Here is a 62938-nt window from a genome sequence, read left to right as displayed (position 1 = left end):
GATACAAAGTATATTATCTCCGTTGACACTTTATCATTTAAAAGATATTCAGTTTGATTTTTGACTCCTACACAACAGTGGCAACGAAGTGCCTATTGGAGGAAGATATGTTTGGTTAACATAAAAAAGTACACACTATGAGCACCATATTTACTGAACATAAGAGTAAAGTTTAATTTTGTTTCAATATCAGTATTTCACTGGTAAACACTGTGTTTAATAAGTAATATATTTAGTAAATATTGTATTATACAAATAATATACATAATAATAATATAATTTATGTTAATTCAATTATATTAAAATAATGATTTTAACTAGGCAAATGTTATAATTTGATTTTTCAGTTTATATAATTTCAGTTTGGTTTCAAATCAAACGTTAAGAGCAGAATAACAAGACCGCCACTGGTAGGTACCCTATTATGTTTATACAATTACATCTCTGCAAACTTACAGTTGCATTTATATGGTTATGAGGCAAGCATCTACTTTTCTCTAAATCTCACCGATTTTTTGTAATGCCTCCGCTGGCTTCTATATATTTCTAACTCCTCAAATATGCTTCTGTTCCCATACAGTGCGTAATTTAAAAATTCCGTAAATAAATATGGAATAAAAATTAGGGATTCATAACATTAAACATTTATTTACAAGTTAAAGTAGAAATATAATATTTCCCAACATATACTTACTGGGTTATTTAAAACTGAATGAAAACTTATCGTATCCAGACATAAATATTTTTATTTTGAAGAGACAGTAGTGATCTTTATATGTATAACTTTTGTTAAATGTACTTAATAATTTCGATGAAATATACTGCATTAGTTACATTTGAATAAAATGAATTAACAATAATACAATAGAATAAATAACTGAAGTGTAGCCATATCAAGTACTCAATGTGTATACATTTATATTATTATAATATAATATTGTTTTATAAATCGTTATTATCTATACTATAATTTGAAGAATATATTTGGATGTGACTATGTACCGTCGCGTCGGGTTTTCTTTATACAAATCCACACGCGCAGTCCGATTTCGACAAAATTTGCACAGTAGACGGAGGCTGACGAGCCAGAGTGCGTGGTCGGGGTCTCGAATTTCAGATTTAACCCGTTGCACCCCGGTGACAGTTTTACGGATTTTGTGGAAAATGCCGCCTCGTATAGGGCCTTGAATCCGGGGCCGCAGAATTTAATGCTGCAACCCCCAATTTTTATTGAAAATGTTCCTAGAATGTGTACATTTAAAAAATATTGGCGTTTATTTCAGCTCGATCGGAGGTCAAATGGCAAAGTTAGATGCAAATAATTGTGTTATTAGAATCGCTAAACGCGCCGCGGGCAACGGTGTGCTGCCACATTATATCGGAATGCTTCACTCACGGACAATAATTATTAGTCGGATTTCGACAAAATTTGGAGAGTAGACGGAGGCCGACGAGCGGGAGTGCGTGGTCAGGTCTCGAATTTCAGATTTAACCCATTGCACCCCGGGGACAGTTTTACGGTTTTTGCGGGAAAGGGCCTTGAAACGCGGAAGTTAATGTTGCAACCTCCATTTTTTACTAAAAATGTCGCTATACATTTACATCGCTTTACATTTAAAAAATATTGGTGTTTATTTCAGCTCGATCGGAGGTTAAATGGCAAAGTTAGATGCAAATAATTGTGTTATTAGAATCGCTAATCGGCAGTAAGTCAACCGAGCCGGCGCAGGGTGGGCGATGCAATGCTGCCACATTAGATCAGAATGCTTCACTCACGGATAATTGTATGTAGCGGCATCAAGAGTGGGGAGTAGTAAAAATCTATATATTTTGGCACCAAATGGAAAAGCCACAAATATTGTATATCGAAAAGCCTTGGAATGATGGATTGGGTATTTATATTATGGATGGATATTATTTATATTATATAGAAAAGCCTTAAAATAATAAATTGAATATGTACTACTTTTTAAGATATTTAAATGCAATAGATGTACAAAAATATACTATATTATGTTAAAAATAAAAATCTCTAATATTATATTTTTTTAATTCAATCCTTTGCACTCTACGTATTAAATTTAGAATTTTCATTTTCAAATATTAAACCATTCTACTCCTGGGCAGCGCCGGGTGATACTGCTAGTATTAACATGTTTAAACGAACCTCTCTATCCATGGCTTTGTACCGTCCCCGATGTATCTGAGACCGTGGAGAGTCGTGTTTTCGGTGAATTCTTTAAGGGAGTTCATGCACAATATTTGATTGGCTTTCATTTTTCTTCTCAACTTACCATTATCTTTATCCATTTCGTCCAATGGCCGAACTGTTTCCTTAAATTTCGATGAAATTGCGTGAATTCTCCCATCCACTTTCCTAATATTAGACAATTAAATCAAAGTATTATATTGTATGCATTGAAAATAACAAATAATTCCATTAAATAATTTGGGACATTTCAATAATAAAGTTATGTAACAAACGAAATTAAGGTAAAGTTAAATATTTTTTTTTATATTATTGGCATAGTTTTTCACAAGGAATAGTTATTAAAAGTTCCCCAAATTTTTTGGATCAATCAAATAATATTTTTAAAAAAAATCAACAATAATGTTTGCTTGACATAAGATCGAATCCACCCTTACGGTGTCTGGAGAGTAAGATGGGTGCTATCTCAACTACGTTGTGATTGGCGACAAAATTCATATGTATCGATTCAACTGTAATTAGGTATCAAAAATGACTATATATTATTAGTATTTTTAATTGGCGCATGTTATGGTAGTCGCTCAATTAGAAAAAATGAAAATGTACTGTCTAGTACAGTGTTTAACTTTTTTATTAAAGCGGCATAATAATTGAGCATCTGTTCCTCCCCCGTGCACCAAGCATCAACAAAATAATAAAATAGACACGATGCTCCCTGCAATGAATGAATAATATGCATCGATTTCTTTGAAAGGTCTTGATTTTAGTAGGTCCAACACATTTTTCAAATCACAAGTTTTTCGTAATACACATGTAAATTAACCGACAAACAATGACCACTTAATTGTGTCTAGCTAATTAAATATCTACCGGGTTGTTATAAGTATCAATGTTACGTTAGTAGGTAAAACTAAAAAAAATTTGGTGGCACGCTAGGATGCCATCAGTATGGCATAGACCTTTTGAAAAACACTGGTCTAATGTTTGATAGAAATTGATTTTAAATAAATATATAAATACGCTTTCGTCGGATCATTATTTTAATGTGTTTTATTGTACTTTGGAGTTATAAGTTATATTTTATTATTTTGTCAGTCTCTACTATGAATATTTGTATTTAAAATTAATAAATATTCCAAAACTGAAACTTACCAAGAAATTCTTTTGTTTATCATGCTAATGGTAATTAAAAAATATCACTAATATTACTATTAAGCTTTTACAAATATTTTATTTAATGTTACATGTTATTATGTAGATGATTAATGCTTTTTTATTAAAGTCATTTGGGCCTGAAAACAAAACTTAATAATGATAATCAATGGGACGTACACAGAGGTATTTATACCGTATTATATTATGAATTGCTGTCTATAAACAAAATAAAGGTTTTAAGTATGTAAAAAAATATTATTATTTATATATATTACAATACATATATTTAAAACTACAATTAGCGTATAAATTATCAATTTATTCAAAGAAACCATAATTTAATTTTTAATCATTTTTCTTGATTTTTGTGTAAACAGTAACTGTCCGTGATCATGATGAATTTCGCACTATTCTGTTACAAACTATTGTGTAGCTCGTAGCAGAATGGGTGCATATCAATAACCTAAAATAACATAATGAAAAAAATGAGTGCTTGCTTAAATATTAATTAATTATTGGTTTTAAAATATTCTTTAACATTCATTTTAAATCACCTTTGGAGACATGCCCTGGCTACCAAAATTACGTGATTGAAAGGAAAGATTTGTGTGAACAAGTCACGGACATTCGAATAGTTAGTTATATATAATAGATAATATTAAAATTTGCTAGCAATCAAAGTTTTAATGACCGAAATGTTAACGACGGTGATGGAAACTACTATGAAAAGAGCTCCACTTTTTCATATTATTTATCAGAATTCAAAATAAAAATATGATAGCGAAATTTACACCACCCCGTATATTGATTCTATATTACTTACGTATATGAAAATCAATTTAATTATTTATTGTGTCTCGTGTATAATAAAATGTCAATGATTCAGTAATTTTTCAATTTTAATTTCATTAAATATTTAACAGTAATTACTGCTATCATTTAGATTACAAAAAATCAATAATAGTATGTAATTAAAATGTCAGACGGTAATATAATTATTAATTGTCGATTAATTTGAATCAATATTACAGTAATATGGTTGCTAAAATTTTCAACATCAAATTTTTGATTATTGTACTTTTATTAGTCTGATACGAATAATACGAGTTTTTTAAGCACTAGTAACAACAACAACCTTTTCCATTAAATAGTCACCATTAAATAATTCCCACTATATTTAGTTCATACTTATTTCATTATGTTTAATTGATTAGTTTGTGTAAGTAGGATAAAGTAAACATATATAGGTACACAGTTTCTTGTTATAATTGAGATCGATAGTAATTATCGGCTGATAAATATGAATACACTCGGTGTTGGTAAACGTACCATGTATTTACTGAATCAGATAATTATATTGTATTCATAAAAATAACAATCATTATGGAATGTCGTCATGCGCACACAATTGAAGTGCTGACGATTAAATGAGTGCAAGTGCATATTATTAAAAAAATGTGAAAATCTTTTTCGATTTAGATTTTGAATCCCCTCCCTCCAAATTGTAAGATTAAATAAGAAAAGCGCTAACACTCCTTCAAGACAGAACATGCGCGCGCGAACAATGAAAAATGGTTTGGGTAAAGATTAATTATGGAAAACTACGAGGGTAGTCCCAGAAGTACCCAACCTAACAAAGAAAACACCAAAAATTTGGGAAAAAATATTTTTATTTTTCTACGTAGTCTCCTTTTAGGTCGATACACTTTTCCCAGCGATGTTCAATAGTTTCGATACCCTGTTTATAGTGAAAATCGTCGAGCTCCAGCGCTCGAAATGGAAAAGTTAACGAACCGGAGCGCTCGACAATTTTCTGAAGATATTAACATGCTCGTAGTTATCAAATTATATATAAATGAATTAGAGTATTATATAAAAAAAATAGTGTTAGATTTTTTGGTATATTATGACCTATCTAGCTCAGACGGTCAAATTATTTTTCCGATTTCACGAACCGGAACGGCGCTCCGGTGCGCTCCGGTCGATTTCGAGCCCTGTCGAGCTCCTCAAAATAGCCATCAGCCGTAGACTCCACCTCTTCATTGTTGGCAAATCTTTTACCACCGAACAATTTTTTCAAGTTTGAAAACAGAATAATATAATCCGAGGGGACTAAATCTAGCGAATAAGGTGCGTGAGGAAGCAATTCGAAATTTAACTCATTGATTTTGGCCATGGCGATAACGGATGTGTGAACTGATGAATTGTCCTGATGAAACGAAACTTTCTTTTTCGGCAAATGCGGTTATTTTTTCTTGATTTCGTTACTCAAACGCTGCAATAAGTTTGCATAATATACGCCGTTGATTGATTTTCCTTTCTGAAGATAATCAATGAAAATTACCCCACGCGCAACCCAAAAAACTGACCCCATGACCTTGGCTGCAGATGGAACTATCTTCGCCTTCTTTGGAGCCGATTCTCCCTTTTCAGTCGATTGTTTTGACTGTTCTTTCATAAGTGATGGACCCATGTTTCATCCATGTTTATGAATAGACGCAAAAACTCTGCTTTATTGCTGTAAAACTTCGCCAAACACTCGATTGAAACATCCTCACGATGCTGTTTTTGTTCCATTGTGAGTAATCGCGGCACCCACATTGCGCACAGCTTTCTCATGTCCAAATTTTCAGTAAATATGTGATGTACAGCACTTTTTGAAATGTCTACCATGTCTAATAGGTCGCGCAATTTCAGTCGACTTTCATCCAATACCATTTTGTGGATTTTCGTCACCATTTCTGGCGTGGTTACCTCATTTGGTCGACCACTGCGATGCTCGTCTTAGCAGCTCATCCGCGCTCGTTTAAACTCAGCCACCCAATATGTTACTGTTGTAAACAAAGGAGCAGATACCCCCAGAGTAGAATCTAGCGCCGCTTTGATATTAGTTGGACTGAAGCCTTTCAAATGAAAGTATTGTATCACATAACTATGACCAATTTTTTCCATGTTTACAAATTTACTGAGAGCGTTCACTGTTGATGGCTGACAAATAATTACTATTACTTAACAATGTAGCGTTGTCAAACTTCAAACTTAGGCTTTGTAAGGTTGGTACTTTTTATCATGGTCATTATTTTCAAACAAAAACTGCTATCTATACGTCAGGTCGGGTACTTCTGGGACTACCGGTGTCTATAATATTTTTTATTGATTTTAAGGCGATGTGAGGGGGGAGGGGTAAACAAAATATGACAGGTGTCACTGACTTTCACATTTACCCATCCTATTACTTATAGTCTCTTCATTAAGGCAAACATTGGATACCCCATATAATTGCACCAATTTATGAGTGTCACGGGTCTTGGTCACATGCCTTGTGTATCGTAAAATGCCAAGAAGAGTGGGGCCAACCCGTTGAGAAGGATGTTTGACAGTCAAATCATCCGGGTCATGATACTCAGTCACGAGAACAACTAATGTACTATTTACTTAAATCCGGTTCTGGGGGGGGGGGGGTCCGGAACCGAACCCCTCTCCTCCTTTGTGTGCGCTCCAGAAAACATGCCAGATGTTTTAACAGAAACGTGTGAAAATTATAGTAGGTACAATTATAATTATATTTTATTAGTCTATAATTATTTATTTTAACACAATGTCGTATTTGATAATTTCAACGTAATAAATCGTTACATAGTAAAGAGTTGATAAACCATACTCAGTCCCCCTTAAACGTGCTTACGTAATACTTGAATGCCCCCTTATGTGTGAAACCTGCGTATTATTCCCGATAAGTGAATATATTATCTTAATTACATGGTATATAAAAATATGTTATTATTTCCATTAAAACACCTATAATTTGAATGATTGATCCGAATTCTTCTTCTCCAATTACCAAAAAATTGATAAACATAAAGAAGATTTTTTAGAAGAATAATAATGGGTTATTTAAGAACTTACTCTAGTTCATCACTAGTGTGTACTTATATTTGTTTAATCCTCAGCATCTAAATGTACCGTTTCTATAAGCTTTTATTAAAAACTTGACGTTTTCTAATCATTCAAACTTCAATTGATAGAAATTGTGAGTGATGTGAAAAATGATAGAAAAGCTCGTTAAGCAAACTGAGTACCTATATTTAAATAAAAACCAAAGCTTCTGATGTGAAATATTTATTATTATTATTATTATGTGTCTACATATATTATAAAATATATCTGATCTATTAATGCAAATCATATTTTCTTATAGAAGATTCAATCAACTGATAGAATTTTTTTCTATTCTGAATTCTGAACATATATTTCAACAATATTACAATTCACATAAAATACGTTCTAAGTATTTGAACTATACAGATAACATTATAATAATATGATCATGAATTTTCTGTTCTCTGAGTCAGATGCAGAAGTATTGCTGTAAAATTTAAATAACAAACATAAGCTTTACCACGACTAAATTTAATATTAGCAGATTTGAGAAACGCATGTAGCGTCTGTCAAAATAGTTAAGAATTATTAATACACAGAATTCAAGCAAAGCTAGTACTCCATTTATTCGTGCGCAAGATACGATAAATCCGAATTTTAATAAAAATTCAAACAAAATATAATTCTATAATTGCTTGATTTCTATGAACAATATACCTACCTAAATAATATATATATTAAGATAGCTGTTATTTAAGTTTCTCAATTTTGTCACTATTTAGTGACGTTAGTTCTCACTAAACAGCGGCTAATTATGGCTGACCATATGGCTTAAGCGCCATAAGCGTTACCTTAAAAATTATCATTGCATTACATATCACGGTACTATAAGGTAAGTTACAATAGTGTATGGGTGTGTATTTATTATTCAAAAGCATTTGACGGTAGTTCCACATCGCTGGAAGTTTTCCTTTGAGAAAATCGCTTCCTGAGATTGCAAAACGCTCTGAAAAAATAAGAGTTTATTATGTAACAACGAATTCATGTTCAGTTATCAATAAAAATAAATTCATTCTCAAAAGTATTAATATGTGACGATGTAGATATTTGCTTTGAATTCTGTAAGACCTCGGATTGCGAGCATAATTCAAAGCTTTCATATATCAAATTTTCATCGCTCGCACTGTTATAATCTTATACAGGTGGTGCTTTTCTACAAAATTTTGCTCGTAACGCAATTTCTCGTTTGTTCATCAAATTAAATTTTAAAAAATCTCATCTTGCAAAACAATTTCATACCAAGTTACTTGCAATCCAAGGTAGCTATTAGTAGGTTTATTATGATATTTAAAAGTTAAAGTTTGTTGTCATTCTTGTATTCAGTAGTTAATTTAAAAACAGTGTTCAATTGTCATTGTATAGATATTAATGTTTCTAGCAAAGTCATAAAATATTCATTTAATCAAAAAATCATAATCTATTTTAAAAATATCAGTCAATATAACTGATGTATATATTTTTTAAACCATAGCTTTTTCGAATTCCACGTCATAATTTATACATTATACCATGTCACTGAGGCACCAATTACAAAAGTGCACCAATTGGAAAAATGAAACAATTATAAAAACACCACAAGTTTTTGGATAATCACATGGAGTGTAATGTGTATATTGCGTTCTCACCAAGAATTCAACCCGGAACATCAGGTCTGAGAGGCCAATACCTTACACAAGAGTTACAGACAATCTACACTAGACTAATACAAAAAAACCCAATTACGAATTTAAGTATTAGAATTGTCACGGTAATGCTTAATAATTATTTAATAAATACCTAGAACCTACTTTTATTAATTAATTGCCAATATTTATAAATATATGTAATATTATAAAAATATGTAGATATAATTATGTAAATTATATAAAATGCATCAAAAATTATATGATCATCCATTTAAAAGACAAGTAGGACCCGCCTTCAAAAGAGAATCGGGTATTTACATGCACGTAACAGCTTTCACATACTTACCTTAATGTCAAAAAGTAGATAATTTCTATTAAGCTGAGAAAAGAAAATCCGAGGAAGAGCCCTAGTAAACCTCCGCAGTTGGCAAGAAAATCCGTTTGTCCATACAATTCCGAGCGAAGTGACATTATGAACTCAGGTTCCTTGAAGAAAATTGTCACAGACGATAGCTGCAGGCTGAAATATACCAATACATGATGTTAATTTTCTTGTTAATATTACAGGAATCATAAATATAATAAATCAAGATATTTAAAAAAAATATCAATGAATCTTAAATTAGTATTAGCGAAATTACAAACATTTGAAATAAATATCGTTCATTTTGGCATATTAAATAGCTTAGCCCTTTGACCACCTCACCCTAATAAGAATGACTCTCTGCATGGAATGCGGACATAGCCTCTTACTATATATCTAATGGATAAAGCCAGTTGAGCAATCTTAAATAGGTACCGAAGATGGAAAGCCCTTAATTGAATGAGAATCATGGTAGGGCGTACGAGAAATAATATGATGAAATATGGTTCTCTGACCAAGCCTCCAAGTGCGACCAAATGCAAAGCAATACCATAAATGTAATTTTAACGAGTCCCTACAGGCTGAGGGGAATGGTATTGCCCTTACTGACTTCTTGAGCCATAGAAAACCCGACACGACGAAGAATAAATTGCCCAGAAAGTATGCAGTAACAGTATCTGTCAGGGAAAACAAAATTAATGGGAGCTGGTACCACACTGGGTGTGATATAATAGGTTAAGGATTTCGAATGTGGAAATTTATGAGATAAACTTAACACGTGTTTAAAAGTATGTTATTTTCAATTGTTACGTCTGCATCATAATAATTTGAATTAAATTTTGTCACGTAAATGTAATAGTTGGCGCGCTTTGTTTTCGTTGGTTCTTATGACTTGACCGTCATAAAGTACCCTGCTTCAAAATATTAGTCCTTCGCAAAGGCTTTTACATACATTTATATCTAATAAATTTGTTCTGTGGTCTCTGTATATAATTATTTAATTACCTCTTCAAAATTTTGGTTTATTATGGTTGGTTAAGATCTTTTTCAGAAATAAGTTTACCTGATGTCTTCTCTTGTTGCATTGATGTATGTTATATTATTTTTTTCGCAAAAATATTCTCTTTGTTTTTCGTATGGGCTCGATCTGAAAAATAAGACATGAGTAAGTTTTTATAATATTTTTTTGGGCTTATTAACAAGCAAAATTAGGCTAAGCACATCAATTTCATATTGATACCCTAATCTAAGATTCATTATATTATTATGTGTTTACAAAAGATGAGTGTTTTTCTAAATGAACTCGTTGGTGTAGATACCTAAAAATATTCGCAGTTGTAAACATGAATGGGAGATAAAATAATAGTTTAATAAATAATGAGTATTTGTATCATCCATCTAAAATGACGAAGTATATAATACCTAATAATGTTCGTGAAAGAAGGATTTACGTATCGAATTTTTATTAAAAATTACCCTAGGTAGGTGGGCACTACTAAATTTGAATTTACTTTCTAAATTATGAGTTTTATACAACTCCATAGCAAGTGATTTGTTAACGAGGGTTTCGCTTTTCGTCATCCAACAAACAATCTATGTACCTACACATATTATAAAAATGAATTTTAGTCAAGTACTGTTTAGTATTTTTTTAACTTTAATTAAATTAAAAATTAATTAATCTATATGAGTTTTACCATAGGAGTGTACATATTTTTTTCTTTTCACTAAGTGAATCAAATAATACGGTGTATTCAATTTAGACAATTTTTGTTCTGTAAATTAAACAAAAAAATATTTATAATAACTAATATTTTTACAGTGGTATAAACATTTAATTGATCGCTTTAAAACCTAACGGTTTATCATATGTTTTATATTATTTTCAAAACAAATAAAATACACAAATACTGTCATGTACTTATATTCTAATATAATAAATATATATCATGAGAGTTATACAGCACCAATTTCGGTAGCATCGGTGATTAAATGACTGTCGAATCAGTGCATCTAATATATATACACAAGGTGGTATAGGCAGTATAGGCGGATATCGAGGGTAATTTTTCGTATTTATGTAAGTATTGAGGTGATTAATAATTTTATTGTTACATTAAGTTAACCGTCTGAACTGTCAAGAAGTGTTATGTTTTAACAGCACGCCTCATGGCTGTGATAACTTTTAGAGTGAGATAGACAGTTTTGACAGTTTAGACGGCTAACTTATTGTAAGAACTATAAAACCTCAATACATAAATATGATAAACTACCTTCGATAGCCCCCGATAGCAGCCTTGCATATAGAATAGATACGCAGGGTCGTCGCATCGAAAGAAAATGTATCGATTGAAACATTCGGTATTGTGATATTTTACTCTAATATCTACATAAGCACATACTTTCTTATATTGTTATAAAAATCGATGTTTTTTAAAATAGATATAAAAATATTAAAACTATGAACTAGTCAAAAATCTCTTACGCGATGCTTAGAAAACTTAGTGCACTAAATTTAAAAATATATTATGTAATAATAAGATGGGGTCCAATTAAACAAATTCACATTTTTTACAATTGCAAGTTTATCTTTGACTTAAAATAAAAAAATCTTTTTCTTTTTAATGTTTTCAGATACATTTTTATTAATTAACATAGGTGAAATTGTAAATTATCAAATAAATATCGCAAATTGCAAGCTTCATATTTTTCCGCTAGGTGCCTCTGGTAGGTAAAGACATCGCTTTACTGCTAAATTTATATAACCATGCAGGATGACTATCTAACAAAATATAACCATTAAAACATTAATATTATGTACTCTGAAATAATGGTTAAAATATTTTTAATATTAAATGCATGGTAATAGCCAATCTGCATTTAATAAATTCCAACTTGGAAGAAAGAGAAAGGGAGGAGGTATCGAATGATTCGATATTGACAAAAAGTATTGATACTGATATCGTATTGGATGAAAACTATCGATGCCAAAATACCGAAATATCTTTATACCTACCCCGTTTACACGTGCATGGACTTAGCTGACAGTACGTATTATTGCGGTCATAATAAGACGTATCTAGTTGGAAGATTGCATGAATGGTTAAAAAGTTCTGTATTTTCACGTGATAATTGGAACTTGCATTACGTATGCGCAGTAGATAATGGCGAACCTGGCGAAAAAAATATAAATTACACGGTGCAGCACATTTTGACGTTTACCGATTTTCACAAAGTGTCAAATACAATGACAACAACGCGTATCGCATACGCTTGAAGAATGAGATTATCAAGACCGTCAGTACTATTACGCGTAAATAGTTATTATCGTGATAGTATAATTTACATACTATTGGTGTCAGTAAATCCATGCTCATGTACTTCGTAATTCTAATTAATTGTAATTCATAAAGAATTCACACACATAGCATGCCTACTATTTTTTGATCATTGTAGATTGTTATTTATATAAAAATATACATTATAAATTGGTACTTACTCTCTTAATATTTCATTGAAATTATTATACTTGATCGCATTTAAAAATTCTTGCCAATGGAAATCGCTCTGTGATGTTTCGACTTCGTAAGTGATTGAAGTACAGCCAGGGAGGCAAACGCACATAGATGCAACTTTATTTTTAGCTTTTCGGATTCTTCTCGTTGCTTCTGTTTCTATGAAGGTTATTTTCGTTTTCAGGCCTTTTCTAATATCCCTCGTCAGCAATTCATCTAAGCATAATGATATTGAATACAAAGTGTTGCAATACATAATATAGACGGCTCGAGATATATCCCTAAATTCAGATCAATGATTGCAATGCAGTGTACTATGATGATATTGATGTCATTTCCCGGTTCCCAGAAGCCTACAAACTGGCGTTTATTTCCGTAAAGTCAGCTGCGTAAAACATGGGACTCCAAATAAACGAAAGTAATGCTTCAAACACACTCTATGACGATCGGTCATATATATGTCGAAAAACCCGTTTCTTATGTTGGCGTCCTGTGTCACAGGGTGTCACAGAGTGTAAATACGATGTCATAGCTGTCATACAATATGTATGTATAAATGTCGGAATGGCATAGATTTGATCATAGACACTAAAACGCTCTTAGCATATATGTGCCCGATCGTCATATAGTCTATTTGAACCTTAAAACAAATTACATGCCAGTTCTCCACAGTGCAACATAATAATGTTAATAACAGTCTTGTAATTAACGGCGATGTTTTTGAAACTGTTTTTTTGTCCGATCGTTTCTTTAATACACATTATTATTATTTGTTATAAATATTTAATGTTCTAATTTGGAAAACTATCTTTAATATTATTAATATAAGTACTTATCAATAATCAATATTAATGTAAAATAATTAAAATTAAATAAGGATTTAAACTCAATGACCTTATTAAGGGAGACATAATAAATGCTATTACATGAAATATCGAAAAAGTATTTCTTACGGAAGAATAATAAAGTTAATATCTGCAAAATTACAAAATTATAAATTGTCACATCTACACATATTTTGTAATATTTAAAAAAAAAAGTTACCCATCATCTGATTAGCGCAAAATTGTTTATTGACTCCACAAATCGGTGTTTGTGAATCACCTGAAAAATTAACAATTATAATGTAATTATATAATTTTGAAAACCCCCAGAAACATAGGGTACATATTATATTTTCAATAATATGAATCTAACATTTTTAAATATTGTGTATATTATTCAGTATTCAATTGCAAAACTTCATAAATAAGTTCGGTTAACTGTTGACGCCATCTATAAATCATATTAGTAATGCCTTGATTTACTCATAAATAGGGAATCCAATCCCGAGCCAAAATTCTGATCCCGGGATTTCGGGATTACAATTTGACAATCCCGGGATCCCGGGACTGGTCCCGGGATTGGGATTTTTTTCCATTGTTAATATAAAATTTTTATATTTACAAATAACATTGATAAAATCGGTCAAAAATAAATCTAGTATAATTTATACTATTTAAGACATTTATTGTTAATATTGTATACGTTAAATCTTGGAAATTCACAAGTTTAATGGAGTAAATAATATTATAATATAAATAATAATGTGAATTTAATATGAGATTGCTATTTCTGATAGTTAAGACATAATGAATAGATCAGCGAGATTAAAAATAGTAAAGCAAATAATCATGGTGTACTTATGGCCTTTCCTCTTCATAAATCTAATTAGTCAGCCAAATATGAAACTGCCGTAAAACGTATGATATCATGGTGGAATTACTTTGTTAAAAGTGCAAAGCATTGTTTTTTTACCAATCTTTCTCATTTTTAATAATCTATGTGAAAAAATAAAATGAATCGCAACCTACACATCAAACTTCATTAAAACTAAGTTTATTTCTAATGTAGTTATTTTGTATTAAAAGTATTTTTTCTGTTATATTTTCCATAAAAATTGATAAAAAAATCAATCCCGAAATCCCGAAATCCCGGGATTATGTTTATCAATCCCGGGATTCATAGGTATCGAAAATAGCTCGGGATCCCGGGATTGGATTCCCTACTCATAAAGCAGGTTGCATCTCTTTGTCGAAATTTAAAACACCTCCGACAGTGTTATCATTAAAATGAATCAATTGGCAGTAGGATAAAATCGATGGTAAAAGATGTACTTACCTAATTTCGAATCATACTTGCATATTATTACCACATTCTATTCATGGTTTTTTTGTGTAAGGTATGTGATTGAAAAAATATACGAATGTATGGTTCACGATGGCAGAGTGGTAATGTGTCCACTTATGAAAATGTAGGTCTCGAGTTGGAATCGCGGGTCTGGGAAATTCAAATTTCAATGTGTGTTTGGATTTAGAGTAACATCTTAATAGGTTGAGCAAATGGCTAGCTAGCATTCACATTACATTGGAGATGTATCTGTAGCCAATATTACACTGTTATGCCATCTGTCAAAAACTGCAGCCGATTCATCATAATATGTCAATTCTATAAATTATAATATGTGCTAAATAAACCCTAAAATATCTAGTAATTACTACAATATACTTTGTAACGGAACCAAATCATACAAATTTAGATACAATTTCTTATGGAACGACAGACCGTGATCAATATATCAATGTATTTAGATTTACAACCAAACACATGATCATTATTTCAAATATTTACATGAGCAATCACAAAAAAACAACACTAGTAAGTATGTAATACATACAAGTCTGTCTAAAGCAGCGATTTCCAAGCTGGGAGGCGCGGAGTGTTGCAAAGAGAGGCGCGAAAAGTTCAACACAATTAATTTAGCCACAGGTTTGCAGTCTGCAAATGCATAGTTTATAAAACGGCCGCTAGTTATAAACTACACAAAAAACAGTCATATAAAAGGTTGCTTGCAAACCTGTCTGAAAATATGGAGACTAATTTTATAATACCTCACTTCTATACTATTGTGGAGCGCGCTGACTATCTCGTGAAAAAATAAAATAAAAGGGTCAAATCATAGTGTTGAAATTTGAGGCAAATTATGTTTAAAAATGATAATTTTGTTGTTAAACCTATTTGGTTGAAATTAAAAAAAAACTGAGTGAATAAATCAATGTAAGGAGCACTAATGCATTCACTTAAAAGGACAAAGTGAAGGCATTCATAAAAAAATGGAGCTTTGGAAATCAAAATTACAAAAAAATAAGTTCGCCATATCCCCATTTTTAAATGATTTCTACGCCAGATATATTGAAATAAACAAAAATCTATTTACTGAGTTCTTGGTTAGTTTGCTAATGCACTTTTCATATTATTTTATTAATAGTAAAAAACGTCGCCTGCGGCACTGCTTTATTTCTAGGCTATTAAATATTTTAAATATGTGGTGGAAAGATATTGGCCTTGGGGCCCGCTTCAGGATGTGGGGCCCACGATAGAACCCATTTGTCAATGAACGATGATGAATTTGAATTGACTACTATTGAAATTTATTGTGCTAATAAACAAGCACATTCGTCGCATGAAAAACAAATTAATTTAAAAATGAACACAATACATATAAGTAGGAAAACCTCTGTTTTTTTTTCATTTTTGTATTGGTAGGTACATTGTTGACTATTTTAAAAGGTGTCTATATTATTTAATGAAATAAAGGGTGGGAGGCGCCAAGATTGGATTTTTTTAAAGGAGGCGTAGTAACATAAAGTTTGGAAACCACTTCTCTAAAGTGACGGATGAGTTTCATATAACCTACATCTGTCAATGCGCTAACGTTCAGGACAAATAAATATATGATTTTTTTTTGTTTTATACAAATTTTTCTCTACAATCCGGTGTGGATGGATGTAGCCTTCCGAAGACGTTGCTGAACAGTTAGTTTGTGAGACTATTTAGCATATTAAATATTTTTTTATTTACACACTTACGTGGCATGAAAAATGCTGCACATCCACAAACATGGGCAGTGTAGTTCGATAAACATTCCAATAGACAATTATCTCTTGTGTAGTGTTTGAAATATTTGAGCTTTCTTTCGTAAGGGAAAAAGCAGTTCCTCCTGTAACAAAACATCCAGTCAATTTCGTTATTATTAACCTGATAGAGACCGACAAGTTAAGCGTGAGGCTCCGCTGCATAGCTGCCATGTTGCCGAGGAGCGTCGCATTAAACTTCGCAAAAACGGTCTCTAGTATTGAGATTTAAAAGCTATACATAATATTATACCGTACAATACTATGCTTGATGTTTTTGTACGATATGCATGAGTTTTGTTTGCGTTTGTTAATTCTCTGCCACTAAATATGGTGGTGTTAGTCACTACAGTGCTTAATTCATCCACTTGTGGACACTTACGTACATCTCTTAGTTAGGCTTTTACAATAATAGTAATGTTATAAGTGAAGGAAATAATAATGCCAGTTGCACACACTCAGCGAGACTATTCTCGAGGCCATAGAGGGTGTGCTGCTTTCTACACTCTTGACTACCTATTGTAAACGTCGTTGAAATTTGCGCTTCGTACGCGCTAAAGTACGATAGTTTAGACCAGTGCTCCGCAACCTTTTCCAACGCATGGCACACCAAATTCTTCCCAGAATTCCGCGGCACACCACACGTAAAAAAAATTATACACCAAAACATGGACTCCACATCCTAAAGGGGGACCCCATTCCAAGATCTTTGGCGGGCCCCCCTACTTATCGCTAAGGTTAAAGACAGTGTGATACTCTAAAATAGCGTTTTTAAAAAATTGTTCGAGGTAAAATTTATGGAATTGATTTTATGTTTAGCGATTTTTTGTATGGTTATATTCTATTAATATAATAATGGTTAGTTGTCGAGTTAGGAATAATTATTTGTCGATTATTGATACAATAATAATAAATTGTGTCCTACAATCACATGGTTTAAAATATTAAAACTCACTAACTTTTTTTACTCAAAAAATGGGAGCTGAACTGCGATAGCCTTATCGGAAATACGAGGAAATTTTTTATTAACCGTAATCCAGAAAATAGCCAATGGAACATCGGCAAAGTTCAGTTTTAGCGTCCCGTCGTTTATCAATTCAACAAATTCCTCTCGAATTTATAGGAAAAGCGCTTCTATAGAATTTTTGGCATTGGTGTCAAAAGGGTTTCGTATCCTGTCGCATTTATTGTATGAAAATACTGATGAAATTTCTTTTGCAGCAGAGTGAAATGTTTTTGAGACGGATATACAATTAATTGCTTGTTTTCAATGGTGGGCTGGTAGTTCCTTTGGAACATGAATTGTATAGATCCTTGTCTTAACTCCTTCTGCCAAAGTTCCATTTTATTTTTGACTTCTTCTAATTTATCAGAACACGTCAATATATTTTCATTCTGACCTTGCATTGTTTTATTGAGTTCGTGCAGGTGGTCAAATATATTACCATCCATATATGAAAAGTTGGCTATTGCACCGCGGCACACCTAGCATCGTCTGGCGGCACACCGGTTGCGGAGCACTGGTTTAGACAACTAAAATCGTTCAATATACCGACATATCTCACATCACGACACTATTTGAGCTCAAGTTATAGTTTTCGGTCTCTACTGTTGCTTTATTTATGCGTAATGCTCTTGATTTCACGTTTCGCGTCCTTTGAAATGAATACAAAAACCGCCATAGTCCTGCCAGTTTGCCAGTACTACACCCTCGTACTCGCGTCCGCTCGGATAGTCTCGGCAAGAGTGTTGCATACGCATAAAAGGTAATGGTCTCATATTGGTATTAGGTATAGTCTCACTTAGCTGGGTCATAGTCTATCAATCCATCCGATGTGGTCATCATGTTCGGTTTCATAGCAACGAGAACATTTTGATTGTGAGGAATGAGGACGTAGTTTTGTGATACTCTTGGCACTTCGGCTGGTGTATGCAATGATATCTACGAAGATAAAAGAATATTAATTTATTAAATTGACTCCTCCATTTTGTTATATTTATTTAATAGCCACAGGTGACGTATATCTATCGAATATAAAGAATTTATGAAAGTCTAAACGATTTGAAGAAGGTAGGAAATATATTATATGTATCTATGATTTTATGTCGTTTCACGTCATAGATATCAAATTTTCATACTAAAATATTTTATTTTATAACAAAATTACAATTTTAAAAAGTGGTATGACCACAGACATCTCGTGAATGTACAAAATATGTCTATTCTTAATTTAAAACGATGACAATTGAAGATCTTGGCATAAAAACAGCAAATGTCACAAAGGTCATTTTTTTCAGGAGAGGGTAAAAACATAATATCTTGGTTGTCAAACACATTTTTAATAATTTGACAATGAAGATTCATGGAGGAGCCTTATATGCACTGTATGTATGTAAATAAAATATCAAATTGATGTTTGTTAAATAGATATTTAAAAAGAAATGAATGTGACATTTGCTGTTTTTACACAATTTTTGGACCTTTGTCGTTTTTATAACAAAATTGAAAACATGGAAAAGCAAATAGTATGAATAAAATTATAATTTTATTAAATAAAACAAAAAATATATATTTCTGTTATTTTTTAATCATAATACTACATTTAAGAAGGTTTTGACACATCATAACCAATTATTAAGCTACGTACTTACATGTTTTAAAAAAATCTTCAATTAAATATTTAAAATAAAATCAATCATGTGCATATTACTACTGATTAGTCTTGATCACTCACACCCTCACTGTCTTCTTCAACGTTATCATTTGTATCATTGTCACACGGCAAATTTTCATAAAATGATGCATTTATTGGATTTTGTAAATACTTAGTTAATTTTAAAATATCTTTTTTCTTTGCGCCTTTCAATGGAATTAAGCCATCATATGCTGGCTTAAATGCAATCGTGACTGGCATTTGATGTCTTTTCACTATATTGAATCTATCCCACAGTCCAGAGAAACTGAGATGTTTGCAAAGCACTTCTCCCTTACAATCCTTGTCTATTTTGTACATTCTAACTTGCCTAAGATGAAAATCTCTGCCGAAGGATGACTTAAAGTAAGGCTTTAACGTATCTTTAATATTTAAAAAATCTTTTTGCTCCGGTTTCTCCAGAATAAAGGGCCCAGGAGTTTTTCTGGCATCCAATACAACTTTATCCCAATCCTCTGGCACGTCTGCAAGGATTGTTTTCCTTGCACTGCTGAACAAATGAAAGTCAGCGTCATTTGGTAAAAATGTGTGCCCTCTGATAGGAAATATATGGATGACTCGTTCAATTTTTTTTAATACATGTACCACCATATACCAAAACCAAATCATAACAAAATTTTTGTTTTGTCCAGCACATCCGTCACTCAAAATATACAATGTTTTCGTGCCTGCTGGCAGATGGTGGTTTATGTAATGTAGTAACAAAGATGTTACATCATTTTGACCTCGTTTGGCGAATCCTTCATGATACGTGTACATATATACATCATTTCTGGCTAGGTCATGTATCCCAAAAATGTAATACCATAGCTGTCTGGAATAAAATACCGCATTTGTTACCATATTCGGTAAAGGCAAATTTTGCATAAAATCAAACGATATGACTGTGGTATCACTTGAACCACTTGCGAGTTCTTTTAATCTTCGCTTCGTTGTAGTAAACTGTTGTGCTTTAGCCAGGTGAAGTTGATAATCTATCTCAATCTTACGTTTTTCATCTTCAGAGAGATCGGGTAATTTCAGTTTGGTTGTAACTGAATCACAGTATGAACACGTATCGCTTCGAGGAGCTCCAAATGACAAATTATATCTAGTTGTAAATACTCTGTAGTATGTGTCATAGTTTAGTTGAAGCCTGTATTTACTTAAAAACATCTCGTGCATTTTCATAATAGTCAAATTTTCCGGAAGATACCTAACATTCTTATTTTTCGCGAAAGAATAATGACTTTGACGTGCCTTAAATGATTGTATATGAATGTGAATCAACTGAATCACTGATTCAGGCACTGCTCTTGGGCGATTTGGATGCTTTCCTCGTTTGTCCATAGGAGCCGAACCCGAAAATGTGATGTTGTCTTGAATACGTCGCAGCCGGGAATGCGTAATACCATGTATTGCCACAAATGCCTTCATACAGACTTCTTCGTTAATACCATCAGATGTAGATCGTATCTAAAGTAAATAAAGAGAAAAAATAATTAGTTTTTCAAACACATTATCATTAGGTATAATAGGTGTAATGCCTAATTTGAATGTACATTTTTTATTAATTCAATGAATACTCACTTTATATTTATATGATGCTGAATGCTTGAATATACCATGATCATTGACATCATTTATTATTATCGGAGTATTTTTTCTCGGACGTCTTCTCTTGATCGGTACTACTTCTATACATCCAGATATATAGCCATCTTGTTGATTTTTAGAATCCATTTCATAAAAATTCTCAAATATTTCTTTCCGTAAATCTTCATTTATTTTTGTAAAACAATGAAACCTCTTGCACCTGGAAACATAATAATCAATTAAGTACAATCCTACATAATATACTTTATTACAATCATACATACATTTACATAAAACAACATAGTAAATACAATGCTTTGCATTCGAAAGAAGTCATAACTTCAAAGTAATCACAGCCATTGTGAACTAAATTTAATCACACAAACTATTCAGCATGGTAAATATTTTAGTACGTATTAATATTGTATAAGTTTTTAATTGAATATATGTTATGAATACATAATTATTCCTACCTGCAATCTTCACCGATAACTTTTTTTGAGAGTCGTTTCCCAACATGATTGACATGATCACTTCCCTTTATTTTGGCGGTTTTTATTAATGTTTGCTTGGTTTTATTAACTTTTCTCTTACGAGGCGTTTCGGATGTCTGTATCCTATTACATTCCATGATAAAATATACAAACAATCGTTAAGGAACTTCATAAAATGGCAATGCCAATGACTGAACGAATGAAAGATAATTTTGACAGGTCAGGCACTAACAAGTATGGAATGTATACTAACGCCTAACGCCGCCTGGTGATAAAAGTGTGGAACTACTGGACCTTTGTTGTTTTCAAACAAAATTCCTTGGACTATTGCTGTTTTTAGAAAAGTGGCATATTTTTGAGAGCGGATTTGAGGGACTTACGATTTTTTTAAAAAATATATCTTTGCACAGTTGTATGTAACCATACACAGGGAATATAGAAATGCAATAAAATGAAAATGGAAAAAAGTGGACATTTGATGTTTTTATGCCAAGATCTTCAATTGCAATAACTATACTCTTTTATAATATTAATAATTTAAGTGTTATGAAGAAAATATGCCATTATAATGATATTTATGTATACATCGGTACTACAAAGTCTCATATTTCTCTTTTTAGATATTTACATCACACGCGTGGCCTTAAGAATCTAAGTATTTTTATGTTGGTGGAAAGTCTCTTAATATCTGCATTAAAATAATAATACTAATATATTGAATGTTTGTAGCAATTACCTTATATCCTTGAGATGGTCCTCTACACATATAGTCAAGATCGTCATCATACGACATCAGCACTAGTGTTAGACCCATTCTGGCACCGGAACCCTTTAACGGAAATGATAAAAAAAACTTGAATACCTACCTGTTCCAAAAAAAAATATATACCTACAGCTAAAGCTTTGAGAGTAAAAAGCTCTCCCAAGATTTTTTTAATCTAATTTTAAGCTAGATAATCATAAAAGTAGTAATTATTACATCATAATATATTATGATACCTCGGTTTATTTTACATTCATTTAAGTACCACCCTCTATTTTATCTAACTAAAAGCACGATGTAGAAAACACTAAACTTAGTACATCAGAAGTTTGAATATTACGAAACCAATAACCCATGAATATTTTTTTAAATACAGTTTCTTCGTCGTATTTATAGGCTAAATTAGGGATGGTAATAAATCTTGGAGGATAAGATACAATGTTGAGCTCTATGGTCTGTACGAATATTGCAGCCAAGTTCAATCAATTAAAATTGGGAAACTACGTTTACTAGGCCATGCGCAACGACGTATTAATGACAAAGAACCGGCAATGAGAGTAATGTCGAGCAATCCAACAAGACATAAGAAGCTAGAACCCATCCCAGGTTATACTAGAAACACATTACCATTACATCACGGGAGGTTACGGACTGACTAGTATTATAATTATTAGTCGTAACCCTTTAATAATATAATTTTGAATTCAAAATATTATATGCATCACAAGAAAACGATATGCGAGAAAATTACTAAAACAAAAATATTTTTTTACCGGTCCTCTCAGTGGGTATGTGTCTATAGGCAGATTCTTTGAATAACCATCGTGTAAATCCCAACCAGTAGATGCGTCTGCATGATCGACAAATTGAAAATCTTCATGCATCCTACAAAATAATATTGTGTGTGTCCAATTAGTAATCGCATGTTTATGTGTAAACATCTCGTGTGGGTGTGTGTTGTGGAATGAAATTTATTTTTAAAAATGTAGGTAATTGTTTTTTCTGGCAAAATAATATATTCAATTGGCTACTGACACTAAAATAATACATATATCCGAAACCAGTTTAATGATAATAGCAGGTTCTTTAATTTTGTTGAGTGTTAAGGGTTTACGTACATTTTTTGATTATTGAAGAATGGAATTTGTATGGCGAATACAGAGCGTAAATTATTGAAATTTCTCCAAAATTACGACTCAAATAAAATTAAAAGTTGATCGAATATATATTAGTAAATAATGTTATTTTTACCGTTAAGAGACGTGTTATGACCACATAAATCTGATGAACCAACCTAATAAAAATACATATCGCTTTATTTTAAAATTCAAACGACTATCTTTATTTTAAACTAGCTGAAGTACCCGGCTTCGCACAGGGTCGCTTCGTAGATACATTTATCTTAGATATTTAAAAAATAATAAGTGATAATTTTTTTAATTTTAAAATATCTGTGTAATACAATATGGCAATATAAAAATAAATCTAATAAGAGTGAAGGTGAAACAAAAGAACACTAAATTAATAGTATTAATATGTAGTAAAAAAAAATTAAAACTGGGTGGCACAAACAAACAACAAACTTTGTATTTTATATAATACCAATTATTTAAAAACCGTTGCGGGTGTGCGCACAACAACTGATAAAGGTTTCATCGCAATCGGATGACTGGGATAGGAACGCATACAAATAGAATAAGAAAATGGTTTTTCTAATTCAGAAACCTTCACGGGCGTGCGCCCAATAAGTCACCAAAGTTTCATTGCAATCGGATCAAAATTTATCGGATGAATGGTAAAAGAACGCATACGAATAGAAGAAAAAGAAGAAGAAAATGCTTGTACCAATTCAGAAACCTTTGCGGGCGTGAGCACAACACCTGATTAAAATTTCATCGCAATCGAATGAATGGTATAGGAACGCATACGGGACAGACAGACAGACAGACAGGCATTCATTTTTATATATAAGATATAGCCTATACTCTTCGCGTAGGTAAGTGCAAGAAATAAGTTGACAAAGTTTTATCGCAATCGGATGAACGGTATGGCAGCGCATTAAATACGAACAAACAAACAAACAAACAAATATTGTTTTTTTTATATATTAGATAACACACTATTATGGTATTAAAATATTTTTTTAGTCATAACAATGTTTATGTTGATTTATAATATGAGAAAAGACAGAGCATTATAATGAAATATATAACTCTCCTACAAAGTGTACAAATTGTTCAGATTTATCTCCCAAAAATACACTTTTATTGTACAGCCGTTATATGGCACCTGCGCATCTATTCTATACACAAGAATGCTTTCGGCCTTTACAGCAGCTAACTAGGGTAGGAAAGTATCGACATATTAACACTTATTGTAACAATTACAATAATTTAGCCGTCTGAACTGTCAAAACTGTCTATCTCACTTTAAAATGTATCACAGTCAAGAGAGGTGCTGTTAAAACATAGCACTTATTGTAATACTCACAACTAACATATTGTAATTGTTAATACTTGGATACTTTCATACCCCAGATAGCGGCCGAAAACAGTCTCGTGTATAGAATAGATGCGCAGGCTACGTAATAACGAATATTTATTTAAATCGAGCATTTGTTTTACGGTTTAATATATTCAAATAATATTGTTAACAATAATTTACAATACCTAAATAATTAAGCAACTCGAGATTTTTTTATTGTTTCCACGCGATTGCTCCATGAATAAATTCACATATCCCCACCCCAACCTATGGAGCTCTTTGTACTCCCTATGATTGGTGTAGGATGGCATCGTCTGCTGTTTGTTACTTCGGATGATAAAAAACACGAATGATTGCTTCGAAAAACGGCGAGATCTATTTACTGGAGAATAATTACAGTGTTATAGAGATATAAAGAAAATAATTGGCGGTGTCAGTACCGCGAAAATCAAACGTCCGAGTAGGCCCGCGTAATTTTTGCAAGCTCGTTTCTGCGAGTGAAGATGCACTAATCTAAAAATAGAACAGCGCGTGTCACTCTAGTCAATCAAAAAACGGATTAGATCATGCGACACTTCCATGCTATCCCTAACACATTGCGGTCAGTATTACAAATAGTAATATTATTATTAATAATAAATAATCATATTTCTCTTGGCATAAACATTTGCTGTCTCGTTATCAACCTTGCTCGTATTTATATGAGATTGCCCAATAATGATTCCGGCCTCTATAGGGTTCCATTGAATATCCTTAGGGGATGACACCTTTTGGTGGCGTTTCTATCGAATTTGACCCCAGTCGCTGTAGCAAAAATATATTCTACGTTACATGTAGAACAATATATTTGTATTTGAAAGATATTGATTTATAGACGTGGCTTACATTTCTTTTTTGAACATTTCATCAGCATCCAACATATTAAATGTGTAGCAAATGCCCTCTTCTGTTACTATTGGAGTGAAGATTTTTTCGCAAATAGTGTTTTTAGATTTCCATCGACACGTCATGAAGGTATCCCCCAAACTAGGAGCAACCTTAAAACAAACATTATAAAATTACAATATTTTTAAGACAGACTAGAAGTAATGGATGAAGTATATATCCATCCATACATTTTTTCAATAGTAGGTAAATATGTGACTTCTAAAATAACTAAGGGACTAAACAAAATAGGACGTGATATATATCAAAGTATAGTATAGACTAGCAATAAGCAGCGGCTTCATGTGTGTGAAATACGGAATAGACTGATTAGATTTGATTTGCATATTTTCACCTCACCAATTCACCGCTGCTCTTTGTTCACTTTACCTACTCGGGATGAATTATTGCCTTGTTTGGTCATTGGATGACTCGGCGTGCGCCACTTTATCGGCACCTCGCTTCACCACTCCACCGCTGCTATCTGACTACTTTATCTGATTATTTATTTTTATAAGTTTTAATTGTAATTATAGAATCTTATGCGATATTGAGATGAAACTCCACTAATATAGCCATGTTCAAAAATTTATATGACATGACCTTCTGCACGGCAAGGCCTCATTTTCGTCTTCTGTTCAAAGTGAATTGTAATAAATGTCAATGATAACCAATCTCATGAGTGCTCGCTACGCACGCATCTCAGGAGTTTATACATAATAATATAGCTGTATCAGTGTCACCAATAATACAATAGTATAATATTGATTCCGCAAAAATGCATGTGGGTGCTCACAGTGAATCTCACCGAGTGCATAGTCTGTTTAAGTACATATATTTAGGAACGTAAGTTTAAGCATACATTGCAAAGTACCTTTTTCAAATGTAGTCTCGTACTTTAATACGTGTCGGCAGCGAACTCACCTTTGGTTGTCATTGATACAAGGTGACTCTGCTTTAGCAGACGCACGTGCCAACTTGTCGAATTTATTAAAAAGCACATTCATAAAAATTTCAACATTACAAAGTATCACGTAACAATCGCATTACACTTTGTAAGTGCATTCCATTGGTAAGCAAATACGAAAACAATGTCTAGACACTTTGACCGCAGGCGAGTTTGTTCAAGAAGTCAAAAAGACGCTGACAATGACGTCGCCACGAACCATTTCCTTTGTTTTCAAACAATATAAAAAGGTGGGTTGCTACCCACTAATATTCAGTCATACACAGTCATTCACATCTTGCCAACGTAACCACGTCCACCGAGCTGTCAATTTTCTCAGAACGCTATCTTCGTAATTTGTATTGTAAATTAAGTTAAACTCTGTAATATTAAATACCAACGTGTCTGCAAAGTTGTTTATATTTTAAATAGAAGGGGATAATAAAATCATGGTTATTGGATTTCACACGCCAATCTGTTTTATAATTTGGAGTCATTCATCAACCTACCTACCCTGTCCACACCTCACATTCCTCTCTATATGCTTAATACAATATTATGCGAAATATGCCAAAATACTACAATTTTATAGAATTCAAGACGTTCAAAATGTTCATAATGTTCGTGGTATAGCTTTTTCGGAAATACTATTACATCTTTATACTATAATCAGCATAAAATAAGATGGCAACACTGAGCTGTAATCAAACAATCAGACTCTTCCTCTCGTGCTGTCGACACCTTGTTAGCATTGACACGTCGTATCTGTATATCGAATTGACAGTAAACACTGTTCTCTGCTCTACCTTATCTTTTCGTGATTGAAACCGCCCGATTCCTACCTACGGATCTCAGGCCAATGCATTTTATAGCAAGATCTCGTTTCAAGGTAGCACAGTAAGTACTTACATCTTTCAGCATTTCTATAGTATATTGATCAGTAAAATTCTTTTCGCCAGGAATCATTTCTTCGCATATCAATGACACTGCCTCGAAATACGTTTTCCTGCAAAATATACACAATTTTAATATTATTGTCCTTGCAATACATAACTAATATTATAATATTACTTCATCTTCTTTTTCTCAGGAGTCGTGATCTTAACTGCTAAGAATCTGCGACTTCCAATCACCGGACCCTCGACGATCCTCCCCCATTCACTAATACACGCTTTTATGACGATTGGTTTAGGTGTCCGTCTGCTGATAACTCCAGCGAATTGGAATCCTTCCGTTTACTTTTCGTCCTTCGACTTGCGATGATTATGCATCTGACACAGCGTCAAAATCCTGATATAGATGTGCAGCTTGTTTAGTTCAATATAATTCTGAACATATTCCTCCAGCACTACATCTCAAAAATTCAAACCGCTTTCTGTATAGTGTCTTAGATCTCCATGATTCATTGAAATAATTGAGTACGTATCATTTAATATTTTTAATGCTGGTAAAATAACAAATTCCTGTTCAATTTAAAGTGTGTTTTTTCGTTAAGTAATTTTTACAAAAACTAATACTAAACAGTTAACATTCAACTTAAATTACATTATAAAGCATGGACATCAATACCATACTCCCAAACTTTTTTATACATAATATGAAATTAACAATTATACACTTACACAGTGTGTACACAAAATATATGGGTATTGTGACATTACTTAAACCTTTATTATAAATTATTGCATTGAAATACAATTAAAATAAATCATTGAAATACCAAAAATAAGTTTAGATCTTGAAAAAAGTTTTTTATAGTAGGTATACCATTATAGTTTAATTATTTGAAACTTTTTCCATGACGCGAAAAAGGGTGGAAAGATATTGTATCTATATGTTTGAATGATTGAATGATTAATGAATGTACCCTATGATAATTATTGACTCAATACATGTGCAAATAAAAATATGTGTCATCGTTCTGTCTCTCTCATATTACTGCCATCACCGAGAGGAAGATGTATCAGTACATAAATAAATGACACGATGTATGTATGTCTTCTCTTAATATTTAATTCTAAATTAATGAAGTAATATTCTCACTCCCATTCCGTGACCTCCTTGTTCTCAAGTATTCTATGATAGACATCTGTGAAGTTAAAAATAGTTTGGAGGGATTTTGATTCTGGGCATATTGTAACTGCAGGGAAGGTTATCTGGAAATTGAAAACTTTCATTACTTTTTGAATAAAACACATAACAGTAAGGGCCCAAGCACACTGTGAGTAGCCGTGCGATACACGTGTGGTACGAGATTCGTAAAAAGCAAGTATTGTTTAGGCCCCCTGCGCCGTGCGCGTATCGCACGAGTTTTTGCAATGTGCTCCATCGCTAAGAGTTAATTAGTAAGGAAGCAATGTATAGTAGAAATTTATAGTAGTAGAAATATATTGGATTATGCAATATCCAGTCAATTTACGAACAAATAGTCCAGCAGAATTTTGTGGAAACTTTAACATGTTGAATAGGCATAGCCAAATTGACATTTTTAAAATAATGTATTCTATTATTATCTGAAAAAAGTAAAGATAGTATTGATATCTATATTGATGTATTACACGCTGAAAAAGTCTTAAATAATGTAGTGGTATTTCAATCTCATTAGTCGTAACACAGAATCGCTAAGAGCCTGTCCACAAGGCGCATTTTTACGCGCGAGTGACAAATCGCGCGTTCTCCAGGTACATGTGACCCAATCCAGCTGTCCACAAGCGCTCGCGCGTGACGACTCTCGCGCGGAATGCGCCGAGAAAACGCCAGACTCACGACCTCGCACGTGTTGTGCGCGATTTGAGGTACTATGCAGCCAATTATTGCGCCCAATAACAACGCGATCACCAACGTGCGCGGAAGTGATTTGTCGGTTAGTTTTAAAATAGACATTATTTTTTTTTTAAACGGAGCGTGAATACTTCGATACAGAATTATTTTTGATAAAGTGGAAAAAAGGAAGGCTAAATGCGACATGGAATCTTCTGATTATTCTAATAGAACTATAAAATTTTGTAAACCTGGTGATTTGGAACAACAAAAAAAAGATTCTAGGTAAGTGAAAAACTTTATTTATACAATATTTAGGTGCTCTCAGTACCTAGAGCTGTATTTCAATTAAATTTAGTACTTACTTATTATTATTATTATTAAAATAACATTTTGTTCAATAAATTATAACAATGATAACATTCAAGTGGGCTTTGTGAACATTGCCACTAAAAATGCTCCATAATGTATTTACATACTTAGTTTTATTATCGTTTATCCTGACCAGATCCTGACCCACTAAACCGAAATTTATTGTTTTCCTAATTGCTTTTATGGGGTTTAATACTCACATGTTATGAAAAAAATCAAATATCACAGTAGTTCCATTTGAATAACACTCATGGAATGAAGTTAAAAAAAATTTAATATTTTCTTTGAACTTTGCCTATATTAATTTATTTAATATTTGTTTTCAGGCATTTCGCTCCAAAAAAGGTGGAAAGGGCTTTGGGATTCATTTGTTCAAGAAATGAGAAAAAATAAATGTAAACCATCAGGTTCTGGAGCCAAAACTAAAAATAATAATACATAATCATATAATAATAATAATAAACTATCACTTAAAATTTGATGCACTCTGTACAGTCTATTTTCTCGTTGTTTGCGTCGTTTCTATCGACGGTACGTAAGTCACAATACACCCGCTTTCTCGGTTTCAATGTTGAATACTGAGCGCAAAGCATTTTTTGCTACTCGAGCGTAAAACGCGTCATCTGTGTGCAACGCATTTTTGGTGCTCGCAAAAACGCGCCACGTGGACAGGTCATCAGCATCGGTGATCGCAACGACTCTGTATAAGTGCACACGTAGTATAAGAACTACATAATTAGGGATGGCTTTCAAAGCCAAAGGAAAATATATCACCTGCCAAACTGGAGTAGAAGATTCAGCAAAACTGACAATTACAGGAATGTGCTGCCATTTGGTCCAGACTTTAAAAATTAAATATATGCATGCAGACAGGCTGACTGCAAACATTATAATCCACCACACTCTACAACAGAGAAAAGTATTGATAAGTAAATAGGTATCAAATAGGCATTAATATTAATTATGATACCCATTACTCCATTTCATGTTAAGTATATTATAACAATATACCTAATATGTTTACGATTTCCCGAGCAGGCGATAATAAAATTAATATTGGCATGTGGAACCATTTCCATTAGGCACATTAGCAATATTAATGTTGACGATCAGCATAAAAATGTACTTCTAAATAATATATTTATGAGAAGATCTTGTATAACATTATTTTCTAAATCTAATAATATGTGCGATTAAATACCCCAGCGTTAATATATTATTAAATAGAAAATGAATGAATCCGTTGAATAGATATCAATATTAGTTTATAGCAACTCTTTACCTTTCTGAAATCGATCTTCCATCTTCGCCTATATACTGCAGGCCATGGAGACTGGTGCTCGATGTAAACTCCTTAAAATATTTGAGACATGTTTTTCTCTTCGTCTCCTTTCGTGGTAGTTTCGATTCTTCTTGTTCATCTTCTTCGTCTATCACTGCAGCTTTCTCTTTATATTTAAGCTTATCTTCTTCCGTTGGCTTGCCATTTTTCCTATCGAATTCATAGTAATCGTAATTTTAAAATTACATAGTACGAAAACGTTAACTCGTTGATATATTTTATTTATTAATTATTAATAAGTATATAAACTATGAAAATAACATGTAGTTGTTAGAAATCGACTTTGGCATGTGCATATTTCATTGTAAAAATGTTTAAGTACCTAGTATAAAGAACTGAAGCAGTTTGCACTCGCTCGTTTGTCTATATTGTTGTTGCTTTTTTTATATATATAATTGTGTACTTAGTGTAGTTATCGTTGTTGCATTTACTCACCTACTCTATAAATACATGCAACCTACATTGTTTCTGGGTTAACCATTTTACTAAAACTAATGTTATATTATGTATAGATGTGGTATAAAAAACCAAATTGAGTGATTATATATATTCATTCTACTAAATTAGGCGATCGAATCAAAGAATGATCCCAAGAATAGATAATTTTAAACACTATTATTACCACCGACTATTATCATTTTTCCAAAGGGGATGATGGCATGGTAAAAAATATCGCATTTCTAATAGATCCGTGCTTCGGTCTTACTTTTATTGAAGAACTCTGAACCATTTTTGGTTGTTTTTTTTTATTACCTCAATAAAAAAATGACCACTAATATTTCCTGGCAACATCGATATTATATATCTTTGTGACCCCTAGAACCTATACCAATTGTCATTGTAATTGGAGTGTAATTTAGGAAAGCAAGAAATATGGATTTTAGTTTTCAGCAATGAATGTTAGCGCCTACTACGCACAGTTTAAGGTATTTCAGTCCAATCGTTTATAAGGTTACGTTATAAGTAGATCAGCATAATTTTATGTGTTATTAAGTGTGTACAGTTGGCCTATCCATTTATTTTGGATTAATAAATTAATCATCAAAAGTTTTGCTTTGGCGCTAATATACTATACACACCATGCATCTGTGTAGAACAATTATTATATATGTATTGTGTAATAAATAATAATTTTATATATAATAATTTCAAAGATAATTTTTTAATGGTTATATTAAAATAATATTAATAAGTTTTCGTATATATTTCGTTACAATTCATTATACAAATGCCGGCTTATAATTACAACCTTAAAACTACCTGCAGTATTAATTAGACAATGTAAGTATTTTTTATCAATCTCTAATTAAATAACGTTTTAGTTAAGGAGTGTTTAGAGTTTTTAGGTGTGTCTACTTACCATAATTAAATGGTTAACATATTAATGTATTTAGGTCGGTCGAAACAATGTAGAATAACCTATTTTGTATATATGGTATATTTTAATGTGAAATAGATAATTAATGATAACTTCATTTGATACATTTTTATGTGTACCTAATTATTTTCGAGGAGATTATAAGTTTTGTCTGAATTGACATAAAGTATACGAGTATATAATTTAAAAATTTAGATAATTTATATGTATTGTGAATTAAATAAAATTTTGCCGTGTTTCAATAATTATACAGTGTAAATTACATAGTGATTGGAAGAAAATGATGACACGAATAAAAAATAATTACAACAAAATAATAATGATAATAATTACTTTTTTTCTCGTTATAAAAATACTATAATTATATACTATTATACTATAAATATATATAATAATTTAAATACATTTTATGGTCACATAATATAGCATTTTTTTGATTAATAGTTAATTGTAGTTGTATTTAGGGATTGCAATACCGAATAAAAATATCAATGCTGGTATTTCGGTATTTTTTATTGAATACCGGATACCGGTATTCGTTAAAACATATTATAGAAAAAAAGTATTTATCTAAATCGTATATATATATATATATAAAATAAAGCTATATAAATCTCTTTGAAACATTAATATTTTACAGAAAAAATTGTGTACCTACTTAAATATTCTATTGATCTTAAAAAATAATGTGTAGATAATATAATGGTAGAGCTGCTGGCTTTTATAAAGATCCCTAATAAAATACGCCCTATAAAAGACTAGTTTATCAAATAATGATGTCTGCTAGTTTTGGTCTTATCTTAAGTCCGGCTGCAGGAAAAACCCTCTCAGATTCAACGCTCCTTGTTGGACGTAGGTACAGTAATCAAATAATACCTAACATTATAGAATAACTGCAAATATTTGCCATCAATACTTTCCGATTTTAACTATGTTATTTTACTGCGGACAATAAAATTGTATAAATATGTTTTATGGACTTTATTTTATTATTATTTCACTTTGTTGGATTCCGTCATTTTAATGTTTGCTTTATTAATACCTATCAAAAATACCGGTATTCTGGATTTTTAAAACCGGTATTTTAGTATTGATAAAAATCGGAATCCCGATTTTTAAATACTGGTATTTGCAATCTTTAGTTGTTCTTGTAGTTAATTATTTTAGTTTTACAACATATATGGGCTATTAATTAATATACGATGTAAAATGTATTTTTCTCTGCCAAATACAGTATAAGAATTAGTAATAAATAATATGTTATAATTAATCATTATGTATATATTTGTTAATTACCCCTTCAACACTAATTACTATTTTTTTAATTGGGAGTTAATAATTATCATTTTGTATAATTAATTATCTAGTGGTGTTAGATGCTACTTATTTATGCCGAATATTTTTTTTAAATATTCAACAATAATTAGGTACACGTCTTTATTTATATTGTATTATTTTGGAAGGTACATCCTTAAAAACGTAGCTATTATTTTCTTTAATTTTTGATACTTTCCAGTATGTATTATTTTTTTAATTATAAAATGAATCATACATAAAAATGTAATTATTAATAATATTTATGTACAAAAGTTTCCACGACTTACCGTTCTTCCATCCTGCTCATATTAATAAAATCGTAACCTCAGTTAAGTATTAATCTACCGATATGTTATCAGCCAAATCACTATACGAACATCAATAAACAACAAACGAACAACAATCTAATAAACCTCCTCAAAAAAATTTCGGCTACGAAAAACTTCCTACCTTAATGAAAATTCGAAATAAACTGAAAATTAGTTTCCGAATTATCTGATAACTACCCCGCCAAAAGCTCATTCCTATGTGTAACTAATTACTATCGCATAATCAGGAGTGTTTTCGTTAGCATAATAGAATATTCGTGTGCGAATCTACTTTAATTACACATATTATGTAACAATTCGGTACGTAATTTACATTATTCATTTGACATAATCAAAATCCCACTGGAATTTAAAATTTACATGAACTCTGTAATCACACCAATGTTGTATAGTTTTCTTTTGGGTTCTAGATTCAAATTAAGCGTTCATTATTATCATTCTCTTATCATCGGTGGAAAAAAATGGTGAGATGGAGCGAGAGATGTGACTACGTACACTTCTCAATGATTCCCGACGAAAAGCTCCCATTTGGTGGCACCTACGACTTTGCAGTTAAGGGTACGATTAATCGCATACAAACCAGAGTAACTAGAACCAAATACGAAGAAAAAGTGATACTTTTTTATCCTTCAAAGTGCGAATGCGGCCCAAGGAAACTTTAGGACTTGTGATAGTGTGTCCGCTCATTAGAACCATCAGCACCTTCTTTTGATGCTAATGACGCAGCTATCATGATGGCCAATAAATGGTTGGAATCAGGGCTCCAAGTGAACTGGAGCGCTGTTCCTGTTTGTAAAATCAGTAAAATTATTGCTCCGTCTCGTGGAAAACATAATTTGACCATCTGAGCTAAATAGGCTATGTAACAATAATAATCTAACACATTTATTTTTACAAAATACATATAAAATTTGATAACTACAGTCCGATTTCTATAAGCTGGCGTATACATCATCACGGTTCTTTTATGAATTAGTGGAACTAAATTCCTAACCCCCCCCCCCCCCCGCGTCAGCATCTGAAAACTGCATTACGTCCGCCCCCCGCCAAATCCATCGTCAATACGACGCTAGCGACGCGATGACGTGTACGCCAGTTTATATAAATCGGAGTCTAAGTATGCTAATATCTTCGGAAAATAAAATTGTCGAACGCTCCGGTTCGTAAACTTTTCAATTTTGAGTGCTGTTTGGAAAGAGTCTAAGCACATATTTCGTAAGCATACGACAGATGAAAATTATCAATGAAAATATCTTAAGCGTCTTGTCGATATGAAAAAATGTGTCAAAAATACGCCTTCCTATGAAAATTCCAGTAGTTATTTAACATTAAAGGACTCTTCGATTATACTTGATGAATTCATGATAAAATCAAATTTTGAATAATGTCAAATGCAACAAAATAACAAAAACTAAAACGTTTAATATTATGGAGAGTAAGACATAATTTAAGAGATACCTAGTGAAGTGTTTCAAGTGTTACAACTAATATAAATAGAAAAAAATATTAATTGCCGAAAAATCAGGGCTATAACAAAGAAGAGAGACACACTAAATAATACAGTTATTGGTGTAATGACTATAATGTCTATTAAGTGTAAGAAACCTTGCAATACTTTATATACGATAATAATATTATAATTGTTTATTTTTTCACGTGGCGTGTACGACTACTTTTACTCTGTTTTTATATGGTCCAATCTGAGTTCCAATGATGGAAATTTTCATCCAGGTGACGGAAGTACATATCGCACCATATGACGGACAAACATCGTTTATGTGTTTCTGAAAAATAATGTTTTGAATCCTTCAAAATTATAGTAGGTACATATTACGTACGTCACATGATTTTTGATTTCTTTTTGATCCCTCTCCCCCAATCATTACAAAATCTTTTGCAGCTCTGTCAACGTCATTGAAAATGATCGATGTGAAATATTCTTTTTATTGATTCTATGACGTTATATTTTCACCCCCCCCCCCTATCCACTTCTTCGTAAATAATCACAATAGTATGTAAGAGGTCCTCCCATCATTATGGAATGATTCCATATATGGATGACCACTTAACTATTATAGATCTCCGAAAATCCGAATCTCCGGGCTCGGATCGGCTGTTGATAAAGGCATCTTTTAGGTCTCGGTCCTAATGTATTTGCCACATATTTCATGAGTACATACCCAATACATTATTTGTTAACCCAGTAATTTAATACTGAATTCGGCTGTTGCATTTTTGGTATCATTATCTAACCGAATTATTCCGGTGATTTGTAGTTTCAGCCCATTGCTATTTCCATTTTTTACGTCATCCATTACAGTTGATTAATATATAATATTTTGCTAACTGGTAACCCAGAGTAACTTATAAGTAGCTACCTACGTTTCAATGTCTTTTCATAGTTTGACAAAATTTATTAAATTCCAAGTCATATTTTCATTCAATATTCTCATAAACTTAACTTTCTATGCCAAAATTATAACTTGCCCCCGGTGCAATTTTCTTCAGTTTTAGTTTAACAAAAAAATTAATATCATCATCATCATCAGCCGGGGTTAATTCACTGCTGGATGAAGGCCTCCCCAAGCATTTTCCAGCTCTCTCGGTCCTGTGTCGTTCGCTGCCGCGTATTTCCGCCGAACTTTACCAGTTCGTCAATCCAGCAGCTTTGAGGGCGACCCTGTGGCCGTTTCGAGCCCCTTGGGTATCACTGGATGACGGTATTTGTCCAGCGACCGTCCTTTCGGCGAGCAATGTGCCCCGCCCATCTCCATTTCAGCTGTTTGGCAACGTCTATTACATTGCGTACTCCTGTCTGCTTCCTAACCCATTCGTTTCTCTTACGGTCCTTTCGCGTAATGCCCAACATACACCTCCCCATACCTCGCTGTGCGACTCTTAGCCTTTGGACATCTCTTGTGTTGAGGGTCCACAACCTCGTTGGGTGGGTCTCGCAGCCTTACGTGTGCACGGGTAGCACACATCGATACCCGCATAATATTGTATATTTTTGACTTTTTACTTTGACTTATAAAATATCTAAGGTAACTTTTTGCTCATAAAAGGTTGTTAATCACCAGGTTAGTCCTCAATGGCTTCGTCAAAAATAATCAAAATATGAGTAAAAAAATTAATCAAAGCTTAAAAATTAAAGTGTATTTTTGTCACTCGCTAGTGGTTTATCGCAAAAACAAAATTTTCACAAGAGGGTTCCAAACTTGTAAGTGCTCGTTTCTCCAAATACTTACAAAAAACCACCACTTCTATTTGTTCATTATTCATAGTGTGTGTGTTCATAATGGACTATTTGGCCACCACGTAGTAAATGTATCTCATTAGTATTGGAATACAATAGATTGCTGTTTCTGATCTATTAAGCTCCTGCTCAGGATTATACGAAAGTTAGTGAGATATTGTAGAATGAAACCTGTAAAATAAGTATCTACTGCCGAAATAAGCATTGAGTGAATGGGTAATAATCTAACCAAGGGATGGCGAACCTATGGCACTCGAATGTTTTATTTTGACGAAAAAAATGACCTATTAAAAAAATACAAAAGAGTTTTACAAATAAATATCTACATACCTAGTATTAAAAAAATATGACGACAAAACCATGGATATTTTCTTCGGTTTTACATATTATTTTTACGAATAATATTTACCATCGATGCGCAAACGGAAACGACGAAATGCATAAATGACCGATCGCTGTGTATAAAATTAGCATTATGTTTGTAAAATTAATGTAAATGTATTATTTTATAGGTCGGTCCTCAAGCTTTAAGCATCATACATAAGATTATCACACTGACCTCATAAGGCGGCGGAAGAAGCCGCGTCGTGTACCTCTGATTTCGATCGATTTACAATGCTTGAGACTATTCAGGCAATTTAAAATAAAAATATTCAATCAACAAATCTGAAATTTATGGGCAATTATTCAAATACAAACAGCTGATTGTTATTTTGCCTCAAACATAATCGCAAAAAATGGAAGAAGAAATGAAGAATATATGAAGAAACCGTGGTTAAAATGCTTCCACAATCTCTTTGAACATACATTATTCAAAGAATAAAAGATATAGAAAGGCTAGAAACACGACAACAGATAAAAAAAATCTCAAAAACTCAATTGTAATTTTTAAACTTTCTTAAAAAAATATTTTTTCTACGTAAAAAACTGCTCGGCACGTCAGACAGTCGAAAAATAACATTAAGGAAATTTTGGCACGCGTACGTAAAAAGGTTTGCCAACTCCGATCTAACCCTTGATACCGGTACTTCATTGAGTCTCTACCCCAACTGTGGCGGACATGTTCATATAATATATTTTAAATAACCTCGATTCATTATAGGTAAATATTGTATTTTAACTAACTACTTAGTAACAATTTTGCATGTCATTAAATTTGTACTCAGTCAATTAAAAATGTGTGCTAATATTTATTATATTGGACAATCCCTATTTTTACATCGTCAAGTATAATTATTATTAAAAACAATATAATATACTAAGTATACACATTATATTATGTACCTTAGGGAATTAGTTTGAATAGCATTCCGCATTTTTTCCCCTTAGAGACAATCAATTATTGAATAATATTAGTAAGTATCTACAAAAACTATGCTACGTATCGCACACTGAGATCTATAGGGTCATAACTGCAAATAACATGATCTTGAGTAATTTGAGTTTGAATGTTAAATAATTAACTACAATTTAATTAATTGCAATAGACTGCTGAAAAATACGGTGGTCTAGCACAATAAATATTGTACCAAAAGGGCCTCATGTAAGATAATGCCTCTATATAGCTCTAAATTAAAATTTTAAATATAAAATAACCATGGACACACTTGTGGAGGAGGCCACTGCTTCCAAGTAGCAGTTAATGCTATATAGCATTACAAAATAGATTTTTTTTTTTATCGAACTGCATTCATAAGTCATTTTTGTTTTTTTTTTGCAGTTATGACCCTATAGATCTCAGTGTGCGGTATGTGTAATATAAATTTAAATTATTCATACTGGGAAAAAATACGTTGTGTAATTGCGTACATGTACTTTAATGATTGATATAAAAAGTAGTTACTCATTAGTCAATAAAAAAGGAGAGATAATATTGAAAGATATCAAATTTATAATACTTTATTATACAATATAATGTTTCCCTGAGAGGAGCAGAGGATCGAGAGGGTGAAAAGTTTTGGTTGCTCAGAAGACGACGGAATTTCAAGATGGTCACGATCCTCAGCCATGATGGAATGACCAAGAAGAACTAATGTTGCATATTTTATAGCATAAGCTATTTCTACAAATTAAAATATCCATTTATTTTGCTTACGTGTAACAATATCTATGATACACATAAAAGAGAATAATTCTTTACACACACTGGCATGTACTTACGTGTGCTTACGTAACAATTGAACGCCCCTGAAACCAGCGTATTATTCCCGACAAGTTAATGTATCTTAAATAATAAAGTATCCTAAAAAATATGATATTATTTGCATTAAAACGCCTATAATTTGAATGTTTGATCAAAACATTTCTTGTCCAAATACTAAAATATTGATAAACATAAAGAATTATTATTTTTTGGGTGACTAATAATGGGTTATTTGAGAACTTACCCTAGTTTGTCACTAGTGTGCACTTGTATTTGCTCTTCGGCATTTCAATTTATCGTTTCTATAAGCTATTAGTAAAAACTTGACGTTTTCTAATTATTCAAACTTCCATAGCAAGTTGTGATTGAAATGAAAAATGACAGAAAAGATCGTTAAGCAAATTGAGTAAATTTAAACTTCTGATGTAAAATATTTATTCAAAACATAATAAATTCACACAATACTTACATCATTATGTGCCTACGTATATTATATGATAATTTATATATTATATATCTGACATATTTATACAAATCATATTTTCTTATAGAAGATTCAATCAATTATAATAATTATACAGTGTTTGTTGATGAAAATTCTTTCTATTCTTATATGTTATGCTTGATAATTTTTTTTTAACAATATTACAATTCACATAAGACACATTCTAAGTAATTGAACTATACAGTTAACTATATAATATGAACACTAATCTTCTGTTCTCTGAGCCAAACGCAGAGGTATCGTTGTGAACTTTAAACAACAAACATAAGTTTTCCACGACTAAATATTAGCAGATTTTGTAAACATAGTCAACTACGAGTACATCAAGCAAAACTAGTATTCCATTTATTCGTGCGAAAGATAAAATAAATCTGGACTTAGAAAAAATTATAATTGCTTGATTTATATGGACAATATTATTATCTACTTATATGCTTGTGACAGCTGTTATTTATCTTTCTCAATTCTGTCACTATTTAGTGTTGTTAGTTCTCACTAAAACAGTTGTTAGTTTTTTCTGACCATATGGCCTAAGCGCCATAAGTGTTACTTTAAAAAATATCATTACATTACAAATCAAGGTCCAATAAGGTAAGTTACATCATTATTCAAAAGCAATTGACGGAGGATCCACCTCGCTGGCAGTTGTCTTTTGGGAAAATCACTTTCTAAGATTACAAAACGCTCTGAAAAAAAAAGTTTATTAGGTACCAATGGATTCGTATTTATCTCTCTCTATAGTATTGGCAGGATTCGGTGATCAATAAAAATAAATTCATTCTCAAAAAGTATTAATATATTGTGACGATGGACATATTATGTTTTTTGAATACAGTAAAACCTCTGATTACGAGCATATTTTTTGTTCATCAAATTAACTTAAAAGTAACTCGCAATCCAAGGTTTTACTGAATAATTATGATATTTAAAAAGTTATACAATATTATTATTGTGTTTTGAGTAGCTAATTTAAAAACAGTGTTCAATCTTAATTGTTTACCTATTAATATTCCTAACAAAGTAATAAAATATTCATTCAATTAATAAATAATAATATAATTCAAAATGTTAGTCGATATTAAAATAATTTAGATATTTTTTAATCCACAATTTTTTCGAACTCCACGTACGTTTTCAACATTACAAGTCACGAAGGCACCGATTACAGGGGAATGGGACGATTTGGCGCCGCGAACTGGCCACGGCCGATTGGACGGTACAATTGGACGCCGGAATAATTAGGTGCCGGTACAACTAGGCGCTGGGACAACTGAACGCCGGAGAAGGGGACGCTGCACGGTCGAATTAAATGTGCAAAGTAACAGACGTTCGTAAAAATTTCGTAGAGAAAGTAGACAAGAAAGTTTAATATGCTTCTATCTACTTAGTAGTTGTACCTAATACATTTTTCGCTTGACACATTTTTATTACGGATTGAGAATTATTATGCCTTATGACGTTTATTAAAAGAAAAGAATTCTTTCCTCGTTAGAACTTAAAGATATGCATAATTAAGTAATTTACTGTGTATACCTAGATAGGTACATATTTATACTTACAACAAAAATGTTAAAAATCAATGGGTTAGGACTAAAATAATATAATCTTTTAGCGTTTTCACGACTTCATATTATAATAAAATCAAAACGTGTATATTATTATGCATAAAAATAAATATTTTAAGATATTATTAAATTATAAACAATATAAGTTATCTACTATTAACGTTTCAGTAGGTTAATTGATAAACTACTTACTTACTTGACAGTTACCTACATACCCAATTTTTATAATATTGATTGAGAATAAATTATGCCTTACGAGGTTTTTCTTCGTTAGAATTACATATATTTTACAAATCAACGTAAGTACTTTTATTAATTAATTGTCAATATTTATAATAAATAGCTGATGTAGATATAACTATGTCAATTATATAAAATGCATCTTTGTATAAAAAAATATAATATATGATCATCCATTCCATTTTAGAAGACAATCGTACGTAAAAACTTTCATATACTTACCTCAATGTCAAAAAGTAGACAATTTCTATTAAACTGAGAATAGAAACTCCGAGGAAGAGCCCTAGTAAACCTCCGCAGTTGGCAAGAAAATCCGTTTGTCCATACAATTCAGAGCGAAGTGACATTATGAACTCAGGTTCCTTGAAGAAAATCGTCACAGAAGACAATTGAATGCTGTAATCAACCAATACATAGTTTTAATATTCTTGTTAACATTACAAGAATCATAAATTTGCATATTATCTAGAATCAAACCAGATATTTTAAAAAAGAGTGAATTTATAATTCGTGGCGAACTTCCAAACATTTGAACTCTAACTAAACATCGTTAATGGTAGCATATTAAGAAGCTTATCCCTTTGGCAGTACAAACATAGCCTCTGCGAGTGTCGAAGAATGGATAAAGCCACCAGAGTATATAACGCCGGGAACCAATCTTGAATAGATGCAGATGAAAAGCCCTTAATAGACTGAGAACCATGGTAAGGTGCACCCGAAATAATATGATGAAATAGGGATTCTCCGATGACCAAGCCTGCAAATGCGTCCAAATGGTAATCGCTCTGTGATGTTTCGACTTCGTAAGTGATTGAAGTACAGCCAGGAAGACAAACGCACATGGATGCAACTTTATTTTTAGCTTTTCGGACTCTTCTCGTTGCTTCTGTTTCTACAAAGATTCTTTTCGTGTCCAGGTCTTTTCTAATATCCTTCGTCAGCAATTCATCTAAGCATAATGATATTTAATACAAATTATATATAGCAATAAATATAGACTGCTCAAGAAATACCTACCCCTAAGCTCAGATCAATGCAATTCAGTATAATATGATATTGATGTCACTTCCCGATCCCCAGAACCCCCCCAAACGAGCATTTATTTCCGTATATTCTGACAACTACTGCAAAAATGGGATTCCGAATAAACGGAAGTAAAAACAAAATACACGCCAGTTATCCACAGTGTAACAGATGATAATAACACCTTTATCATTGGCGGCGATGCTTTTGAACATATGAATTCATTTGTTTATTGTTTAGAGTCCCATGTCATAAACACTAATAACTAATAACACAAGCGACGAAATAAATCGCCGGATCACCCTCGCCAACAGGTGCTATTTTGGTGTCCAAAGTCTTCTAAAGAACAAGGCACTCTCAAGGAAAACCAAAACAACATTTTATAAAACTCTCCTGTACCTATCCAGTATTATCGTATGGATTATTATAACGCTATGCACACAGCAAACAGTATGATAGAAATAAAGATATCTTTCAGAGGAGTTGTGAAGAAAGTAGCATTTTGAGGTAAAGGTATAATGAGGAGTTGTACATGTATATAAATATCTTTGTGATGAGAGTTTCGAGAGAAATCTTTGGGGCTGTTCAAGAAAGTTGCATTAGAATATGAGGGCCGAGGGAAAAATATACATACTGATTGAGAAACTCTTGCAGTTCCAAAATCAATGGTTTTTAATTTATTACATGTAATATCGTAAAAGTATTTCAAATGAAAGAATAATAAAATTAATATCTGCGAATTTACAAAAATATTACATGTCACATCTACACTTATTAAAAAACTATCTTTAATATTATTAATATACTTATCAATAATCAATATTAATGTAAAACAATTGAAATTAAATAAGGGTTCACACTCAATGACCTAATAGGGAGATATAATAAATTAATATCTGCGAATTTACAAAAATATAAATTGTCACATCTACACATATTTTATATTATTTAAAAAAAAGTTACCTATCATCCGAAGAACGCAAAATTGTTTATTAATAGCACAAATCGATGTTTTTGAATCACCTGAAAAATTAACAATTATAATATACAATCTTGAAAAACCTCAGAAACATGCATATATTTTCAATAATAGGAATCAAACATTTTGAAATATTGTATATATGCAGTATTTTATAAAAATAATATTTTAATTAATAATTATTCGCAAGTGCAAGATTTCATAGACATCATAAATAAATTCGGTTAACTCCTGACGCCATCCATAAATCATATCAGTAATTCCTTGATTCGATCACAAAGCAGGTTGCATTTCTTTATCGAAGTTTTAAACACCTCCGACAGTGTAATTATTAGAATGAATCAATTGGTATTGGGATGGAATTGATGATGAAAGATGTAGGTACCTAATTTAGAATCATACTAGCATAGTATCACTTCTTTTCATGGTTAAATATGTGAATGTATGGTCCGCGATGGCAGAGTGTGTCCACTTATGAAGACGTGGGTCTCGGGTTCGAATCGCAGGTCTGGCAAATTCAAATTTCAATGTGCGTTTGGATCTATAGCAGTGGTTCTCATGTGCAGCCACCAGAGGATTTTTCTGTAGCCACCAGCGCTTTACAGAAAAATATTTCAAAAATGTATTTATAAAATTATGAAATTGGTTGAATACTCATGACTTACAAATATCGAAGCCAGTTGACGGATGTAAATTTAGAAGCAGCCATGCAGCTTGCGTTGGAAAAAAGGAGTATTGAGGAATTTCCAATTGCATTATTTTAAAATAAATAGATAATATATTATGTACTAAAATGTTCAAATATCTTTTATTAAATGGACTTGTATATAAATAAATTGATCCATTTGTTTAGTAAATCAAATTTAGCTTTAATTTTTTCAATTACAACGAAAGTGAAATTGTGTGCGGCCACCAGACGTTTCCATAGAATTGTCAATGGCAATGGTGCGACCACAGTTAAATTTCACGTGAGAACCACTGATTTATAGTAACCATGTTACATTGGATATTCATTTGTAGCAAATTTTACACTGTTATCACATTTGTCAAAAATTACAACCATTTCATCACAAGTCAATTTTACAAATTATAACACGCGCAAGATAAACCTTAATTAAAATATCAGTTTGTTCTGAATTGATAGTATTTTAGTAATATCTATAATATACATTGTAACGGAAACAAATCATACAAATTTAGCTATAACTTCTTATGGAATGACAGGCCGTGATCAATTTATTATTGTATATAGATTTACAACCAACCATACCATTATTATTTCGAATATTTACATTAGATTAAATTACAAAACAACATTATTAAATATGTAATACATAAAATGCTGTTTAAAATGACGGATATAAACAGGAGTTTTATATAACCTACATCTTTCAATGCGCTAATAACGGACAGGATAAAAAAAACATATATGACTAGCAATTTAACCATACTAATAATGTTGTAGAATTTAGAAAAGAATAAGTGTATTTATGACTCAGCTTTTTATAATCATTTTTTTGTTTTATGCAAACTTTGCTCTACAATCCGGTGTGGATGGATGTAGCCTTCCTAAGACGTTCCTGAACACTTATTTTGTCAGACTATTTAGAATATTAAATATTTTTTATTTACACACTTACGTGGCATGAAAAATGCTGCACATCCACAAACATGGGCAGTGTAGTTCGATAAACATTCCAATAGACAATTATCTCTTGTGTAGTGTTTGAAATATTTGAGCTTTCTTTCGTAAGGGAAAAAGCAGCTCCTCCTGTAATAGAACATCCAGTCAATTTCGCTATTATTAACCTGATAGCAGTGATATCGTACCATGCTTGATGTTTTTGTACAATATGCATGAGTATTTTGACAGCTGTCACTTGCATTTGTTAATTCTCTGCCACTAAATGTGGTGGAGTTAGTCCCTAAACGGCTTAAATCAGCCACTTGTGGACACTTACGTACATCTCTTAGTTAGGCTTTTACAAAATTAGTAATAAGTGAAGGAAATAATAATATCAAATGCACACTCTCAGCGAGACTATTCCCGTGGCGAAGGAGAGTATGCTGTTCCTACACTCTTGATTACTTATGGTAAACATTGTTGAAATTTGCGCTTCGTACGTACTATCGCTACTCGTTACTCGCTAAAGTACGGCAGTTTACACAACTAAAATCCTTCAATACACAGACAAATCTCACATCACGACACTTTTCCAGCTCAAGTTATCGTTGCCGGTCTCTACTGTTGCTTTATTTTTGCGTAATGCTCCCGGTTTCATGTTTCGCGTCCTTTGACTTGAATAGGCAGCCAGTTTGCTAACCCCCGCGCTCGGGTCGGCTGGGGTAGTCTCGGCGAGAGTGCTGCATACGCATAAAAGGTAAAATGGACTCATATAGTTATTAGGCATAGTCTCACTTAGCTGGGTCGTAGTCTATCAATCCGGTTGATGTGATCATCATGTTCGGTTTCATGGCAACGAGGACATTTTGATTGTGAGGAATGATGACGTAGTTTTGTGATACTTTTGGCACTTCGGCTGGTGTATGCAATGATATCTACGAAGATAAAAGAATATTAATTTATTGATTGACTCCTCCATTTAGTTATATATATATATATAGCCTCAGTTGCCGTATTTCTCCAAAGGTCCAAAAAATTTGACGACCTTTACATGACACATGTGGTCTTAAGAATTTAAATATTTTTGTATTGGTGGAGAGCATCCTAATGTCGGCGTTAAAAGAGTCAATAATAATATTATATTTAATGTTTATATAAATTACCTTATATCCTTGAGATGCTCTTCTACATATATAGTCAAGATCGTCATCATACGATATCAGCACTACTGTTAGACCCATTCTAGCACCGGAACCCTATAACGAAAATGTAAAAAAAAATGAATACCCAATACAGCTAAAGCTTTAAGAGTAAAAAGCTCCCCCAAGTTTTCTAAATCAAATTTGAAGCTAGATAATCATAGAAGTAGTAATTATTACAGCATAATATATTATGCCACCTCTGTTTATTTTACATTCATTTATATACCACACTCTTTTTTATCTAACTAAAAGCACGATGTATAAAACACTTGCTCACCTAGACCTCAGAAATTTGAATATTACAAAACTGATAATCAATGAATATTTTTGAAATGCAGATTTTTCGCCGTATTCATAGGCTAATGGGACAATCAAGGATGGTAATAAATCTTGGAGAATAAGAAACCATGTTGAGCTCTATCTTCTGTACGAATATTGCAGCCTAGTTATATCAATTAAAATTGAGAGACAGCTTACTAGGCCATGCGCAACGACGTATTAACGACAAAGAACCGCCAATGAGAGTAATGTCGAGCAATTCAACAACAAAACATAGGAAGCTAGAACCCGTCCCGGGGTTTCCTAGAAATACATTACCATTACGTCACGTGAGGCCCTGTTCTATAGCAATCAAAACATAGTCAATTAGGTTCCTACTCGTAATTTTTTGTAACTCACTTCCAAATTACAAACATAAAAAATATTTAAACTTAAAGGAAATAAGTATCACGCATCAGGTAGGTGTGATGTGTAGCGTTATATGCATTAGGTTACCTTTTTGTGGTTCTGATATATTTTGTCAGATATTTGTAACTAACACCATTAACTTTCAACTCGAAATATGTCATGGGTTGGGAGCATCAGTCTGATAACATTTAAAATATCAAGTAAAATGACATTGTACACCTTTTTCCGTACCGTGAGCTTATCATGAGCGTACGTGTTAATGTTTTGGTAATATGTTTCTAGCATTATTGTAGTCCTGATCAGTATCTTGCATACCAGTAGACGCGGTAGATAGGTAGTAGGTAGGTTAGTAGACAAACTGACTAGTATTATAATTATTAGTGGTAACGAAAATTACCAATAATAATGTTATTTACCGGTCCTCTCCGTGGGTATGTGTCTATAGGCAGATTCTTTTGATAAACTTCGTGTAAATCCCAACCAGCAGATACGGCAAATTGAAAATCTTTATGCATCCTATAAAATAATATTGTGTGTATCCAAATAGTAATCGCATGGTTATGTGTAAGCATCGCATGTGGGTGGGTGTTATAGAATTAAATTTAGGTATGTTAAAAAGTCCTAATGGATTTTTTTTCTGGAAAAATAATTATATACAATTGGCTTATGACACTGAAATAAGACACACACCCGAAACCAGTTTGTAATGATATTAGCACGTTTTTTAATTTTGTGGTGTGTTAAGGGCTCACGTACATTTTTTGATTGTTGAAGAACTGGATTTGTATGGCGAATACAGAACGTAAATTATTGAAATTTCTCCAAAATTACGAGACGTGCTATAACCACATAAATCTGATGAACTTACCCGCTAAAAATAAATATCGCTTTATTTTTAATATCAAACGACTATCTACACTTTAAATATTACTGTTTTATGGTATTAACATATTTTATTTGATCGTAAGGATTTATTATTTTGATTTCTAAGATGAGAAATGGCAAAGCATTATAATGCAATGTACAACTTTCCTACAAAGTGTACATTTTTTGCCGAAAGCAGTCTTGTGTATAGAATAGATGCGCTGAGCACGTAAACACGAATATCTCTTTAAATCGACCATTTGTTGTATAGTCGACTATACTCCCACGTGACGTGGGCCTATAACGCCATGGGTCCCATGTTCGAATCACGGGTGTGTTTCAATTTCTTTTTGAGTTAGAGTATAGACCTAATAGGTTGATCAAATGGCTGACATCCATTTCTCGTAAAAACAAAATCTGTTAATACTATCGTTCACTCTGTGGAGGCCCATATGATCTTATTAGGATCGGACATGGTCGAAGAAGAAGAAGATATTCAAATACCGTTAACAATAATAAAGAATTCCTTAATTAAGCCACTCGAGATTTTTTATTGATTCCACGTGATTTCTCCATGAAGTAATTCACGTATTCTCTCCCCAACCTACTATCACTTCCGAAAGTAAGGGAGAGGAACTTTGGGTACTCCCTCTCACTGTGTATGGTGTAGGATGACATCGTCTGATGTTTGTCAGTTCGGATGATAAAAAACGGGTGGTTGCATAGAAAAACGGCGAGATTTAATTACTGGAGAATGGTTACAATTGTTACATTGTGTTATAAAGGTATAAAGAAAAATTCGGTGGTGGCAGTACCGCGTGAATCGAACATTTTTTACAATCTCGTTTCTGCGAGTGCAACCTAAAAATGTTGGATTATGCGACAACTCCGCGCTGTTCTTAACATATCGCGGCTCAGAAACAAATTTCAATATTATTATTAATAATGAATAATTACATTTTTCTTGGTTTAAAGAATGCTGTCTTGTAATCAGCCCTGCTCATATTTTTATGATACTATCCGATAATGAACCCGGTCTCTTTAGGGTTCCATGGGATTTTCTCCACTACCTATTTTGACCCCAGTCGCAATGGCAAAAATATATTCTAGATTACGTGTAGAACAATATAGTTTTTTTTTATTTGAAATATATTGCATTATATACTTAGCTTACATTTCTTTTTTGAACATTTCGTCAGCATCCAACATATTAAATGTGTAGCAAATGCCCTCTTCTGTTATTATTGGAGTGAAGATTTCTTTGCAATTAGCGCCTATAGATTTCCATTGACACGCCATGAAAATATCCCCCAAACTAGGTGCAACCTTAAAACAAACATGATAAAATTACAATATTTTCAAAACAGACGAGAAGTAATGGACGAAGTATATCCGCATTTTTTTTCAATATTTTGTATCTATATAAATAAATGTGACTTCTAAAAGGACTACGGAACTAAACAAAAGCGTACCTACGCATCTATTATATACAGTCTATATCGAATTATTAGCACTTATTGTAACAATTACAATAAATTAGTTGTAATTGTTACAATAAGTGCTATATTTTAACAGCACCTCTCTTGGTTGTGTTAACTTTAGAGTGAGATAGACCGTTTTGACTTTTTAGACTGCTAATTTATTGTAACAATTATAATACCTCAATACATAAATATGATACAGTGATAATATTTATCACTTTAGCGGTCGATAATCAGCCTTGTGTATAGAATAGACCCACCGATATATATTAAAGTAGGTACATCATAGACTGGGTATAAGCCGCGACTTCGTATGTGTGAAATACGGAATGAAGGAATAGATTTTGATTTTATTTATATATTTTGACCTCACCAATTCACCGTTGCTCTTTGTTCACTTTATCTACTCGTGATAAATGTATTGTTGCGTTGTTTGGTCATTGGATATATGCGCCAAATCACATATTCCACCTACGTGAGGATGAGTACTATTAGTCGGAATTGTTTTATAAATTCATAAAATTGGGTCTTCTTAGCACATTCGGTCGACTTATTTTTTTTGTATTTACACTTTTCTACTGTCTAATCAATTAATACTAATCTCTTTCTTTTTTATATAATACTGTTTTGATAATACTTCTTTCTTTGTAAATGTCATGTTGTGTACATCTTAAATTAATAATTTGTAATGCTCACTATATGTAAAAATAAATAAAATTTGCGTAGTATAATTCTATAATGTTGATGCATTCAAGGCGAAAAATGTACTACAGTTTTTCAGAAATACTTTTTATGCCTTTTTACTACCATCAGCATAAAGAAGATGGCAACACCATGTTGTAATTAAACACTCGGACTCATTGATTCCTACCTACAGCAGGCCAATGCATTTTATAGCAAGAGCTCGTTCCAAGGAATCACAGTACTTACATCTTTCAGCATTTCTATAATAGATTTATCAGTAAAATTGTTTTCGCCAGGAAAAATTTCTTCACACTGCTTCGAAATACATTTTCCTGAAAATTACACACAATATTAATACTGTCCTTGCATACATAAATGTGATATATCTTATTTTTCTCAGGAGTCGTAATCCTAACAGCTAAGAATCTGCGACTTCCAATCACCGGACCCTCGACGATCCTCCACCATTTACTAATACACGCTTTTAGGGCGATCGGTTAAGAAAAGACTATGGCGTCAGTCAACTGGTGACACCAGCGAGTTAGGACTCTTTCATATATTTTTCCGGTGACTACCATCCTCTCCAGGTATCGGCACCACCGCAGGAAATCGGAAAGCGTCTGACACGACATAGCGTCAAAAGCCTAATATATATGTGCAGTTCGTTCAGTTCAATGATATTCTGAGCATATTTCACCGGTACTACATCTCGAAAAATCCAGCGGCTTTCTGAATATTGCCTTTAATGACCATTGTTTCAAACCATAACAATCAAATTCAGTATTTTTTCAAATTATTGATCAAGAATTACGAGTAGCTCTTTCAAGCATTTATAAAATTTATGTTATCTACAAGCTCGAGAAGCTCATTGAAATAATTGAGTACCTACCCATTATTCATCTTAATACATAATTATTTATAAAGGTGGTAAAATAACAAAGTCCTGCTCGATTTAAGGCTATACCTCTACCTACCAGAGGCACCTAGCGGAAAAATACGAAGCTTCCAATTTGAGACATTTTTTGATAATTTAGAATAATTTAAAATTTATTAATTAATAAATATGTAGGTACCAAAGTATCTGAAAACATTAAAAAAAATATTTTTATTTTAAGTCAAAGATAAACTTATAAAACTTATATAGTTAAACAATTGTAAAAAATATTATATAATGTGAATTTGTCAAAAGAATCTTATTATTAAATATATTTTATGGTCATATTTACTATTATTTTCTTTTTCTTTTTATCTATATAAAATCGAACTTCAATATTGGGACCATACCTAAATAAGATTTCATATAAATCAATATCATAATGTATAATAGATATAAATATATATATTACCAAGCGGTACACGTATATTATAAAATAGGTGCTAAAATACATCTCGTCAATATTGTATAGTTTATGTGAATACTCTATAATAAAATTATTATGTTGGCCGCTTGCAAGTGCATTTTTTCATACATTCATTAATATTTTCCGGTGTAAAGTACGTTGTTCTAGCATCTAAATGACATCGCCAAATCAAAATACACTAATACACTACAATATATAAATTCCCACCTTACAGTGAAAGGGTTTTATTAACATGTGTATGCTTATTGAAATATATTCATGTCTGCAAATGATTTCCATTATAGTCTAGATCAGTGTTGACGAACCTATGGCATGCTTGGCGAAGGTGGCACGTACGAAAATTTAGCTTGTACATGAACGATATACAAATTCATTATTTTGTGCAGTGTTTCCGGACATTCATTTATGTCATCTTTCCGTACACCTATACATTTTTAAGCTGGTTATAATTACAATACAGCCAATAATTTGTGTTATCACTAGAGGTTTTATTTTTTATTGATTACAATAATCATTAGATCCAGCTGACATTCGCCGTAGAAAGTGTCAGTGAAGACAAGTGCATTCATTTTATTTTATTTAATATCTCCTATTTAATGTTAGTTATTTTTTAAATATTATTTAATAAGTTGATGGGCTGTGCAATAAAGCAGTTAGTATGTATTTTGTATTCTCGGACAGTTGTATGAATAACCTCGTCAGTAAAACGCTATTATGAGACAAACCATAAATCACTGCTCGAGATCAAGGACGAAAAAAAATAATTCATTGTTTGGGCAATTAAAAATAAAAATATTCAAACAACAAACCGGCAGTCAACCAAATATCCGCTTACTATGTTGGCTTAAACTCGCTAAAAATGTAAATGTAGAATATAAATGAAAGAAACGGGAGTAAACAGTACCAACAACCTCATTGAAAATTTTGAAAACTAGGATAAAAGTATTCAAAGAATAAAAGATATTATGCCGTCGTCAGAAAACGGTGAAAGGTAGAATCTCAAGAACTCAATAATTATATTTTTAAACCCTTTCAATAAAATTCTTAAAAATTCTTTTTTCATTTTTCCCTATGAAAAACTGCTAGTCACGTCAGACAGTCAAAAAATAATATTTGGGGAATTTTAGCACGCGCACGTAAAAAGGTTCACCAACCCTATTCTAGATAATAAATGTTCTATTTAGGCAAGATATTATGTTAATTTAATTCATAACCTACAATCATTAATATTGATGATGATACCCATTACTTAATTTCATGGCAAGGTGTATTATAAAAACAAACATGTTTACGATTTCCAGAGCAGGCGATAATAAAATTAATATTGGCATGTGGAACTATTTCTATTAGCCACATTAGAAATATTAATGTTGATAATCAGCATAAAAATTTACTTCTAAATATATTTATAAACGAACAGCAAATCTTGTATATTATTTTCTAAATTTAATAACATGTGAGATAAAAAAATAAAAAATCAATGGATCCAATGAGTAGATATCAATATTAGTTTATGGAAACTTGTTACCTCTCTGTAATCGATCTTCCATCTTCGCCTATATACTGCTCGTGCTCGATGTAAACTCCTTAAAATATTTGAGACATGTTTTTCTCTTTGTCTCCTTTCTTGATGGTTTCGATTCTTCTTGTTCATTTTCTTCGTCTATCACCGCGGCTTTCTCTTTATATTTAAGCTGATCTTCTTTCGTTGGCTTGTCATTTTTCCTATCAAAATCATAGTAATATTTTAAAATTAGTACGAAAACTTTAACTCGTCGATATATTTTGTTTATAAGTGCCCTTCCTGAAGGAATATATTTGAAAAATTAATTAAGTTATTAAACTATGGAAATATTATAGTAAAACATTAAATGGTAAGTATTTTTAATAATGTTTTCAAAAGATAAATCAGTGTGCTTGAAATCCAACTTTTTCATTAAGAGCGGACATAAAAAACCGATCCAAACCCAATCGCGGTTATATAATAATTCGAAAAAGAAATTTAGCTTAGTAAGGTATCGTGTCATTTATTATATTAGTATTGAAGTAAGTAGAGAGAGTTTTATTTAGGAGACCAAGGGATAAAGGATTTCAGCTTTTAGTAATGAATGTCACACGTACCTACTATGCACTGTTCAAATTATTTCAGTAAAATCGTTTACAACTCCATAGCCAAGGTTACGCTACAGTAGCTTAGGTAGCATAGTTTTATTCTTACAATATTTATTGATAAAAATGTGTTCTATTGTCCTGTCCATGTATTTTAAGCAAATAAATTGAGCATCAAAAGTTTTTATGTGGCGCCAATATACTCAGGGATGTTCCTAGACAAAATGCCGCCCCTAGGCAGTGCCAAAATGCCGCCCCATTTTTTATACAGTATTTTTTATCATCATTTCATGACTCCAATATCTAATAGATTTCATGTATGGATACATTACTAACAAAATATATAGGTACCACTAATACACACTAAATTAAATTTAGATATAAAAAGCGAATAAATATACCCAAATCATCAGAGTCTGAGGTTCTATGTGTTTGAAATTTTACACACATTTGGTTGTACGATTAAATTTAGCAATATACAGATTTATTATTTCCACACCATTTTTACTATGCTATTATTGTGGGCATGTAAACAAAATAATTTTAGCTATGTCTATATATATTACGAAATCATTCTCCTCGATTTGCCGCCCTTCGAGTAACTGCCGCCTCCAAGCGACGCTCAATCTGCCTACCCCCACGGGACATCACTGAATACACTATACATATCATGCACGTAATATGTAAAACAATTATTATATAATAAACTGTGTTATAATAATTATTATATAATATATAGGTATAACAATTTCAAAGATTGTCTTTGGATGGATACAATAAAATAATATTAAAAAGGTATTTTTCGTATTATATCAATCTTTAGACAATATAAGTAACAAGTCATTATACAGATGTCGGATAATATAATTATAACAACATTTAAACTACGTCACATGCAGTATTAATAATTAGACAATGTAAGTATTTTTTTTATTTTTTCCTTAATATAAAAATTCTGTATTATTAAGATATTTTATCAACCCTGATTATAAAATCCCGATTTTGAAATACCGGTATTGCAATCCTTAGTAATTGTACTTGTAGTTAATTATATTCGATTTAATGAAATTATGTTTTACACCATAATATACAGGTTATTTCTTTACGATGTTAAAATGTATTATTCTCTGCCAAATCCAATATTAGGATAGGTAATCAATAATATGTTGTATGTAATGTGACACCCCCGTATGGTCCCCATTTGGGGATGTCTTTGTGTATCTTGAGAGGCCCGAATCGGTATCGAAGCTAACAAATAGTAACGGCTGGTTGCGAAAATAATTAAATGATGTTTAATATCTGTCTATTAAATATCTGACCGGCAACATTGTCAAAAAAAAAATACGTATGGCAACGCCGCATTTTTTGCACGGCTCGAGCGTGACAGTTTGTTTTGGCGGCAGAAAGCTTCTTTGACAGACGCAGAAAACACTGTTCGCTCGCGCTCGCATATTTCGTCATCCAAAAAAATAAATTATATAAAATGTAGTAACCTAGTATATATTAACACCAAATAAACCTCGCCGTTTCTGTTCACAATTCTGGTGTCTTAATTATCTACCTCCAAATACTAAAACGCAGACGAAAAATCAGATACTAAAAATAAAAGTGACAGTTGGTTTTCACATTCAAAATGGAGGGAAGTGATAGTAAGTAATCACCCCTCAAACACTAAACATTATTTTTGAATTGGGGGTTAATTGTTCATTTTGTATAATTAATTATCTAGTAGTGTTAGGTACTACTTATTTACGCCGAATATATTTTTTTAATATTCAACAATAATTAGGTATGTACACGTCTTTATTTATATTATATTATTATGGAAGGTATATTCGTAAAAACGTAGCTATTTTTTTCATAAATTTTTGTTACTTTCCAGTATGTATTATTTTTTAAATTTTAAAATGTATCATACATAAAAATGTAATTATTAATACTATTTATACACAAAAGCTTTCACGACTTACCGTTCTTGTATCCTGCTCATATTAATAAAATCGAAACCTCAGTTAAGTATTATTCTATCAATCTGTTATCAGCCAAATCACTATACGAACATGATAATCTAATAAACCTCCTCAAAAATTTCTTGGCCAAGAAAAACCTCCTAACTTAATAAAGAATCGGAATAAACTGAAAATTTGTTTCAGAATAATCAGATAACTACCTCGCCAAAAACTCATGCATATGTGTAATTCATTGATATTGCATAACCGGAGTAATTTCGTTAGCATAATAGAATATTTGTGTACGAATCTACTTTTAATTTCACATATTATTATGTTACCATTCGGTACGTAATATACATTATTCATTTGACATAATCAAAATTGGAATTTAAATTTACATGCATGTACTCTGTAATCTCACCAATATATATATATATATATAAATGAATGTTTGTTTCTGTCCCGTATGCGTTCCTATACCATTCATCCGATTGCGATGAAACTTTGGTGAGTTATAGTGTGCACACCTTCGAAAGTTTTTATTATTTTATATTCTATTTTTTTCTATTCGTATGCGTTCTTATAACAAATTTGTAAAATCCATGCTTCCCACATGGACAGCTGTATGTGGCATTGGAAAATCTTCTGATTGATTCATGTACGCACCACGTACGACGGAAAAACAAAAAATATTGTGTATCCATAAACACTTCAATAAACAGAATTAAAACACAAACACTTTCTTTTTTGGGTGGCATTGTAATGTATGCCGGGTATTCGCTATTGGTGTATAATTTTCTTTCGTATTCTCGATTCAAATTAAGCGTTTATTATTATCATTCTCTTATCATCGGTGGAAAAAAATGGTGAGGTGCAGCAGCGAGAGATGTGACTACGCAGACTTCTCAATGATTTTCAATGAAAAACTGCCATCTGGGGGCACTCAGGACTTCACAATTCGGAAGACCATGAATCGGATACGAACCATAATAACTAGAACCAAAAACGATACGAAGAAGTGGAGATACTCTTTTTATCATTAGAAGTACGAATGTGGCCCGAGGAAACTTTGGAACTTGTGATAGTCTGTTTGCTTATTGCAATCAGCACCACGTATAATATAAGTAATAACACGTTAATTATATCTAATGGACAAGTACTCCAAACGCGCCAGTCGCGGTGTTAGCACAAAATGAGTTAACATATATTATTTTTAGAGACAGATTGATGAAACATCACTTGTGTCTTTGTACTTTGCACATATATATATATATATATATATATATATTTTTTAATTGGGACCAAGGACTAAAAAAACACTAGTTTAGAAGAAAAATATTTAATAAAATTGCAATTCTTTGTACATGTACAAAATATTTAAAAAAAAATGCGTAAAAAAGTTATTTCGATGTCTATGGCAGGTGGTAATAAAACCGAAACGTCACACATTTCAGTTTACACTTAGGCCGCATTCATATAGAGCCCATTCACTCCCATTTGAATTTTGAATAGTGTTTTCAATTCAGTTTCGACGTCAAACCTGTCGAACCAAGAAAACGCGTTCTGCACTAAATACTTTTCTCCGCACACACGCTGTGTACTAATCAAACCAGCGCTCGGAATGGAGCGGAACGCCCCGGAGCGCCGTTCCTGTTCGTGGGATTCTTAAGGATGGCGTTCCTGTTCGTTAAAACCTCGAAAATGGCGTACCGGTTCGTTAAATATCCGACGGACAGCGAGTCGTCTAGTAAAATCCTCAAGCGTCATACTTAATATTATTACGTTCCGGGTTAGATTTAAAATTTACGAAAATGAATTGATAGGTACAAAGGTACAAAAACATAAATATTTTTTTTATTAAAAAATAATTTTACTGGCTTAGAACCACTGGATTTTCTATGACCCGTACATAATTTACTTAAGTTTTTTTGAAATAGTGATAGAGTAAGTGTAAGACAGCGTATTTGAGAAATAACCTTTTTTCAAGACAATACTTTTTTCAACGAATTTGGCCTTGAATGCACCAATAGACATATTACTCTTTTGCGTCAATGGTGTTAAAACAATAAAATTGTATACAAAGAAATGCACTGGGGTAAGTAAGATTTATTGCATTGTCGTATGGGACAATAATGTATTTTGAAAAAAAAGGTTTTTATGATTGTAAGGAAATGTTGGAAGCTATTTTACTTTGGAATTTAGATTTACTGTATTATTAATTTATAAAACGAGACACTTACTTTTTTGCAAGTTCAAACATATTATTTTAATACAGTTAAGGTTAAGTTACATGCCTAAATATAGTGAGTTAATAACGTCATAGTTATAATGCACACTGGAACTTTTAAATTTTTAAATGAAACACATTCAATACATATGTTATCTTTACTGCAGTGGTAGGCAATTGTTTTTTGTAATAAAACTTTAAATTTTGTATCGAGACAACCATAATTGGCCGAATTGTCCATTTATCATATTATGTTAGCGAAATTTACATGGGTTTGACGCGTTCATAGTTTTTGTATTTCATAATGCAATCGAGGTCGTTCATTGGTCGTTTATCAATATTAAGTTGTATGCAGCCAATGATAAGCGTTTTCATCAGAGGAAGCGACAAAATTAGACTCCTTATTTTTCCAAATTTAATAATTTTAAGTTGTGTTTTTTATCTTCTATCATATATTTTTATTGTTTTAATTTTATATGGATATTTTTCGGGTTGAATAAACTGTGTTTTTGATGGTTAAACTAATATTATAATAGATTTAATAACTTAAATCAAATAATTCCATAATTAATATAGATACATATTCGTGAACATCGTATGCATGTTAAAAAAAGTTGTATTGTTTAAGGTACAATACGAAATAAAAATATTTAAATAAATCAATCAGAATCCAATAGGATAAATATATGAAAAATTTCCCTGTATATAACAATTTCTATAACATTGGAAACCTATTAGAATAAATTATCCTACATGTCCACATGATGTAAATATTTTTTTTCTAATAATATGTACCTACACTTCTGAGGTTGTTTAAAATGATTCATATTTAATAAATAATGCTACATTTGTAAATCTTGCGTATTACATACTTTTTTAATTAATTTATTTAAAACCATGCTCTTGCTTTTTCGTATACGATGGATTTTGATTTGATTAAAAAATAGTTTACCATAATCAAAATATTTCGAATTTACGAAAAATCAGAGCTTTGAAAAAAGCGGCATGTATTTTGTTTAAACCGAAGAATCTTCACTCATATTTCTATCCACTCTTAGTTGCATATTTTTATTCAAACTACTAACGAAACCAATGGGAAATTGTGATTAGTTTGTCTATTGTTTCGTGTATTTTAATAATGTTTCCCACTCCAATTAGATTCATATACGTTTAGTTATTTATATTTGTATAATTATTAATGTATTTTTTAGAAAACGATTTCGTAAACTAAAATGACTCTATATTTGTATGTTACCACTAATTGTTATAGCCGATAGCGTATTGGGCGAAGATGATGATAAAAAAAGTACATCATGTAAAAGTAAAAGATATTTTTATATTACAGATATTATTATATCTAATATCACACATTTTTGGAAAATTGTCGAGCGTTCCTGTTCGTGAAATTTTCCATTTCGAGCACTGAATCAAACATTATATTATAACAAGCTTTATAATTTCTACTGTGTCAATATATCACTCCACCAAAATAATGTTTATCCATCATCCTCCTTCCCACTTAAAACATTCCACCCTCTCTCTTGCGATATCCTCCCCGTATTCTTCCGGAGCTAAAGAGCTGTTTGGTAATACATATTATGACATGTAATATTATAACATTTTATAACCCACTTAAATTTATCCACTATTGATCATAAATTTTCCGATCAAATGCTCCATTGGTGTGTTTCTCAGATAATTAAATAAAGCATGCTCTCTGAACTAGGCTAAATATTAATCCCAATTATAGAAATATATTACGATATTCACAAATAAGCCTATAGTTTCGTGGTTGATTTTATACTTAAAGCTTTGAGATGATACGAATAATCATTAATGACTTTACATCATCAATAATAAATTTAAAGTGCAATCAAACTGGATAAATGATTAAAATGGTCACCTGTTAATATATGAATAGCGAGCCTCACCTCTGGATCAAATTTACGTGTGGTGTTTTTGGATCTAATGTGTTGATCAAATGGCTGATCAATTAATGGCAAATGGCAAATCTATTGCGAGGGGGTATGAGGATGATGAGGATGATGGACTTCAATGGATCGAAGGTAGATGCGTGTTTGAGCAAATAACCGTTTATTCCCCTCAACAATACTTGAAACAATTCTTACAGACAATATATTTAGGGTTAAGATTAAATTGGCAAAGTTAAATTGTAATGGCGTGTTTCTATGAGAAAAGTTAAACTGAATGCGACGAGCAGAGATTTGACCGTAGGTTACAAGGATTTGACGACGTGTGTTATCAGATTGGCCCCGCTTTGAGCTTTTATAGAAATTATAACAAAGAAAGGTTATCTGAGGTCAGAAGCAACGACCGTTGACCAGATGTCACTTGTTTACTGTGAGTTGCCTAAGTACAAGCAAATCTGATAAGTTAGCACATTTCCGGATTGCTTTATATGGCAATGCAATGCTTAATAATGCATTCTTCGTTACAAAGTTGCTAAATAATTCTTATGAATAATTACATTTTATCAAGAAAGCAAATGTGTTATGATGAAATTTGATGTCTTGCAAATTGCTAAGTGAGTTGACTGACCTGGCGTCGTGCCGTCAGTCAGATTGTGTGAATCATGAAACACGCCTTTCTTATCAACTAGTTTACATAGTAACAAATATTATTAGATACTTAAATATATTATGATAATTTCTATCTAATGATGAGGTTCTAGTGATTCCCTTATGCTATGCTTATAAAAAAAAATGTGGGTTTAAAAGCTTATTTGACAGGAAATAGACAGTATGTGGGACTATAACTTATATAAACCAACATGTTTTTATAACAGTAGGTGAATGAGTATATTGTGACTAGGGAATCCAATCCCGGGCCAAAATTCTGATCCCGGGATTTCGGGATTACAATTTGACAATCCCGGGATCCCGGGACTGGTCCCGGGATTGGCATTTTTTCCATTGTTAATATAAAATTTTTATATTTACAAATAACATTGATAAAATCGGTCAAAAATAAATCTAGTATAATTTATATTATTTAAGTCATTTATTGTTAATATTGTGTACGTTCAATCTTGGAAATACATAAGTTTAATGGAGTAAATAATATTGTAATATAAATAATAATGTGAATTTAATATGAGATTGCTGTTTCTGATAGTAAAGACTTAATGAATGGATTAGCGAGATTTAAAATAGTAAAGCAAATAATCATGGCGTACTTATGGCATAAATCTAATTAGTCATCCAAATATGAAACTGCCGTAAAACGTATGAGATCATGGTGGAACTACTTTGTTAAAAGTGCGAAGCATGTTATATTTTCGCTTTTATTTTATTTTCCATAAAAATTGATAAAAAAATCAATCCCGAAATCCCGGGATTATGTTTATCAATTCCGGGATTCATAGGTATCGAAAATAGCTCGGGATCCCGGGATTGGAATCCCTAATTGTGACTATATACATAGATAGATAGAATAATTTACTGTCGACTAATATCTATGAGTAAAAAAGAAAGCACACCGGTAAGTATAAATAAACCATTAATACTCAAGTCTGAGGTCACTTAAATGCTTTCATCACAATAATTATATTAATATTTCTACCCGAATATTTATAAATACGTTAACATATGAAAAGAGTAAGAAGGCTAAGTTACTGGATGTACGCCTTCACTCAAAGTTACGTGATGTTCTGTTAATTTCGTTGCATTTTTTTTCTTTTTGGAAAATCGCTTCCGTAAATTACAGCAGGCTCTGAAAATATAAATAATAATAACTTTAATAAAATATCTGTTGTGGTCTGTCAATATTTGGTTTCATCGGGAATTCCATCAAGTCCACCTCTTGGTATCCGTCGCCAAGATAGCAAGCGACCTAATGGTATTACGATGATTCCGTGGAGGGATGGGATACGCATGGTTTGGGATGCCACTGTGGCGTATAGTCGTGGTATCTCACTTGAATAAATCAGTTGAATCGTCAGGTTCAGCAACTCTTTTAGCTGAACCTAGCAAGGCCAAACAATATGACTGTATGTCATCAAATTATAATGTATGTCCCCTGATAATACAGATGAGTGCCGTTCAACGGAGTACCTGAGACAGCATATGTAACTCTAATTTTCTATTTAATCCTACTAGGTACCTATATAGTACTAAATATGATTTTAAAACCGTTCATAAGGAATTCAACAATTTTGAAAAAGTATTTGCAAGGAGATCAAAAATATATTCAACCTACCTTAAAGTCAAAAAATAAAATATTTCGATCAAACTAAGTACTGAAAATCCAAGACAGAGTCCAAGTAAGCCTCCGCAGTTCGCAAGGAAATCAAACTGCCCATACAATTCCGAGCGAATTGACATTATAAACTCAGGTTCTTTGAAGAAAATTGACACAGAAGACAGCTGCATACTGAAATAATAACCAAATCACAGAAATAATGTATCCACTTAAAATGGTTTAAGCATAGAATTTTATTTCATTCATCTACATACATCAAACCTAACGATACCATCATTTCATCGTAAACGAAACTAGTTGCAAATTCCAAAATTTATTCATGAACTACATGAAGATGTTGACATGTTCAGTGGTGTTTTCTTTTTAGCAATAAAATATCAAATCTCCATGCCTACCTATTTGGATTTCTCGACGTCTTTTCATTGTATGTTATATTATTTTTTTTGCAAAAGTCTCTTTTTTGTTTTCCATATGGACTGAACCTGCAATAAAATAAAATTGTAAGCAAATTTAGTGGATACCTTGTAACCTTTTGATGTCATTCATCTGCATTTTTTAATTTTTATGTCGATTTGGCATAATGTTTGTTGACAACTATTTTGATTTTCGTTCATCAAGTACAAGATTATATTTAATTATTCCAAAGAAATACGAGAC

General features: G+C 31.9%; 2 protein-coding genes and 1 long non-coding RNA gene across 3 annotated transcripts in view; all 3 read right to left on the bottom strand.

Moving 5' to 3' along the window:
* Positions 1 to 8935: 8935 nt before the first annotated feature.
* On the bottom strand, positions 8936 to 31278 carry LOC147068268 (pickpocket protein 28-like). Its single transcript, XM_085952650.1, has 11 exons — positions 31075 to 31278; positions 30567 to 30696; positions 28704 to 28816; positions 27570 to 27666; positions 25676 to 25827; positions 23080 to 23191; positions 22280 to 22372; positions 18563 to 18702; positions 16712 to 16846; positions 9275 to 9448; positions 8936 to 8969 (listed from the first exon to the last, which is right to left on the bottom strand). The coding sequence occupies exons 2-11, from the start codon at positions 30678 to 30680 to the stop codon at positions 8936 to 8938; spliced, it is 1164 nt and encodes a 387-aa protein (XP_085808776.1). The 5' UTR covers positions 30681 to 30696; positions 31075 to 31278.
* Positions 19617 to 21772, bottom strand: LOC147068269 (uncharacterized). Its single transcript, XR_015071392.1, has 3 exons — positions 21523 to 21772; positions 21044 to 21269; positions 19617 to 20929 (listed from the first exon to the last, which is right to left on the bottom strand). It is a non-coding gene; the product is annotated as an uncharacterized LOC147068269 (long non-coding RNA).
* Positions 31279 to 61686: 30408 nt separating the features above from the next.
* LOC147068267 (pickpocket protein 28-like) overlaps positions 61687 to 62938 on the bottom strand; it is a 13214-nt gene continuing 11962 nt past the window's right edge. Inside the window, exons 12-14 of the mRNA XM_085952648.1 lie at positions 62677 to 62763; positions 62279 to 62452; positions 61687 to 61792 (exon numbers count right to left, since the gene is read on the bottom strand). Coding sequence (XP_085808774.1) covers positions 61687 to 61792; positions 62279 to 62452; positions 62677 to 62763 — 367 coding nt within the window. The remainder of the gene's footprint in view (positions 61793 to 62278; positions 62453 to 62676; positions 62764 to 62938) is intronic.

Source organism: Rhyacophila brunnea, unplaced genomic scaffold (genome assembly GCF_057557595.1).
Source record: "Rhyacophila brunnea isolate RB1 unplaced genomic scaffold, BYU_Rbru_1.0 scaffold_3, whole genome shotgun sequence".
Taxonomy (NCBI): Eukaryota; Metazoa; Arthropoda; class Insecta; order Trichoptera; family Rhyacophilidae; genus Rhyacophila; species Rhyacophila brunnea.
The sequence above is the reverse complement of the archived record's forward strand: the minus strand, read 5'-3'. Positions and strand labels throughout refer to the sequence as shown.

Bases quoted from the DNA above. Each gene is read 5' to 3' on its own strand.
- LOC147068268 (XM_085952650.1), bottom strand. From the start codon at position 30,680: ATGTTTGCAGTCAGCCTGTCTGCATGCATATATTTAATTTTTAAAGTC. The intron at 28,817-30,566 runs GTGATATATTTT...TTCAATTTCCAG, and splicing joins CTTCTACTCCAGTTTGGCAG to ATAACCTTCCCTGCAGTTAC. The intron at 9,449-16,711 runs GTGTGTAAATAA...GGTATATTTCAG, and splicing joins GCATTTTTCATGCCACGTAA to CCTGCAGCTATCGTCTGTGA.